At 37.0% G+C, this 72,089-nt stretch overlaps 2 protein-coding genes, 2 long non-coding RNA genes and 1 pseudogene across 5 annotated transcripts; 2 read left to right on the top strand and 3 right to left on the bottom strand.

The window, feature by feature from the left end:
• Window positions 1-4,619: 4,619 nt before the first annotated feature.
• On the bottom strand, window positions 4,620-5,578 carry LOC113316533 (periodic tryptophan protein 2-like). The gene is made up of 3 exons (XM_026564694.1): window positions 5,195-5,578; window positions 4,882-5,109; window positions 4,620-4,790 (listed from the first exon to the last, which is right to left on the bottom strand). Exons 1-3 carry the CDS (start codon window positions 5,576-5,578, stop codon window positions 4,620-4,622), a joined length of 783 nt encoding a protein of 260 aa, XP_026420479.1.
• A 10,923-nt stretch (window positions 5,579-16,501) lies between these two features.
• On the bottom strand, window positions 16,502-17,460 carry LOC113316532 (periodic tryptophan protein 2-like). The gene is made up of 3 exons (XM_026564693.1): window positions 17,077-17,460; window positions 16,764-16,991; window positions 16,502-16,672 (listed from the first exon to the last, which is right to left on the bottom strand). The coding sequence occupies exons 1-3, from the start codon at window positions 17,458-17,460 to the stop codon at window positions 16,502-16,504; spliced, it is 783 nt and encodes a 260-aa protein (XP_026420478.1).
• A 26,436-nt stretch (window positions 17,461-43,896) lies between these two features.
• Window positions 43,897-67,690, bottom strand: LOC113319524. Of its 2 annotated transcripts, none has more exons than XR_003345569.1 (4): window positions 66,081-67,690; window positions 65,616-65,920; window positions 44,012-44,083; window positions 43,897-43,918 (listed from the first exon to the last, which is right to left on the bottom strand). It is a non-coding gene; the product is annotated as an uncharacterized LOC113319524 (long non-coding RNA). The 2 variants fall into 2 exon arrangements; XR_003345570.1 differs by having other exon boundaries at window positions 65,809-65,920.
• Window positions 54,001-57,131, top strand: LOC113319523. Its single transcript, XR_003345568.1, has 4 exons — window positions 54,001-55,112; window positions 55,282-55,686; window positions 55,840-56,045; window positions 56,487-57,131. It is a non-coding gene; the product is annotated as an uncharacterized LOC113319523 (long non-coding RNA).
• Window positions 67,691-70,988: 3,298 nt separating the features above from the next.
• LOC113319342 overlaps window positions 70,989-72,089 on the top strand; it is a 2,429-nt pseudogene continuing 1,328 nt past the window's right edge.

The raw sequence follows: 72,089 nt of genomic DNA, 5'->3' as shown, positions 1-72,089 counted from the left end.
TACCGGCATGGTCGTAGTATGAATACCATGCCGGTAACGGTCTGCCGGCATGGTATTCATACTACGACCATGCCGGCACCGAGGTTTTACAGTTGAAAAAATGGCGGGTTTAAAGAAAAAAATCGATTTTTCAACCTCCTAGCAGCTTTACCTGTGTATTGGGGATGCTTGCATGTTGTGCAAGTTTACTTTCTTGTGTAGCTTCTTCGAAAAACTCTCCATACTCGTCAAAATCATCATTCAAGGGTGTTGGCTAACAAAGAGTTGCAATTGAGAGTTGTTGTCGTTAGCTCCTTGTTGTAGTAGAGCTAAAGATTCAGCAGCTGCAATTCTCTCCTCACAATCATCTTCCATTTTCACAAAAAAATTTCCACTCAAAAATATTTTCCCTCCTTCTACTCTCACCTCACTCACCCAAATTCAAATAAAACACACACTAATCATTTATCAAAAATCTTAAGATTTTACTAATTATTATTAATCACTAATCCTGATTAGTGAGGGGTAGATTAGGTAATACGTAAAATACTTAGATAAGGGGTGACCCCGAATTGATATCTGGAACCAGTTTTTGTCCTTTTCTTATATCCCCAATTTTTTTTATCCCCCAATTAATGGTTCATAATTAAGGGTAGTCAAGTAAAGTATTATATATGTTGTCCTAAATATTTTGACAAAGTCAAAGAGGACTGTCTTTATGAAACAGAGGGAGTATTAATTAACGTTCGTGTTAAACTAATCGAGTCATTATCGGTTAAACGGTCTCTAGATCATCACTAGATCAATAAAATAGCATTGACGAGCTTGAGGGTCCTTACAGTCCTTCTGCTTCCAGTAATAGGGATGAAGGAGATGACACCGAGGAATAAGGTTTTGGAAGTTATGAAGAAGATGAGGATGAGGATTCTGAGTAGAATCATAGAGACTGAGGTTTTTAGGTGTTTCTCAAGCTTAAAGATAATTAACAAGTTTTTCAACAATACGTCTTTCTGGTTCTTGAGTCTAGTCTTCTTGCTGCTAGCAAGTATTTTCCTGACCTTTGTGAACTTGGATGGCTTTGGTAGTTGTTTTCATTTGTTTGTTGTTAAGAACTTTAGTGGTGTGCGTGATGTAAATACTGAGGGTTACGTTTCTTGGTATTTTATGGTGGAAAATAAGATTAGTAAGGTAGTAGCAGTTTGCTTGGATTTTCTTGTAGACGATGATGTTGGCGCATATGTTGATTTCAGTTACAATGAACCAGGTCTTTCCTGCATAATATGATCTTGTAAGAAATCCAATTGTTGTAATTAGCATGTCGGACATTTAACTGACATGAATGAGTAGTGTTGTTTGAATATAAGTTTTACTAATTCGTGTTTTTTGACTGAGAAGTTTATTGAAATTAGCAAAGTATCTGCAGTAGATATAAATCACACTATCGATGTTCTTGAAGATAGCTTGAAAGAAATTATGAGAATTTGAAAATTGCAGGTGAAAACATTTGCCGATTCTTGAGAACTTATGCACCCCTATGCTGTTGGTATTGTCTTCTTGGTTTCTCTTTACTCCCGCATAAAAGACATAGGACATCTAAGTACACATTTTAATAGTAGCCGGATAGGGGACCGGCCAAATTATTGTATTGGAGCCTAAAGACTAAAACAATACACAACAAATTTTACTTAAATTTTGCATTGTACAAACTTTTTCTACATGGTGAGGAAAATTGAAAGTGCATTTGTGACAGCCATCGTGCATTTGTACAAATTTAGTTCCATATAGTAGAAGGGTGCTAAAAGGGGAGTCGTTCTGTAACTAAGACCGTAAGTCTGTACTCTGTAACCTGTCAAGTGAGGACAAATTATACGTGGGTGGACAATACCACTGAATATGTTAAAAACGCCCTCATATTTGATGTGGGTGGACAATACATATGGTATTCAAATAAGAAGAAATGGTAAAACCATCTATTGATTCCCATGTCAAGTTCTTTTAAGTTTGTTTGTGCGTGAAATTATTTTCTGAGCACTGCTCTCTACAGGTCCGGTGTCCGATTCTAATTAATGCACACTAAAATTATGGTGGTGTTTCATCGTCGATAGTTAAAACCCACAAAGATCCTTTATCCTTATCTGTTTGACCGGACCCACCGTGGGGATTTTTAAATCTAAAACTTGGGTAAGTGCCACGTCATGGTGTCAAATAGTTAGTCAGCGTTTGTTATATGGCAGCCGTACTAGTGAAATGGCAGAGAGGGGTGAGACTCACAGCGGACAGGGTGGTCAGGTGTGTGGCAAAAGAGAGAATAAGTTAAAGTAAAATCACCACATCCACATTTTCAAACTTAAAAATCAATGAAGCTTCAAGGTTTCATCATACAGAAAAATCTGCAAACTTCAAAATTAAATCCAGTATGCCTTCAAGAAACGTAGACATGTCAAGAACATCACCCAGTGGTACTTCTTCTCCACCATCAACATCATCACTTAGTAATGGTAGTGTTCCTTCTGCGTCATAAGCATCAGTTTTTGAAGAACCAGTTTATTATCTACCACATCATCATCATCACCACCATACCTCTGCTTCTTCACAAACAATCGAGTCACATGGTAATGGTAGTACTGCGTCTTTTTCTGTTTCTTCAGAAGACCCAGTTTCTTCGTTACCTATCTTCACCAACCCATCACCACAAGCATCACCACCATCTTCTTCCATCGATACTTTCTTTTATGAACTCGTCTCTAAATACAAGGGTCAGTGTGGTGAGTTCCGTAAAGTTCCAGTATCAGACCAGCAGGTACATTTCTATTGGGTTATCTTACTACTCTCTTGTCTTCTTAAGTTTTTTTTTCATGGATTTTTCTTATACTCTTTCATAATCTATCTGAATCTTGTTCTTTCAGATGAGCAATAATGGAGATAATGAAAATGTATCGTTAGAAAGTAGTGACAAGCAAGAAGTAACTCAAGAACAGGACAGGAATATTGCAGATACAGTTTCTCAAGGTAAATAAATCCCTTATTTTGATTCCTTTGGGTTCCGGTTTCTTTATTTCACTTGGTCAAACTGAATTGCTATGATTATATTGCTATGTTAGGATTTCAGATCTGACAGATTATAAGTTTGCCTATTGGTTGAACCAAGCATTTCAAATTTTTCATTCCAATTTGGCCTATCACTGGTTCAACCTAGTTTGGCCCAATTATTGAAAGTGACAAATAGTGCCACAAAGAGACCAATTGTACCGCTTGTGAACCTAGGAATCATATGATTCATAATTTCATATTCTTTAGTTGTGGTTAGTCTCATTCCATGGTGATTATTTTATGCACAGAGAGCAATTTGAAGAAAGCTAAGTCTGCCGAAGGGAATAGTAACAGGGATGACTTCTTATCACAACTTTGGGGGAGAAACATAAATGTCAAACCTGAAGACATTTTGAGAGCTAAATCTGCTGAATTTCATAGGAGGTAAGTATACCACCATGCCAAGCTGATTATTTATAGCTCTAACTACAATGTTATACTCTTAAGCTAAATTGCTTAGCTGATAATAATAAACTTCGTGTATTGAACAGGGCAAGCAGGACAGACTATCGCATCCGGAGTAATAATTTGTCTAATAGATTATATTCCTCTACTAGAAATCACTCGACTATATAGTTGAGTTATAGCAATAGCTGCCTGGTTGGTTACTCTTCCGATTTCCCTTTTCCTCAATTCACAGTCTACAACACAGCAAATGTAGTCAGAAACGAATCTCAAATTCTCAATTGAATACATGAAGAGGAAATGGATTCAATCAGATTGGTACACAAAGAAAAAGCAAAAGAAAAAAAGCTTATTATATCCCAAGTGCTGCTACAATCAAAGGGAGTAAAATATATATGCCTTGATACACAAAAGCTACAAAAATTTACAAGAAAAAGAACATTAACTCCGTTATGCCTTTGATGGGAGTGTGATGGTTTCACTTTCAGGCTTATTCTCCCTACCCGAGAGGGGCGACATTAGTAGAGACAAAGAGCATGACCAAGTATGGGTGTGTACCCTGGGTTGAATTCGGATAGGTAATCTGCTAGGAGACCTTTTCCGGACACAATATCCTCAACAATGAACCTAACCGTAGAAAACATCACGAGCCGATCATTCTTAAACTCTTTTACCTGCTCAGCAAATGTCTCTGGGTCTCTGCAAACCCCAAGGGATCAAAGCTACCACGCACCTGGGTAAGGTGGATCAACGACCTCACCTAGTGGAAGTGAGGAACTCTGTAGCCCTCAAACAGATCCAATAAGAATGATTTGAGTATCCGAAATAACTCGATGCTCTGTACGTGAACCAAGTTGGGATACGGCTTTCAACCAACTCAAAGTGCCAAGCATTTCCCACCTTAATTGGATCACCCCAAGTTTGTGTTTCCTAATTTTTGGGTCAGCTGACAGTCCAGCAGTATCCTAATTTTTGTATTGATGATAAGAAAGGAACATTACTAATAATTTTAAAACTAGTGAGAACCATTGTACTAAACCATTAAAGTTGATACAAGCAGATTAATTAAGCCCAAAACTCATTGAACCTGAATATGGACCAGTTGGAGATACTGTTACACAACTACTGGCCAATAAAAATCGCAGTCAATTTTTTGTGATTGTAGAGGTTAAGTATTTAAGCGAATACAAATTGGATGAACAGGTCTCGGATAGATCCTGGTGTGATCTAGTAATTGCCTTGTTCAGAGATCTCAGGGCTGGATGCAGAGTTCTGAAGTTTTCCTGGATCGAGTGACCATGAGCTTTACAGAATTCCTGAAAGTGCAAACAAACAAATGCTAATCTGTCAGAGTGCTTTGTTCAGCGACTGAAAATCTTTGGATGCAAGATTCGGAGAAAGACAAACCTGACACCACCGCAGAATAAACTCCTGGTACGGAGAATTTTCCAACAGGTTTGATAGTGCTTCCATTAGCCTCTGTAAATATCTGAAGGGGATTGATGAAGCAACAGCTGGTATGTCTGTTGGTTTCACAGACATTATACAGTGTTTAATCAGAGAATCCTCATTTAGACGGAAACTGAGAAACAAAGCCCTCTGGTGTTGATCCTCAGATAGAGCTTTTTCAACTGCCTGTGCAACGAGGTAAAGGAACATCAGGAAGAGAGGCTATAAAACGGAACCAAGAGAAACACTTTAAAAATGAAGAAGTAAGTACCTCTGGTGTAACATCCATGTCAAGATCTGTGGGATCAAAAACAAAAGATTCGTCCATTGAATAGATTAAAACACCCTCTGTCGTTGCTGCTGCCCAACTTCGGCCAGTTGGTGCAATTTTTAGGCACTTTGTCCGGATAATTGGCCTTCCATTGTTTGGCATAGACCCTGGCAGATTATAGGCCAACTTTGTCCTGGTTTGTTTGTCAATTCCTTCCTCTACATCACTATCTTCATCATCGATTAAATCCATCGGCCCAACATCAGTCATCTTCTTCGAGTTTAAGAAGTCCAAAACTCCATACATAGAAAGGTTGAGGGTTATTTGGAATCTTCGTAACAATACCTGTAGTACAGCACAACTCAACTCATAAGCTGACCTCATAATAATACAGCATGCAACTAGTTTATAGAAGGTAATTTCATTGCAAACACCTCATACTGATGTGTCGTAGTAATTCATTTACAACCAAACAGGGAAACAGCAATTAGAAGGTAATTTTAACCATCACAAGACAAGTAAGAGACAGAAAACCAACCTGATCTGCAATGTCGTACACACATATATATTTGCTACTTCCTGCGGCCAACATATAAATGCCATCGGAAGAGTAACATAAGCTTGTGAAACCCACTAATGCAATCTAATTGCCTTAATTTTGATATGTCTATACCGGTTTGTCCATGCACGCACAAATTTTTCCTTGAACTTATCCAACCATTGAGTCTGACAATACCAGACGGCAGTCGGATAATTTCGTTCCAATCGGCAATAACCTTCTCCAATCTCTTTTCGTACATAACCTCGGTAAGAGACCAATAAACTTTCTCCCAATCTCTTAAAAATTCCAACCACTTTTTATGATTTTCCGCATGTTCTTTGTCCACTCGCACCTTTATCTTGCGTCTCTCATCTTCTTCTTCTTCGGGGGATAGTTTGTTCTTTCGAACATCTTCCTCTAGTTGAACAATCATTCTCTTCTTAATATCCGCCTTAGCGGGTACAAACAAGGCATGGCAAGTTTTTATGATATTTTGACGTATATGATGTACATAGGAAATTTTGTGCGTCCAGGAAGACGTCGGATATTGCTTTCATTAATGCATCATCTTGATCGGTTACGATCACCCTCGGAAGTTGATTTTCCCGAAATAATAATTTCAATTGTCGTAATTCCCAATGATAATTTTAGTCCCTCTCGTTTTCCATTAAACACCAAGCCAATGTGAATGTTACCTTGTCCGGGTTTGCCCACGATGTTGAACAACGGCATATTGTATTTGTTTGTCTTGTAGGTACAATCCATCATAAGAACACCACAACATGTATTTGCCAATTCTGAAAGCAAAGGATGCGAAATGAATATTTGAAGGGGCTTCTCGTTCGGCCCTCTTTTAATGATACGCATGTAGTTGTAATCCCAAGCCATCTTCTCAAATTCTTGCATAACAGACCTCAATTCCCGTTCCACCCTCCTAATAGTTGCTTGTGCGCTATAAATTGTACGTAGAGAAGACATGTTGGACTCATCCTTTTCCTTGAAGCCTATGAGAATTTGTCTCGGTTTGATAAGTGCTTTGGTCAATCTCTTTACATCCTCGAACTCATGAGGTTTCAGCTTCGAAATTAGGGAGTGACCAACAAAATCTTTCGGATCCCAGTGGTTATGACATCCACACAAAACCTCACAATCCCAATTGTTCATGTCATTTAAACAGAAAACAAGCTTAAACGGGCAATCATTTTTCCTCGTACGAGTCTTGTATACCCTATTAGTCTTCTTTAGATATACATAATCCTTTCTCTTGTGGCCTATTCTTCTCCTTGTATTTCCCATTCTATCTCAAGCCATCTCAAAACGCCTCTTTGAACGTTTGGTATTCCTCACCAACACACACATGTTCTTAAGAGCCGTCTCTTTAGCCCAACGTCGGTTCCCATGTCGGCATTCTCGAAATTGATGGTACCAGTTACCGGCGTTGATGGTTATTAATTTTCCATGTCGGTTTTTGGGTTTACATACAAATGTTTCCTTATGTTTTTCATACAGTCCCGGCATGGTAATCTATCAATGAACCCATGCCGGTTTAATATTCTGTAGTATATTCCTTGGTAGGTAAAAAAGTTAACTGCGTACCGGCATAGTTTTTTGGTAGAATACTATGTCGGATTAATATTCAAATTGGGGGATATCGCTTTACCGGCATGGTCGTAGTATGAAACCATGCCGGTAACGCGTCTGCCGGCATGGTATTCATACTACGACCATGCCGGCACCGAGGTTTTATAGTTGAAAAATGGCGGGTTTAAAGAAAAAAAATCGATTTTTCAACCTCCTAGATGCTTTACCTGTGTATTGGGATGCTTGCATGTTTTGCAAGTTTACTTTCTTGTGTAGCTTCTTCGAAAAACTCTCCATACTCGTCAAAATCATCATTCAAGGGTGTTGGCTTAACAAAGAGTTGCAATTTAGAGTTGTTGTCGTTAGCTCCTTGTTGTAGTAGAGCTAAAGATTCAGCAGTTGCAATTCTCTCCTCACAATCATCTTCCATTTTCAAAATTGTTTACCTTTTTAAATTTTTTGTCTTTAACTAGTTTCATTTGAGTCATTTGAACTAGTTATGGTTAAGATGAATAAGGTTGATATGAGAGTAATCATATGGCTAACCTCCGTTAACTATTTGTAAACCAACCTGGTGTACACGTTTAGGTACAGTTACATAAACCTAAATGAGGGTACATTTCATATGTGTCTAACAATCTAAGTTCGATCTAATGGTTGAAAGATATTAGCTTGGTTGAATCAGGTTTTTCATCTAACGGTGAATATTGAATGCTTAGTTACCAAGGTAACTTGGATTGCAAACCCTGATTTAAAAACTATATAAAGGAGAACTCTAACAACTGGGAAAACTAATCCCCACACCTCATGTGTGTTACTAGTTGCATAACTAGAGTCGATTCTCCTTTAACCTTAGGTTTCTTCTCGAGACCCTGTAGGTTAACGACTTGAAGACTTCATTAGGATTGTGAAGGCATACCCAACTATTATCTTTGTAGTTGCGTGATCATATCTTGTTGTTTCTATCGTGTTGAGTGCAATTGAAATAATTGGCTCGAGATTTTATATCCAATAGGCAAGATAGAAAACTAATCACAAACAAACTTCGTCTCATCGTTTGTGATTCCACAATAACTTGTTTCACTAGTCGATTAAGTTTATTCTGAGGTAATTGATAATACTAGGTCGTTCTTTGGGAATATAAGTTCGTTTTATCAATTGGTTCATGTTCACCTTGATTTATCAAAAGACGGAACAAAAACTCTTGGGTATTTCTGTGGGAGACAGATTTATTCAATCCTATAGATTTTTCTGTGTGAGACAGATTTTTCTATCAAGTCTTCGACTTTGGGTCATAACAACTCTTAGTTGTGGGTGAGATCAGCTAAGGGAATCAAGTATGTAGTATCCTGCTGGGATCAGAGATGTAAGGAGTGCAACTGCACCTTGAATCAGTGTGAGATTGATTAGGGTTCAACTACAGTCCAGTCTGAAGTTAATTGGTAGTAGGCTAGTGTCTGTAGCGGCTTAATACAATCTGGTGTTCAATCTGTACTAGGTCCCGAGATTTTTCTGCATTTGCGGTTTCCTCGTTAACAAAATTCTGGTGTCTATGTTATTTCTTTTCTGCATTATACTTTTTTATATAATTGAAATATCACAGGTTGTGCATTAAGATCAATCAATTAGAATATCCAACCTTGGGAATGTTGATTTAAATTGATTGACACTTGAGCATTGGTCTTTGGTACCGTTCAAGTTACTCCTCTTATTCAATCAGGATCGCAGATTTCTATTTGCTGATTGCGGATTGAATTAAGAGTTAGAGATATTAAACTCTTTGATATACTTTATTCTAGATTGAGTCTTACTGTCAGGTTGATTCTCTAGAAAGTATATTGGAGTAAGTCCTCTCAGATTGCCAAACGAATTTTTGGTGTGGTTGTTAGACCCCCGCATTTTCAATTGGTTTCAGAGCAGGCAAACACGTTAAAGATCTTACAAGTATGTGTTTGTAGCGATCTGATGATGGACAATATTGTCTCTAAACACGCATCACTAGTTCAGGAGAGCTTGGATAAAAATCATGATACGCCTGAGAAATCAGTCACATCTTCTTCATCGTCTAAACCCACTCTTGACTGGGAAGCTCGTCTCGACGAACAATTAGATAATCTCTCTGATGGGAGCGATTTAGAAGAAGGACAAGATGTTGAAGAAGAAGTGTCACTATACATCCTCCTCATTGATCGTCTTCTAAAGTAAAAGAAGTCAACATCCTGTTTGGCTGAATTTCTAACTCCTCTCTGCGTTGAAAACAGAAAATTGAGAAAACTCTTTAATAGTTATGATATCCTATTACAAACCACTCTTAAAGATCGTAACGAAGATATATGTTCAAAAATGTCTGAATGTGATGATCTTCGTCAGAATCTCTTTGTTTTGAAAGAAAGACTTGCATAAATCTATGCAATGTATGTCTCTCAACAAGAATGTTTCAACGTCTGAGAAAAGGCATTTCTCACACGAGAAAAACAATTGGAGACTGATCTTGGTACGACTCTTAAAAGGATCAAGGCATTAGAAGAGAATTTGAAAAAGTTCAATTCTAGCTATACAAAACTATCTTCTATGCTTGGAGCTTGCAAAGAACATCATGATACACGTGGTCTGGGATCTAAAGGTATAGAAGCTCCAGGTACAGGTAAGATAAGTTTTGTTAAGGCAAAAAATCCTTCTACTACCGTAGATTTATCTGATAGAAAAGTTCGTGAGCCTACAAGAATGACTCAATTGAGGAAAAAATAAAAACTATCCTGTCAACTGCTATTATTGCGGAAAGAAAGGTCATGTTGAAAGAAGATATCAACTTCGCATACGGAATGAAAAACTTCACAACACTCTTATTTGGATGTTGAAAGAAGTCGCTAAACCTGTTCCTCAGTGTTCAGTTAAAAACTCTTCCACAATCATGAAAAAGGCTGCATAGAGGTTTTTTCTGATTATGACCACAACATTTCTTCTACTTACAACTGTAAAAGGAACAATGTTGTGTGGACGATTGATAGTTCTGAAGGATCTGTAAGAAGAAAAAGGTGTCGAAGAAAGAAAAATTCTTCAAACTTCTCTCTTTCCCTCAGTAATGATCTTGCTGATATTCCTGATTACATTCACATCAATAATCGTGTCTCGGAACTCAAGACCAGTATCAACGGTCTCAAGAAGCGCAAGATCAAAAAGGCAAAGAAAACAGCTAATCCAGGTAACTCTTGTCATTCTCCTAATAATTCTAGTATAGGGGGGGAGAGTAAAAAAGAGTGTGTCAACACCACTTGATGAAATTCATGTTCATCAATATATAACTTGACTATTCTTTTATGTGTATCCTCTCTATGGACCAATGAGAATATACATATATAACCCTCAACGAAGATTTTCTTCTTGACAAATACTCTGTGTTGTATTGTGATGACAGTGTTCTATTTTCCTGTAGACGTCGGATATTGCTTTCATTAATGCATCATCTTGATCGGTTACGATCACCCTCGGAAGTTGATTTTCCCGAAATAATAATTTCAATTGTCGTAATTCCCAATGATAATTTTAGTCCCTCTCGTTTTCCATTAAACACCAAGCCAATGTGAATGTTACCTTGTCCGAGGTTTTCCCCACGATGTTGAACAACGGCATATTGTATTTGTTTGTCTTGTAGGTACAATCCATCATAAGAACACCACAACATGTATTTGCCAATTCTGAAAGCAAAGGATGCGAAATGAATATTTGAAGGGGCTTCTCGTTCGGCCCTCTTTTAATGATACGCGTGTAGTTGTAATCCCAAGCCATCTTCTCAAATTCTTGCATAACAGACCTCAATTCCCGTTCCACCCACCTAATAGTTGCTTGTGCGCTATAAATTGTACGTAGAGAAGACATGTTGGACTCATCCTTTTCCTTGAAGCCTCTGAGAATTTGTCTCGGTTTGATAAGTGCTTTGGTCAATCTCTTTACATCCTCGAACTCATGAGGTTTCAGCTTCGAAATTAGGGAGTGACCAACAAAATCTTTCGGATCCCAGTGGTTATGATATCCACACAAAACCTCACAATCCCAATTGTTCATGTCATTTAAACAGAAAACAAGCTTAAACGGGCAATCATTTTTCCTCGTACGAGTCTTGTATACCCTATTAGTCTTCTTTAGATATACATAATCCTTTCTCTTGTGGCTATTCTTCTCCTTGTATTTCCCACTTCTATCTCAAGCCATCTCAAAACGCCTCTTTGAACGTTTGGTATTCCTCACCAACACACACATGTTCTTAAGAGCCGTCTCTTTAGCCCAACGTCGGTTCCCATGTCGGCATTCTCTAAATTGATGGTACCAGTTACCGGCGTTGATGGTTATTAATTTTCCATGTCGGTTTTTGGGTTTACATACAAATGTTTCCTTATGTTTTTCATACAGTCCCGGCATGGTAATCTATCAATGAACCCATGCCGGTTTAATATTCTGTAGTATATTCCTTGGTAGGTAAAAAAGTTAACTGCGTACCGGCATAGTTTTTTGGTAGAATACTATGCCGGATTAATATTCAAATTGGGGGATATCGCTTTACCGGCATGGTCGTAGTATGAATACCATGCCGGTAACGCGTCTTCCGGCATGGTATTCATACTACGACCATGCCGGCACCGAGGTTTTATAGTTGAAAAAATGGCGGGTTTAAAGAAAAAAAATCGATTTTTCAACCTCCTAGATGCTTTACCTGTGTATTGGGATGCTTGCATGTTTTGCAAGTTTACTTTCTTGTGTAGCTTCTTCGAAAAACTCTCCATACTCGTCAAAATCATCATTCAAGGGTGTTGGCTTAACAAAGAGTTGCAATTTAGAGTTGTTGTCGTTAGCTCCTTGTTGTAGTAGAGCTAAAGATTCAGCAGTTGCAATTCTCTCCTCACAATCATCTTCCATTTTCACAAAAAAATATCCACTCAAAAATATTTTTCCCTCCTTCTACTCTCACCTCACTCACCCAAATTCAAATAAAACACACACTAATCATTTATCAAAATATTAAGATTTTACTTATTATTAATCACTAATCCTGATTAGTGAGGGGTAGATTAGGTAATACGTAAAATACTTAGATAAGGGGTGACCCCGAATTGATATCTGGAACCAGTTTTTGTCCTTTTCTTATATCCCCCAATTCCTTTTTTTATCCCCCAATTAATGGTTCATAATTAAGGGTAGTCAAGTAAAGTATTATATATGTTGTCCTAAATATTTTGACAAAGTCAAAGAGGACTGTCTTTATGAAACAGAGGGAGTATTAATTAACGTTCGTGTTAAACTAATCGAGTCATTATCGGTTAAACGGTCTCTAGATCATCACTAGATCAATAAAATAGCATTGACGAGCTTGAGGGTCCTTACAGTCCTTCTGCTTCCAGTAATAGGGATGAAGGAGATGACACCGAGGAATAAGGTTTTGGAAGTTATGAAGAAGATGAGGATGAGGATTCTGAGTAGAATCATAGAGACTGAGGTTTTTAGGTGTGTTCTCAAGCTTAAAGATAATTAACAAGTTTTTCAACAATACGTCTTTCTGGTTCTTGAGTCTAGTCTTCTTGCTGCTAGCAAGTATTTTCCTGACCTTTTGTGAACTTGGATGGCTTTGGTAGTTGTTTTCATTTGTTTGTTGTTAAGAACTTTAGTGGTGTGCGTGATGTAAATACTGAGGGTTACGTTTCTTGGTATTTTATGGTGGAAAATAAGATTAGTAAGGTAGTAGCAGTTTGCTTGGATTTTCTTGTAGACGATGATGTTGGCGCATATGTTGATTTCAGTTACAATGAACCAGGTCTTTCCTGCATAATATGATCTTGTAAGAAATCCAATTGTTGTAATTAGCATGTCGGACATTTAACTGACATGAATGAGTAGTGTTGTTTGAATATAAGTTTTACTAATTCGTGTTTTTTGACTGAGAAGTTTATTGAAATTAGCAAAGTATCTGCAGTAGATATAAATCACACTATCGATGTTCTTGAAGATAGCTTGAAAGAAATTATGAGAATTTGAAAATTGCAGGTGAAAACATTTGCCGATTCTTGAGAACTTATGCACCCCTATGCTGTTGGTATTGTCTTCTTGGTTTCTCTTTACTCCCGCATAAAAGACATAGGACATCTAAGTACACATTTTAATAGTAGCCGGATAGGGGACCGGCCAAATTATTGTATTGGAGCCTAAAGACTAAAACAATACACAACAAATTTTACTTAAATTTTGCATTGTACAAACTTTTTCTACATGGTGAGGAAAATTGAAAGTGCATTTGTGACAGCCATCGTGCATTTGTACAAATTTAGTTCCATATAGTAGAAGGGTGCTAAAAGGGGAGTCGTTCTGTAACTAAGACCGTAAGTCTGTACTCTGTAACCTGTCAAGTGAGGACAAATTATACGTGGGTGGACAATACCACTGAATAGTTAAAAACGCCCTCATATTTGATGTGGGTGGACAATACATATGGTATTCAAATAAGAAGAAATGGTAAAACCATCTATTGATTCCCATGTCAAGTTCTTTTAAGTTTGTTTGTGCGTGAAATTATTTTCTGAGCACTGCTCTCTACAGGTCCGGTGTCCGATTCTAATTAATGCACACTAAAATTATGGTGGTGTTTCATCGTCGATAGTTAAAACCCACAAAGATCCTTTATCCTTATCTGTTTGACCGGACCCACCGTGGGGATTTTTAAATCTAAAACTTGGGTAAGTGCCACGTCATGGTGTCAAATAGTTAGGTCAAGCGTTGTGTTATATGGCAGCCGTACTAGTGAAATGGCAGAGAGGGGTGAGACTCACAGCGGACAGGGTGGTCAGGTCGTGGGCAAAAGAGAGAATAAGTTAAAGTAAAATCACCACATCCACATTTTCAAACTTAAAAATCAATGAAAGCTTCAAGGTTTCATCATACAGAAAAAATCTGCAAACTTCAAAATTAAATCCAGTATGCCTTCAAGAAACGTAGACATGTCAAGAACATCACCCAGTGGTACTTCTTCTCCACCATCAACATCATCACTTAGTAATGGTAGTGTTCCTTCTGCGTCATAAGCATCAGTTTTTGAAGAACCAGTTTATTATCTACCACATCATCATCATCACCACCATACCTCTGCTTCTTCACAAACAATCGAGTCACATGGTAATGGTAGTACTGCGTCTTTTTCTGTTTCTTCAGAAGACCCAGTTTCTTCGTTACCTATCTTCACCAACCCATCACCACAAGCATCACCACCATCTTCTTCCATCGATACTTTCTTTTATGAACTCGTCTCTAAATACAAGGGTCAGTGTGGTGAGTTCCGTAAAGTTCCAGTATCAGACCAGCAGGTACATTTCTATTGGGTTATCTTACTACTCTCTTGTCTTCTTAAGTTTTTTTTTCATGGATTTTTCTTATACTCTTTCATAATCTATCTGAATCTTGTTCTTTCAGATGAGCAATAATGGAGATAATGAAAATGTATCGTTAGAAAGTAGTGACAAGCAAGAAGTAACTCAAGAACAGGACAGGAATATTGCAGATACAGTTTCTCAAGGTAAATAAATCCCTTATTTTGATTCCTTTGGGTTCCGGTTTCTTTATTTCACTTGGTCAAACTGAATTGCTATGATTATATTATGCTATGTTAGGATTTCAGATCTGACAGATTATAAGTTTGCCTATTGGTTGAACCAAGCATTTCAAATTTTTCATTCCAATTTGGCCTATCACTGGTTCAACCTAGTTTGGCCCAATTATTGAAAGTGACAAATAGTGCCACAAAGAGACCAATTGTACCGCTTGTGAACCTAGGAATCATATGATTCATAATTTCATATTCTTTAGTTGTGGTTAGTCTCATTCCATGGTGATTATTTTATGCACAGAGAGCAATTTGAAGAAAGCTAAGTCTGCCGAAGGGAATAGTAACAGGGATGACTTCTTATCACAACTTTGGGGGAGAAACATAAATGTCAAACCTGAAGACATTTTGAGAGCTAAATCTGCTGAATTTCATAGGAGGTAAGTATACCACCATGCCAAGCTGATTATTTATAGCTCTAACTACAATGTTATACTCTTAAGCTAAATTGCTTAGCTGATAATAATAAACTTCGTGTATTGAACAGGGCAAGCAGGACAGACTATCGCATCCGGAGTAATAATTTGTCTAATAGATTATATTCCTCTACTAGAAATCACTCGACTATATAGTTGAGTTATAGCAATAGCTGCCTGGTTGGTTACTCTTCCGATTTCCCTTTTCCTCAATTCACAGTCTACAACACAGCAAATGTAGTCAGAAACGAATCTCAAATTCTCAATTGAATACATGAAGAGGAAATGGATTCAATCAGATTGGTACACAAAGAAAAAGCAAAAGAAAAAAAGCTTATTATATCCCAAGTGCTGCTACAATCAAAGGGAGTAAAATATATATGCCTTGATACACAAAAGCTACAAAAATTTACAAGAAAAAGAACATTAACTCCGTTATGCCTTTGATGGGAGTGTGATGGTTTCACTTTCAGGCTTATTCTCCCTACCCGAGAGGGGCGACATTAGTAGAGACAAAGAGCATGACCAAGTATGGGTGTGTACCCTGGGTTGAATTCGGATAGGTAATCTGCTAGGAGACCTTTTCCGGACACAATATCCTCAACAATGAACCTAACCGTAGAAAACATCACGAGCCGATCATTCTTAAACTCTTTTACCTGCTCAGCAAATGTCTCTGGGTCTCTGCAAACCCCAAGGGATCAAAGCTACCACGCACCTGGGTAAGGTGGATCAACGACCTCACCTAGTGGAAGTGAGGAACTCTGTAGCCCTCAAACAGATCCAATAAGAATGATTTGAGTATCCGAAATAACTCGATGCTCTGTACGTGAACCAAGTTGGGATACGGCTTTCAACCAACTCAAAGTGCCAAGCATTTCCCACCTTAATTGGATCACCCCAAGTTTGTGTTTCCTAATTTTTGGGTCAGCTGACAGTCCAGCAGTATCCTAATTTTTGTATTGATGATAAGAAAGGAACATTACTAATAATTTTAAAACTAGTGAGAACCATTGTACTAAACCATTAAAGTTGATACAAGCAGATTAATTAAGCCCAAAACTCATTGAACCTGAATATGGACCAGTTGGAGATACTGTTACACAACTACTGGCCAATAAAAATCGCAGTCAATTTTTTGTGATTGTAGAGGTTAAGTATTTAAGCGAATACAAATTGGATGAACAGGTCTCGGATAGATCCTGGTGTGATCTAGTAATTGCCTTGTTCAGAGATCTCAGGGCTGGATGCAGAGTTCTGAAGTTTTCCTGGATCGAGTGACCATGAGCTTTACAGAATTCCTGAAAGTGCAAACAAACAAATGCTAATCTGTCAGAGTGCTTTGTTCAGCGACTGAAAATCTTTGGATGCAAGATTCGGAGAAAGACAAACCTGACACCACCGCAGAATAAACTCCTGGTACGGAGAATTTTCCAACAGGTTTGATAGTGCTTCCATTAGCCTCTGTAAATATCTGAAGGGGATTGATGAAGCAACAGCTGGTATGTCTGTTGGTTTCACAGACATTATACAGTGTTTAATCAGAGAATCCTCATTTAGACGGAAACTGAGAAACAAAGCCCTCTGGTGTTGATCCTCAGATAGAGCTTTTTCAACTGCCTGTGCAACGAGGTAAAGGAACATCAGGAAGAGAGGCTATAAAACGGAACCAAGAGAAACACTTTAAAAATGAAGAAGTAAGTACCTCTGGTGTAACATCCATGTCAAGATCTGTGGGATCAAAAACAAAAGATTCGTCCATTGAATAGATTAAAACACCCTCTGTCGTTGCTGCTGCCCAACTTCGGCCAGTTGGTGCAATTTTTAGGCACTTTGTCCGGATAATTGGCCTTCCATTGTTTGGCATAGACCCTGGCAGATTATAGGCCAACTTTGTCCTGGTTTGTTTGTCAATTCCTTCCTCTACATCACTATCTTCATCATCGATTAAATCCATCGGCCCAACATCAGTCATCTTCTTCGAGTTTAAGAAGTCCAAAACTCCATACATAGAAAGGTTGAGGGTTATTTGGAATCTTCGTAACAATACCTGTAGTACAGCACAACTCAACTCATAAGCTGACCTCATAATAATACAGCATGCAACTAGTTTATAGAAGGTAATTTCATTGCAAACACCTCATACTGATGTGTCGTAGTAATTCATTTACAACCAAACAGGGAAACAGCAATTAGAAGGTAATTTTAACCATCACAAGACAAGTAAGAGACAGAAAACCAACCTGATCTGCAATGTCGTACACACATATATATTTGCTACTTCCTGCGGCCAACATATAAATGCCATCGGAAGAGTAACATAAGCTTGTGAAACCCACTAATGCAATCTAATTGCCTTAATTTTGATATGTCTATACCGGTTTGTCCATGCACGCACAAATTTTTCCTTGAACTTATCCAACCATTGAGTCTGACAATACCAGACGGCAGTCGGATAATTTCGTTCCAATCGGCAATAACCTTCTCCAATCTCTTTTCGTACATAACCTCGGTAAGAGACCAATAAACTTTCTCCCAATCTCTTAAAAATTCCAACCACTTTTTATGATTTTCCGCATGTTCTTTGTCCACTCGCACCTTTATCTTGCGTCTCTCATCTTCTTCTTCTTCGGGGGATAGTTTGTTCTTTCGAACATCTTCCTCTAGTTGAACAATCATTCTCTTCTTAATATCCGCCTTAGCGGGTACAAACAAGGCATGGCAAGTTTTTATGATATTTTGACGTATATGATATGTACATAGGAAATTTTGTGCGTCCAGGAAGACGTCGGATATTGCTTTCATTAATGCATCATCTTGATCGGTTACGATCACCCTCGGAAGTTGATTTTCCCGAAATAATAATTTCAATTGTCGTAATTCCCAATGATAATTTTAGTCCCTCTCGTTTTCCATTAAACACCAAGCCAATGTGAATGTTACCTTGTCCGAGGTTTGCCACACGATGTTGAACAACGACATATTGTATTTGTTTGTCTTGTAGGTACAATCCATCATAAGAACACCACAACATGTATTTGCCAATTCTGAAAGCAAAGGATGCGAAATGAATATTTGAAGGGGCTTCTCGTTCGGCCCTCTTTTAATGATACGCATGTAGTTGTAATCCCAAGCCATCTTCTCAAATTCTTGCATAACAGACCTCAATTCCCGTTCCACCCTCCTAATAGTTGCTTGTGCGCTATAAATTGTACGTAGAGAAGACATGTTGGACTCATCCTTTTCCTTGAAGCCTATGAGAATTTGTCTCGGTTTGATAAGTGCTTTGGTCAATCTCTTTACATCCTCGAACTCATGAGGTTTCAGCTTCGAAATTAGGGAGTGACCAACAAAATCTTTCGGATCCCAGTGGTTATGACATCCACACAAAACCTCACAATCCCAATTGTTCATGTCATTTAAACAGAAAACAAGCTTAAACGGGCAATCATTTTTCCTCGTACGAGTCTTGTATACCCTATTAGTCTTCTTTAGATATACATAATCCTTTCTCTTGTGGCTATTCTTCTCCTTGTATTTCCCATTTCTATCTCAAGCCATCTCAAAACGCCTCTTTGAACGTTTGGTATTCCTCACCAACACACACATGTTCTTAAGAGCCGTCTCTTTAGCCCAACGTCGGTTCCCATGTCGGCATTCTCGAAATTGATGGTACCAGTTACCGGCGTTGATGGTTATTAATTTTCCATGTCGGTTTTTGGGTTTACATACAAATGTTTCCTTATGTTTTTCATACAGTCCCGGCATGGTAATCTATCAATGAACCCATGCCGGTTTAATATTCTGTAGTATATTCCTTGGTAGGTAAAAAAGTTAACTGCGTACCGGCATAGTTTTTTGGTAGAATACTATGTCGGATTAATATTCAAATTGGGGGATATCGCTTTACCGGCATGGTCGTAGTATGAAAACCATGCCGGTAACGCGTCTGCCGGCATGGTATTCATACTACGACCATGCCGGCACCGAGGTTTTATAGTTGAGAAAAATGGCGGGTTTAAAGAAAAAAAATCGATTTTTCAACCTCCTAGATGCTTTACCTGTGTATTGGGATGCTTGCATGTTTTGCAAGTTTACTTTCTTGTGTAGCTTCTTCGAAAAACTCTCCATACTCGTCAAAATCATCATTCAAGGGTGTTGGCTTAACAAAGAGTTGCAATTTAGAGTTGTTGTCGTTAGCTCCTTGTTGTAGTAGAGCTAAAGATTCAGCAGTTGCAATTCTCTCCTCACAATCATCTTCCATTTTCAAAATTGTTTACCTTTTTAAATTTTTTGTCTTTAACTAGTTTCATTTGAGTCATTTGAACTAGTTATGGTTAAGATGAATAAGGTTGATATGAGAGTAATCATATGGCTAACCTCCGTTAACTATTTGTAAACCAACCTGGTGTACACGTTTAGGTACAGTTACATAAACCTAAATGAGGGTACATTTCATATGTGTCTAACAATCTAAGTTCGATCTAATGGTTGAAAGATATTAGCTTGGTTGAATCAGGTTTTTCATCTAACGGTGAATATTGAATGCTTAGTTACCAAGGTAACTTGGATTGCAAACCCTGATTTAAAAACTATATAAAGGAGAACTCTAACAACTGGGAAAACTAATCCCCACACCTCATGTGTGTTACTAGTTGCATAACTAGAGTCGATTCTCCTTTAACCTTAGGTTTCTTCTCGAGACCCTGTAGGTTAACGACTTGAAGACTTCATTAGGATTGTGAAGGCATACCCAACTATTATCTTTGTAGTTGCGTGATCATATCTTGTTGTTTCTATCGTGTTGAGTGCAATTGAAATAATTGGCTCGAGATTTTATATCCAATAGGCAAGATAGAAAACTAATCACAAACAAACTTCGTCTCATCGTTTGTGATTCCACAATAACTTGTTTCGCTAGTCGATTAAGTTTATTCTGAGGTAATTGATAATACTAGGTCGTTCTTTGGGAATATAAGTTCGTTTTATCAATTGGTTCATGTTCACCTTGATTTATCAAAAGACGGAACAAAAACTCTTGGGTATTTCTGTGGGAGACAGATTTATTCAATCCTATAGATTTTTCTGTGTGAGACAGATTTTTCTATCAAGTCTTCGACTTTGGGTCATAACAACTCTTAGTTGTGGGTGAGATCAGCTAAGGGAATCAAGTATGTAGTATCCTGCTGGGATCAGAGATGTAAGGAGTGCAACTGCACCTTGAATCAGTGTGAGATTGATTAGGGTTCAACTACAGTCCAGTCTGAAGTTAATTGGTAGTAGGCTATCTGTAGCGGCTTAATACAATCTGGTGTTCAATCTGTACTAGGTCCCGAGATTTTTCTGCATTTGCGGTTTCCTCGTTAACAAAATTCTGGTGTCTATGTTATTTCTTTTCTGCATTATACTTTTTTATATAATTGAAATATCACAGGTTGTGCATTAAGATCAATCAATTAGAATATCCAACCTTGGGAATGTTGATTTAAATTGATTGACACTTGAGCATTGGTCTTTGGTACCGTTCAAGTTACTCCTCTTATTCAATCAGGATCGCAGATTTCTATTTGCTGATTGCGGATTGAATTAAGAGTTAGAGATATTAAACTCTTTGATATACTTTATTCTAGATTGAGTCTTACTGTCAGGTTGATTCTCTAGAAAGTATATTGGAGTAAGTCCTCTCAGATTGCCAAACGAATTTTTGGTGTGGTTGTTAGACCCCCGCATTTTCAATTGGTTTCAGAGCAGGCAAACACGTTAAAGATCTTACAAGTATGTGTTTGTAGCGATCTGATGATGGACAATATTGTCTCTAAACACGCATCACTAGTTCAGGAGAGCTTGGATAAACATGATACGCCTGAGAAATCAGTCACATCTTCTTCATCGTCTAAACCCACTCTTGACTGGGAAGCTCGTCTCGACGAACAATTAGATAATCTCTCTGATGGGAGCGATTTAGAAGAAGGACAAGATGTTGAAGAAGAAGTGTCACTATACATCCTCCTCATTGATCGTCTTCTAAAGTAAAAGAAGTCAACATCCTGTTTGGCTGAATTTCTAACTCCTCTCTGCGTTGAAAACAGAAAATTGAGAAAACTCTTTAATAGTTATGATATCCTATTACAAACCACTCTTAAAGATCGTAACGAAGATATATGTTCAAAATGTCTGAATGTGATGATCTTCGTCAGAATCTCTTTGTTTTGAAAGAAAGACTTGCATAAATCTATGCAATGTATGTCTCTCAACAAGAATGTTTCAACGTCTGAGAAAAGGCATTTCTCACACGAGAAAAACAATTGGAGACTGATCTTGGTACGACTCTTAAAAGGATCAAGGCATTAGAAGAGAATTTGAAAAAGTTCAATTCTAGCTATACAAAACTATCTTCTATGCTTGGAGCTTGCAAAGAACATCATGATACACGTGGTCTGGGATCTAAAGGTATAGAAGCTCCAGGTACAGGTAAGATAAGTTTTTTAAGGCAAAAAATCCTTCTACTACCGTAGATTTATCTGATAGAAAAGTTCGTGAGCCTACAAGAATGACTCAATTGAGGAAAAAATAAAAACTATCTGTCAACTGCTATTATTGCGGAAAGAAAGGTCATGTTGAAAGAAGATATCAACTTCGCATACGGAATGAAAAACTTCACAACACTCTTATTTGGATGTTGAAAGAAGTCGCTAAACCTGTTCCTCAGTGTTCAGTTAAAAACTCTTCCACAATCATGAAAAAGGCTGCATAGAGGTTTTTTCTGATTATGACCACAACATTTCTTCTACTTACAACTGTAAAAGGAACAATGTTGTGTGGACGATTGATAGTTCTGAAGGATCTGTAAGAAGAAAAAGGTGTCGAAGAAAGAAAAATTCTTCAAACTTCTCTCTTTCCCTCAGTAATGATCTTGCTGATATTCCTGATTACATTCACATCAATAATCGTGTCTCGGAACTCAAGACCAGTATCAACGGTCTCAAGAAGCGCAAGATCAAAAAGGCAAAGAAAACAGCTAATCCAGGTAACTCTTGTCATTCTCCTAATAATTCTAGTATAGGGGGGGAGAGTAAAAAAGAGTGTGTCAACACCACTGATGAAATTCATGTTCATCAATATATAACTTGACTATTCTTTTATGTGTATCCTCTCTATGGACCAATGAGAATATACACATATATAACCCTCAACGAAGATTTTCTTCTTGACAAATACTCTGTGTTGTATTGTGATGACAGTGTTCTATTTTCCTGTAGACGTCGGATATTGCTTTCATTAATGCATCATCTTGATCGGTTACGATCACCCTCGGAAGTTGATTTTCCCGAAATAATAATTTCAATTGTCGTAATTCCCAATGATAATTTTAGTCCCTCTCGTTTTCCATTAAACACCAAGCCAATGTGAATGTTACCTTGTCCGAGGTTTTCCCCACGATGTTGAACAACGGCATATTGTATTTGTTTGTCTTGTAGGTACAATCCATCATAAGAACACCACAACATGTATTTGCCAATTCTGAAAGCAAAGGATGCGAAATGAATATTTGAAGGGGCTTCTCGTTCGGCCCTCTTTTAATGATACGCGTGTAGTTGTAATCCCAAGCCATCTTCTCAAATTCTTGCATAACAGACCTCAATTCCCGTTCCACCCTCCTAATAGTTGCTTGTGCGCTATAAATTGTACGTAGAGAAGACATGTTGGACTCATCCTTTTCCTTGAAGCCTCTGAGAATTTGTCTCGGTTTGATAAGTGCTTTGGTCAATCTCTTTACATCCTCGAACTCATGAGGTTTCAGCTTCGAAATTAGGGAGTGACCAACAAAATCTTTCGGATCCCAGTGGTTATGATATCCACACAAAACCTCACAATCCCAATTGTTCATGTCATTTAAACAGAAAACAAGCTTAAACGGGCAATCATTTTTCCTCGTACGAGTCTTGTATACCCTATTAGTCTTCTTTAGATATACATAATCCTTTCTCTTGTGGCTATTCTTCTCCTTGTATTTCCCACTTCTATCTCAAGCCATCTCAAAACGCCTCTTTGAACGTTTGGTATTCCTCACCAACACACACATGTTCTTAAGAGCCGTCTCTTTAGCCCAACGTCGGTTCCCATGTCGGCATTCTCTAAATTGATGGTACCAGTTACCGGCGTTGATGGTTATTAATTTTCCATGTCGGTTTTTGGGTTTACATACAAATGTTTCCTTATGTTTTTCATACAGTCCGGCATGGTAATCTATCAATGAACCCATGCCGGTTTAATATTCTGTAGTATATTCCTTGGTAGGTAAAAAAGTTAACTGCGTACCGGCATAGTTTTTTGGTAGAATACTATGCCGGATTAATATTCAAATTGGGGATATCGCTTTACCGGCATGGTCGTAGTATGAATACCATGCCGGTAACGCGTCTTCCGGCATGGTATTCATACTACGACCATGCCGGCACCGAGGTTTTATTGAAAAAATGGCGGGTTTAAAGAAAAAAATCGATTTTTCAACCTCCTAGATGCTTTACCTGTGTATTGGGGATGCTTGCATGTTTTGCAAGTTTACTTTCTTGTGTAGCTTCTTCGAAAAACTCTCCATACTCGTCAAAATCATCATTCAAGGGTGTTGGCTTAACAAAGAGTTGCAATTTAGAGTTGTTGTCGTTAGCTCCTTGTTGTAGTAGAGCTAAAGATTCAGCAGTTGCAATTCTCTCCTCACAATCATCTTCCATTTTCACAAAAAAATATCCACTCAAAAATATTTTTCCCTCCTTCTACTCTCACCTCACTCACCCAAATTCAAATAAAACACACACTAATCATTTATCAAAAATATTAAGATTTTACTAATTATTATTAATCACTAATCCTGATTAGTGAGGGGTAGATTAGGTAATACGTAAAATACTTAGATAAGGGGTGACCCCGAATTGATATCTGGAACCAGTTTTTGTCCTTTTCTTATATCCCCCAATTCCTTTTTTTATCCCCCAATTAATGGTTCATAATTAAGGGTAGTCAAGTAAAGTATTATATATGTTGTCCTAAATATTTTGACAAAGTCAAAGAGGACTGTCTTTATGAAACAGAGGGAGTATTAATTAACGTTCGTGTTAAACTAATCGAGTCATTATCGGTTAAACGGTCTCTAGATCATCACTAGATCAATAAAATAGCATTGACGAGCTTGAGGGTCCTTACAGTCCTTCTGCTTCCAGTAATAGGGATGAAGGAGATGACACCGAGGAATAAGGTTTTGGAAGTTATGAAGAAGATGAGGATGAGGATTCTGAGTAGAATCATAGAGACTGAGGTTTTTAGGTGTGTTCTCAAGCTTAAAGATAATTAACAAGTTTTTCAACAATACGTCTTTCTGGTTCTTGAGTCTAGTCTTCTTGCTGCTAGCAAGTATTTTCCTGACCTTTTGTGAACTTGGATGGCTTTGGTAGTTGTTTTCATTTGTTTGTGTTAAGAACTTTAGTGGTGTGCGTGATGTAAATACTGAGGGTTACGTTTCTTGGTATTTTATGGTGGAAAATAAGATTAGTAAGGTAGTAGCAGTTTGCTTGGATTTTCTTGTAGACGATGATGTTGGCGCATATGTTGATTTCAGTTACAATGAACCAGGTCTTTCCTGCATAATATGATCTTGTAAGAAATCCAATTGTTGTAATTAGCATGTCGGACATTTAACTGACATGAATGAGTAGTGTTGTTTGAATATAAGTTTTACTAATTCGTGTTTTTTGACTGAGAAGTTTATTGAAATTAGCAAAGTATCTGCAGTAGATATAAATCACACTATCGATGTTCTTGAAGATAGCTTGAAAGAAATTATGAGAATTTGAAAATTGCAGGTGAAAACATTTGCCGATTCTTGAGAACTTATGCACCCCTATGCTGTTGGTATTGTCTTCTTGGTTTCTCTTTACTCCCGCATAAAAGACATAGGACATCTAAGTACACATTTTAATAGTAGCCGGATAGGGGACCGGCCAAATTATTGTATTGGAGCCTAAAGACTAAAACAATACACAACAAATTTTACTTAAATTTTGCATTGTACAAACTTTTTCTACATGGTGAGGAAAATTGAAAGTGCATTTGTGACAGCCATCGTGCATTTGTACAAATTTAGTTCCATATAGTAGAAGGGTGCTAAAAGGGGAGTCGTTCTGTAACTAAGACCGTAAGTCTGTACTCTGTAACCTGTCAAGTGAGGACAAATTATACGTGGGTGGACAATACCACTGAATAGTTAAAACGCCCTCATATTTGATGTGGGTGGACAATACATATGGTATTCAAATAAGAAGAAATGGTAAAACCATCTATTGATTCCCATGTCAAGTTCTTTTAAGTTTGTTTGTGCGTGAAATTATTTTCTGAGCACTGCTCTCTACAGGTCCGGTGTCCGATTCTAATTAATGCACACTAAAATTATGGTGGTGTTTCATCGTCGATAGTTAAAACCCACAAAGATCCTTTATCCTTATCTGTTTGACCGGACCCACCGTGGGGATTTTTAAATCTAAAACTTGGGTAAGTGCCACGTCATGGTGTCAAATAGTTAGGTCAAGCGTTGTGTTATATGGCAGCCGTACTAGTGAAATGGCAGAGAGGGGTGAGACTCACAGCGGACAGGGTGGTCAGGTCGTGGGCAAAAGAGAGAATAAGTTAAAGTAAAATCACCACATCCACATTTTCAAACTTAAAAATCAATGAAAGCTTCAAGGTTTCATCATACAGAAAAAATCTGCAAACTTCAAAATTAAATCCAGTATGCCTTCAAGAAACGTAGACATGTCAAGAACATCACCCAGTGGTACTTCTTCTCCACCATCAACATCATCACTTAGTAATGGTAGTGTTCCTTCTGCGTCATAAGCATCAGTTTTTGAAGAACCAGTTTATTATCTACCACATCATCATCATCACCACCATACCTCTGCTTCTTCACAAACAATCGAGTCACATGGTAATGGTAGTACTGCGTCTTTTTCTGTTTCTTCAGAAGACCCAGTTTCTTCGTTACCTATCTTCACCAACCCATCACCACAAGCATCACCACCATCTTCTTCCATCGATACTTTCTTTTATGAACTCGTCTCTAAATACAAGGGTCAGTGTGGTGAGTTCCGTAAAGTTCCAGTATCAGACCAGCAGGTACATTTCTATTGGGTTATCTTACTACTCTCTTGTCTTCTTAAGTTTTTTTTTCATGGATTTTTCTTATACTCTTTCATAATCTATCTGAATCTTGTTCTTTCAGATGAGCAATAATGGAGATAATGAAAATGTATCGTTAGAAAGTAGTGACAAGCAAGAAGTAACTCAAGAACAGGACAGGAATATTGCAGATACAGTTTCTCAAGGTAAATAAATCCCTTATTTTGATTCCTTTGGGTTCCGGTTTCTTTATTTCACTTGGTCAAACTGAATTGCTATGATTATATTATGCTATGTTAGGATTTCAGATCTGACAGATTATAAGTTTGCCTATTGGTTGAACCAAGCATTTCAAATTTTTCATTCCAATTTGGCCTATCACTGGTTCAACCTAGTTTGGCCCAATTATTGAAAGTGACAAATAGTGCCACAAAGAGACCAATTGTACCGCTTGTGAACCTAGGAATCATATGATTCATAATTTCATATTCTTTAGTTGTGGTTAGTCTCATTCCATGGTGATTATTTTATGCACAGAGAGCAATTTGAAGAAAGCTAAGTCTGCCGAAGGGAATAGTAACAGGGATGACTTCTTATCACAACTTTGGGGGAGAAACATAAATGTCAAACCTGAAGACATTTTGAGAGCTAAATCTGCTGAATTTCATAGGAGGTAAGTATACCACCATGCCAAGCTGATTATTTATAGCTCTAACTACAATGTTATACTCTTAAGCTAAATTGCTTAGCTGATAATAATAAACTTCGTGTATTGAACAGGGCAAGCAGGACAGACTATCGCATCCGGAGTAATAATTTGTCTAATAGATTATATTCCTCTACTAGAAATCACTCGACTATATAGTTGAGTTATAGCAATAGCTGCCTGGTTGGTTACTCTTCCGATTTCCCTTTTCCTCAATTCACAGTCTACAACACAGCAAATGTAGTCAGAAACGAATCTCAAATTCTCAATTGAATACATGAAGAGGAAATGGATTCAATCAGATTGGTACACAAAGAAAAAGCAAAAGAAAAAAAGCTTATTATATCCCAAGTGCTGCTACAATCAAAGGGAGTAAAATATATATGCCTTGATACACAAAAGCTACAAAAATTTACAAGAAAAAGAACATTAACTCCGTTATGCCTTTGATGGGAGTGTGATGGTTTCACTTTCAGGCTTATTCTCCCTACCCGAGAGGGGCGACATTAGTAGAGACAAAGAGCATGACCAAGTATGGGTGTGTACCCTGGGTTGAATTCGGATAGGTAATCTGCTAGGAGACCTTTTCCGGACACAATATCCTCAACAATGAACCTAACCGTAGAAAACATCACGAGCCGATCATTCTTAAACTCTTTTACCTGCTCAGCAAATGTCTCTGGGTCTCTGCAAACCCCAAGGGATCAAAGCTACCACGCACCTGGGTAAGGTGGATCAACGACCTCACCTAGTGGAAGTGAGGAACTCTGTAGCCCTCAAACAGATCCAATAAGAATGATTTGAGTATCCGAAATAACTCGATGCTCTGTACGTGAACCAAGTTGGGATACGGCTTTCAACCAACTCAAAGTGCCAAGCATTTCCCACCTTAATTGGATCACCCCAAGTTTGTGTTTCCTAATTTTTGGGTCAGCTGACAGTCCAGCAGTATCCTAATTTTTGTATTGATGATAAGAAAGGAACATTACTAATTTTTAAAACTAGTGAGAACCATTGTACTAAACCATTAAAGTTGATACAAGCAGATTAATTAAGCCCAAAACTCATTGAACCTGAATATGGACCAGTTGGAGATACTGTTACACAACTACTGGCCAATAAAAATCGCAGTCAATTTTTGTGATTGTAGAGGTTAAGTATTTAAGCGAATACAAATTGGATGAACAGGTCTCGGATAGATCCTGGTGTGATCTAGTAATTGCCTTGTTCAGAGATCTCAGGGCTGGATGCAGAGTTCTGAAGTTTTCCTGGATCGAGTGACCATGAGCTTTACAGAATTCCTGAAAGTGCAAACAAACAAATGCTAATCTGTCAGAGTGCTTTGTTCAGCGACTGAAAATCTTTGGATGCAAGATTCGGAGAAAGACAAACCTGACACCACCGCAGAATAAACTCCTGGTACGGAGAATTTTCCAACAGGTTTGATAGTGCTTCCATTAGCCTCTGTAAATATCTGAAGGGGATTGATGAAGCAACAGCTGGTATGTCTGTTGGTTTCACAGACATTATACAGTGTTTAATCAGAGAATCCTCATTTAGACGGAAACTGAGAAACAAAGCCCTCTGGTGTTGATCCTCAGATAGAGCTTTTCAACTGCCTGTGCAACGAGGTAAAGGAACATCAGGAAGAGAGGCTATAAAACGGAACCAAGAGAAACACTTTAAAAATGAAGAAGTAAGTACCTCTGGTGTAACATCCATGTCAAGATCTGTGGGATCAAAAACAAAAGATTCGTCCATTGAATAGATTAAAACACCCTCTGTCGTTGCTGCTGCCCAACTTCGGCCAGTTGGTGCAATTTTTAGGCACTTTGTCCGGATAATTGGCCTTCCATTGTTTGGCATAGACCCTGGCAGATTATAGGCCAACTTTGTCCTGGTTTGTTTGTCAATTCCTTCCTCTACATCACTATCTTCATCATCGATTAAATCCATCGGCCCAACATCAGTCATCTTCTTCGAGTTTAAGAAGTCCAAAACTCCATACATAGAAAGGTTGAGGGTTATTTGGAATCTTCGTAACAATACCTGTAGTACAGCACAACTCAACTCATAAGCTGACCTCATAATAATACAGCATGCAACTAGTTTATAGAAGGTAATTTCATTGCAAACACCTCATACTGATGTGTCGTAGTAATTCATTTACAACCAAACAGGGAAACAGCAATTAGAAGGTAATTTTAACCATCACAAGACAAGTAAGAGACAGAAAACCAACCTGATCTGCAATGTCGTACACACATATATTTGCTACTTCCTGCGGCCAACATATAAATGCCATCGGAAGAGTAACATAAGCTTGTGAAACCCACTAATGCAATCTAATTGCCTTAATTTTGATATGTCTATACCGGTTTGTCCATGCACGCACAAATTTTTCCTTGAACTTATCCAACCATTGAGTCTGACAATACCAGACGGCAGTCGGATAATTTCGTTCCAATCGGCAATAACCTTCTCCAATCTCTTTTCGTACATAACCTCGGTAAGAGACCAATAAACTTTCTCCCAATCTCTTAAAAATTCCAACCACTTTTTATGATTTTCCGCATGTTCTTTGTCCACTCGCACCTTTATCTTGCGTCTCTCATCTTCTTCTTCTTCGGGGGATAGTTTGTTCTTTCGAACATCTTCCTCTAGTTGAACAATCATTCTCTTCTTAATATCCGCCTTAGCGGGTACAAACAAGGCATGGCAAGTTTTTATGATATTTTGACGTATATGATATGTACATAGGAAATTTTGTGCGTCCAGGAAGACGTCGGATATTGCTTTCATTAATGCATCATCTTGATCGGTTACGATCACCCTCGGAAGTTGATTTTCCCGAAATAATAATTTCAATTGTCGTAATTCCCAATGATAATTTTAGTCCCTCTCGTTTTCCATTAAACACCAAGCCAATGTGAATGTTACCTTGTCCGGGTTTGCCCACGATGTTGAACAACGGCATATTGTATTTGTTTGTCTTGTAGGTACAATCCATCATAAGAACACCACAACATGTATTTGCCAATTCTGAAAGCAAAGGATGCGAAATGAATATTTGAAGGGGCTTCTCGTTCGGCCCTCTTTTAATGATACGCATGTAGTTGTAATCCCAAGCCATCTTCTCAAATTCTTGCATAACAGACCTCAATTCCCGTTCCACCCTCCTAATAGTTGCTTGTGCGCTATAAATTGTACGTAGAGAAGACATGTTGGACTCATCCTTTTCCTTGAAGCCTATGAGAATTTGTCTCGGTTTGATAAGTGCTTTGGTCAATCTCTTTACATCCTCGAACTCATGAGGTTTCAGCTTCGAAATTAGGGAGTGACCAACAAAATCTTTCGGATCCCAGTGGTTATGACATCCACACAAAACCTCACAATCCCAATTGTTCATGTCATTTAAACAGAAAACAAGCTTAAACGGGCAATCATTTTTCCTCGTACGAGTCTTGTATACCCTATTAGTCTTCTTTAGATACATAATCCTTTCTCTTGTGGCTATTCTTCTCCTTGTATTTCCCACTTCTATCTCAAGCCATCTCAAAACGCCTCTTTGAACGTTTGGTATTCCTCACCAACACACACATGTTCTTAAGAGCCGTCTCTTTAGCCCAACGTCGGTTCCCATGTCGGCATTCTCGAAATTGATGGTACCAGTTACCGGCGTTGATGGTTATTAATTTTCCATGTCGGTTTTTGGGTTTACATACAAATGTTTCCTTATGTTTTTCATACAGTCCCGGCATGGTAATCTATCAATGAACCCATGCCGGTTTAATATTCTGTAGTATATTCCTTGGTAGGTAAAAAAGTTAACTGCGTACCGGCATAGTTTTTTGGTAGAATACTATGTCGGATTAATATTCAAATTGGGGGATATCGCTTTACCGCATGGTCGTAGTATGAAACCATGCCGGTAACGCGTCTGCCGGCATGGTATTCATACTACGACCATGCCGGCACCGAGGTTTTATAGTTGAAAAATGGCGGGTTTAAAGAAAAAAAATCGATTTTTCAACCTCCTAGATGCTTTACCTGTGATTGGGATGCTTGCATGTTTTGCAAGTTTACTTTCTTGTGTAGCTTCTTCGAAAAACTCTCCATACTCGTCAAAATCATCATTCAAGGGTGTTGGCTTAACAAAGAGTTGCAATTTAGAGTTGTTGTCGTTAGCTCCTTGTTGTAGTAGAGCTAAAGATTCAGCAGTTGCAATTCTCTCCTCTCATCTTCCATTTTCAAAATTGTTTACCTTTTTAAATTTTTTGTCTTTAACTAGTTTCATTTGAGTCATTTGAACTAGTTATGGTTAAGATGAATAAGGTTGATATGAGAGTAATCATATGGCTAACCTCCGTTAACTATTTGTAAACCAACCTGGTGTACACGTTTAGGTACAGTTACATAAACCTAAATGAGGGTACATTTCATATGTGTCTAACAATCTAAGTTCGATCTAATGGTTGAAAGATATTAGCTTGGTTGAATCAGGTTTTTCATCTAACGGTGAATATTGAATGCTTAGTTACCAAGGTAACTTGGATTGCAAACCCTGATTTAAAAACTATATAAAGGAGAACTCTAACAACTGGGAAAACTAATCCCCACACCTCATGTGTGTTACTAGTTGCATAACTAGAGTCGATTCTCCTTTAACCTTAGGTTTCTTCTCGAGACCCTGTAGGTTAACGACTTGAAGACTTCATTAGGATTGTGAAGGCATACCCAACTATTATCTTTGTAGTTGCGTGATCATATCTTGTTGTTTCTATCGTGTTGAGTGCAATTGAAATAATTGGCTCGAGATTTTATATCCAATAGGCAAGATAGAAAACTAATCACAAACAAACTTCGTCTCATCGTTTGTGATTCCACAATAACTTGTTTCGCTAGTCGATTAAGTTTATTCTGAGGTAATTGATAATACTAGGTCGTTCTTTGGGAATATAAGTTCGTTTTATCAATTGGTTCATGTTCACCTTGATTTATCAAAAGACGGAACAAAAACTCTTGGGTATTTCTGTGGGAGACAGATTTATTCAATCCTATAGATTTTTCTGTGTGAGACAGATTTTTCTATCAAGTCTTCGACTTTGGGTCATAACAACTCTTAGTTGTGGGTGAGATCAGCTAAGGGAATCAAGTATGTAGTATCCTGCTGGGATCAGAGATGTAAGGAGTGCAACTGCACCTTGAATCAGTGTGAGATTGATTAGGGTTCAACTACAGTCCAGTCTGAAGTTAATTGGTAGTAGGCTAGTATCTGTAGCGGCTTAATACAATCTGGTGTTCAATCTGTACTAGGTCCCGAGATTTTTCTGCATTTGCGGTTTCCTCGTTAACAAAATTCTGGTGTCTATGTTATTTCTTTTCTGCATTATACTTTTTTATATAATTGAAATATCACAGGTTGTGCATTAAGATCAATCAATTAGAATATCCAACCTTGGGAATGTTGATTTAAATTGATTGACACTTGAGCATTGGTCTTTGGTACCGTTCAAGTTACTCCTCTTATTCAATCAGGATCGCAGATTTCTATTTGCTGATTGCGGATTGAATTAAGAGTTAGAGATATTAAACTCTTTGATATACTTTATTCTAGATTGAGTCTTACTGTCAGGTTGATTCTCTAGAAAGTATATTGGAGTAAGTCCTCTCAGATTGCCAAACGAATTTTTGGTGTGGTTGTTAGACCCCCGCATTTTCAATTGGTTTCAGAGCAGGCAAACACGTTAAAGATCTTACAAGTATGTGTTTGTAGCGATCTGATGATGGACAATATTGTCTCTAAACACGCATCACTAGTTCAGGAGAGCTTGGATAAAAATCATGATACGCCTGAGAAATCAGTCACATCTTCTTCATCGTCTAAACCCACTCTTGACTGGGAAGCTCGTCTCGACGAACAATTAGATAATCTCTCTGATGGGAGCGATTTAGAAGAAGGACAAGATGTTGAAGAAGAAGTGTCACTATACATCCTCCTCATTGATCGTCTTCTAAAGTAAAAGAAGTCAACATCCTGTTTGGATGAATTTCTAACTCCTCTCTGCGTTGAAAACAGAAAATTGAGAAAACTCTTTAATAGTTATGATATCCTATTACAAACCACTCTTAAAGATCGTAACGAAGATATATGTTCAAAAATGTCTGAATGTGATGATCTTCGTCAGAATCTCTTTGTTTTGAAAGAAAGACTTGCATAAATCTATGCAATGTATGTCTCTCAACAAGAATGTTTCAACGTCTGAGAAAAGGCATTTCTCACACGAGAAAAACAATTGGAGACTGATCTTGGTACGACTCTTAAAAGGATCAAGGCATTAGAAGAGAATTTGAAAAAGTTCAATTCTAGCTATACAAAACTATCTTCTATGCTTGGAGCTTGCAAAGAACATCATGATACACGTGGTCTGGGCTCTAAAGGTATAGAAGCTCCAGGTACAGGTAAGATAAGTTTTGTTAAGGCAAAAAATCCTTCTACTACCGTAGATTTATCTGATAGAAAAGTTCGTGAGCCTACAAGAATGACTCAATTGAGGAAAAAATAAAAACTATCTTGTCAACTGCTATTATTGCGGAAAGAAAGGTCATGTTGAAAGAAGATATCAACTTCGCATACGGAATGAAAAACTTCACAACACTCTTATTTGGATGTTGAAAGAAGTCGCTAAACCTGTTCCTCAGTGTTCAGTTAAAAACTCTTCCACAATCATGAAAAAGGCTGCATAGAGGTTTTTTCTGATTATGCCCACAACATTTCTTCTACTTACAACTGTAAAAGGAACAATGTTGTGTGGACGATTGATAGTTCTGAAGGATCTGTAAGAAGAAAAAGGTGTCGAAGAAAGAAAAATTCTTCAAACTTCTCTCTTTCCCTCAGTAATGATCTTGCTGATATTCCGGATTACATTCACATCAATAATCGTGTCTCGGAACTCAAGACCAGTATCAACGGTCTCAAGAAGCGCAAGATCAAAAAGGCAAAGAAAACAGCTAATCCAGGTAACTCTTGTCATTCTCCTAATAATTCTAGTATAGGGGGGGAGAGTAAAAAAGAGTGTGTCAACACCACTGATGAAATTCATGTTCATCAATATATAACTTGACTATTCTTTTATGTGTATCCTCTCTATGGACCAATGAGAATATACACATATATAACCCTCAACGAAGATTTTCTTCTTGACAAATACTCTGTGTTGTATTGTGATGACAGTGTTCTATTTTCCTGTAGTTTACTCCAAAATTTTTGTTTTTAAAATTGTTTACCTTTTACCTTCTTAATATACACTAGTTTATCTTCCTAGAATAACAGTCAAGTCACCTTACATCAATGACTCCTGTCATCTTCTCAACCGTTTTGCTCCATCCGTTAATAGACCTCGGCTTGGGTCTTAATCCTGTATGTGTGCATACTGGCCCGTTACCAAACGTTTACATGAAACCGTGGTTTATCTTGTGGGATTTCTCCTTTTAAATATGTATCAAGTCCTTGATATACATATACTAGGTAGGTAACGCCAAGAGCTTTTCTGAGATTGATTGAGCAAGTGCACGATGGAAGGAACCAAAAAGGAAGACAACTTTGATGAAGTAACCTTTGAACTTGACGATGATCCCATTCTCATTATTTGCTATAAAGCAATTGATCATGAAAAGATCTTCCAATCCAGATGTTTGTCCAATTGGTTGGAAATATTCTTCAATATTTTGAGGTCGTGCGTGAACATCTCGAGATTGCATCAAAGAATCTAGTGTTTTTGAAGGAAGAGCTAAAGAAAGCAACTGATGAACTTGCCCTTGTCCGATCCATGGTTGTTGCTCCGTAAGGTTCCCTTTGTCGAGCATAACCAACTAAATTAGTCATTCTCTTTTGGTTAATTTAGTTGTTGCTCCGTAAGTTCTCTTATGTCGAGCATGACCAATTGAATTGATCACTTTTGGTTAATTTGGTTGTGTATTTCAATTAAATTAATCATGAGATTTCTTGTGATTAATTTGGTTGTATTTTTCGATTGAACTAACCATGGGTTCTCTTGTGGTTATTTCAATTGAATATTTTTGGATTCAAATTCATGTTTTTCATATGATTTGTTTGTCTAAAAGAAACCCTTCTTTTCTTGTGAAAGTAAGGTCGCCTTTGTTGTTCCTTCCGGGATGATATTTTCTGGAGGAAAGTTTATTTTGAACTTGTGCTTAATTGCCAAATCTTTGTGGGGAGTGCGGCTGTGGAATTTTTAGGGGTTATCTTGTATCTTTATTAACTCCTTGATGAATGCATTTATCTTTATGATTGCATCTAAATTTTGTTGGTATGTTAATACACCTTTTGGTCATGAAGTATCTCCGCGAAAATTTCATTAGGATCCCACTAATTTTTGTACCTTTGTCAATTTTTTTGACAAAAAGGGAGAGAATTAGTGTGTAGTTCACACTACAAATACATATGGTTTACGGATCATTATGTAAGGGGGAGTGGCTTTCATGTTGAGATATGTATTGACTAAGGGGGAGTGATACATATCACCATAGTATTGTTGTCAAAGTTGTGATACAATTGAAATTCGATGCTGTGTAATAATACTATGACACGGTATAACAATGATTGAGAGCATTTTGTTTTCTCATTGTTATAGCTACGGATCTTCAAAAACTGTGATGCTGAACTTACAACATTTAGGATCATGGAGTACTTGGAAGTGACGAAGATTTCGAGTCGCGTTGAAGATGCCAAGGAGATCAAGAATGTGGATGAGAAGCTACATTTTTATCTTTTTTTGTAATCCATATGTATTGATAGTTTTGTCACTAAAATTTACAAAGGGGGAGATTGTTAGAGCATTGCTCGGTCGTACTCGCATGCGTTTCTATCTCAAGCATGTTTGTCAATGTTAGTGATCAAAACTATAAGTCTTGATTTCTAGCCTATTTATAGATGTCTCGGACTTGGACATAGATAGTGTAGTTGAGCTTAGATCTCTCGACATTCATCTCTTGAAGACGAAAAACTACTAAGGGGAGCTTGTGGAACTTCTTCAACAAAAGGTATGTGGAGACTTGAACTCATCTATCACTTGGAAAATCTATTTCTACTATCTCCTATATTGAGACATAAGTCGTGTTAAGATATAGTTTTCTCTATACACATTTGAGATTTTAAGATGAGTATATATCGCTTACATATTTCTCGAAATATGTGTTGGTAAGATTTTCCTTCGACCAAGTTCATCTTCTATCTTGAGAAAATTGTAGAGTAACATCTTACATGGTTTGTGTGATACAATCATTTGATGTAGGCTTGGAACGTTTCGATAATGATTATTTCAATATCTTGAAAATTGCTTTGATGCTGATAGTATGTGAAAACGGTTATTGTCATTATAGAAGAATGTTTCAATGATTTAAATAAAGAGTTGATGATGTCACCATCTTTGGATATAAGCATATATAGTGTGTTCGCATATTAGTGTATAAATCCATAAACCGAAAGCCAAGAGTATGCATATGTGTGTATACGAAATTGGTGAAGGAGACAGGTCGTACGCATACTGGCGGAAGTTTTCGAACCGAAAATATCTGCTGAGTTTGGGAATTACAAACTCCTAAACTAGTCACCATAAGTATGCGTACCCATACGCATACTGGCGGAAGTTTTCGAACCGAAAATTTCTATTGAGTTTGAAAACTTAACAAACTCAAAATCCGGTTGCTTAAGTACGCATACCCGTACACATACTTAAGCTGGTTACTTTGTCAAATCGGTCAGTTCATGAACTTAAACATTTAAATCATAAGGAATGCAATCTTTGCAAATCATTGGCTATAATGTTCATGGTTGATTCAAGTGAATCAAACTGATTTGATTTCAATTGTGTTTTCTAAACAATTGAACAACTCTTTAACTAGTTTCATTTGAGTCATTTGAACTAGTTATGGTTAAGATGAATAAGGTTGATATGATAGTAATCATATGGCTAACCTCGGTTAACTATTTGTAAACCAACCTGGTGTACACGTTTAGGTACGGTTACATAAACCTAAACGAGGGTACATTTCATTTGTGTGTAACAAGCTAAGTTCGATCTAACGGTTGAAAGATATTAGCTTGGTTGAATCAGGTTTTCATCTAACGGTGAATATTGAATGCTTTGTTACCAGGGTAACTTGGATTGCAAACCCTGATTTGAAAATTATATAAAGGAGAACTCTAGAAACTAGGAAAACTAATACCCATGCCTCTTGTGTGTTACTAGTTGCATAACTAGAGTCGATTCTCCTTTAACCTTAGGTTTCTTCTCGAGACCCTGTAGGTTAACGACTTGAAGACTTCATTGAGATTGTGAAGCCAAGCCCAACTATTATCTTTGTAGTTGTGTGATCTGATCTTGCTGTTTCTATTGTGTTGAGTGCAATTTAAATAATTGGCTCGATATTCTATACCTCCGATAGGCAAGAGAGAAAAGTAATCACAAACAAACTTCGTCTCATCGTTTGTGATTCCACAATAACTTGTTCCTCTAGTCAATTAAGTTTATTGTGAGGTGATTGATAATACTATGATTTACTTCGAGAATATAAGTCTGGTTTATTAATTGGTTCATGTTTACCTTGATTTATCTAAAGACGGAACAAAAACTCTTGGGTATTTCTGTGGGAGACAGATTTATTCAATCATATAGGCTTTTCTGTGTGAGACAGATTTGTCTATCAAGTCTTCGACTTTGGGTCGTAGAAACTCTTAGTTGTGGGTGAGATCAGCTAAGGGGAATCAAATGCATAGTATCCTACTGGAATCAGAGACGTAAGGAGCCCAACTGTACCTTGAATCAGTGTGAGATTGATTAGGGTTCAACTACAGTCCAGTCCGAAGTTAATTGGTAGTAGGCTAGTGTCTGTAGCGGCCTAATATAGTGTGGTGTTCAATATGGACTAGGTCCCGGAGTTTTTCTGCATTTGCGGTTTCCTCATTAACAAAATTCTGGTGTCTGTGTTATTTCTTTTCCGCATTATATTTTCTTATATAATTGAAATATCACAGGTTGTGCGTTAAGATCAATCAATTAGAATATCCAACCTTGGGTTGTTGATTTACATTGATTGAAACTTGAACATTGGTCTTTGGTACCATTCAAGTTACTCCTCTTATTCAATCAGGCTCGTAGATTTCTATTTGCTGATTGCGGATTGAATTAAGAGTTAGAGATATTAAACTCTTTGATATACTTTATTCTAGATTGAGTTTGACTGTCTAATTGATTCTCTAGAAAGTGTATTGGAGTAAGTCCTCTCAAATTTCCAAACGAATTGTTGGGTATGGTTGTTAGACCCCCGTATTTTCAATAAGGCACTGGTGGTTCAAAAGGGAAGAACGAGCCAATCAAGTGGTGAGAAAGCGATGATCTGTATTGTAAAAATATCGACGAAAGCCCCCTTAGAGATAAGGAATGTAAAATTTACCAACCTACATACATCATTTATGAAGATTACTCGAAATATCTTTCCGATATCATTCGTGACTACATTAAAGCCATCAACACATGATTGTAGTTTCCATTTCTCCTTATAACTTGGACTTTATATCGGGGTCAAAAACTAACCTTATGGAAGGATGCACCTATTTAAGATAAACGATGTTTTTTTAACCGCCCCGGCTACGATGTGGTCGGGTCACATACATTTTGTTTGTGGCCCCTCTTTATCTTCTGACACCTATTTAACTAAAAAATCTGCCCCTTCTAAATCCACTTAACTGTTCTAGTTTTTGAGAGAAAGTGGGAAGTTTGAAAACTAAAAAAAATAAACAGTTAGGTAATAAAATAGTTTTTCAAGTTTTTTTCTACTTTATAGGACGTGTCAGCATTTAATAAGGGGCCACATACTTGAAATATGTGTCCCGACCACATCGTAGATAACTACGCAAACACCTTGATTTTTACAAGGCAATGATGAGAACAGGGGAAAATGAGAAAAAGAGACGGAGGTAGACGAGAGGTTTGTTGCTTTTCAACGTCGTTTAAACTGCAATATTAACATGCCAAGTGATCATTGGATGAGTATGTTGATATATGGGTATTTACTTGCTGAAACATTCTTTTGTGTCATGTATTGTTGTTTCTCACTTGCAATCGTTTGTACATTCACGCCAACAAGAACATTTTATGTCGATCAATTTTCTAATAGAAAAGTTGTGCTTGGGAACGTACGATGTGATTATCATTCTCTAATTAGAAAGTAAAGCCTATTGCCTCCATTAAGCAAAGGCAATAGCGAAATCTCCAGGGCTGGTGTAATAAATATGAGCACTAAATGAAACTTTGGAAGGCGATGACCATGTCGAAACGATATGAACTATGTGTAGTTGACCAGATGTTATGAAATTTGGTGATTATATAATAAGATATGTATTTTGAATCGTTCGTTATGAATAAAATCTCATGTTAGTCAATTTTGATTTTGTTTCCACAAATTTTCTAAGAAAAACAATGAAATTTTGAAATTCAGTGTCACTTACGGCAATGATGTGACAAGTGTATACCTAGCTGGAGGAATATGAGTTGAAATTGAAATAATTGTCCATAAACCAAGTTTTTCTTGTAGCTGTCAAGTTTGCGGCTAGGTCGGTCGTGTAAAAAGTTAGTCGTATAAATTTGTTATTTGTAGCAATAAGTTTCACGGCTATGCTGCAAAACAATAAACCTAGCCACAAACCTATGTTTCTAGGTTTACGACTAGGTTTTTCAAGTATCTTTCTAGCCATAAGAATGAACAACTTGTTTAAACTTACCGTTAAGTCCATGGTGTTGAAATGACAAATTTCTAGATGTAAGTTAATTGGAAGTTTGAAATTTCATAATTCTGAACTAGATTAGAAAAGAACTTTTTTCATCTATTAAAACACATTAATTATAACCCATTACATAATTAACCCGCATCATATGACATTAAACCACATTATAACATCTTATAACATTACACTTAAATAGACAATCTTGGTTGAAATCCTAACAAAAATCCTTCAAAACTTGATAGCATTTCTCATGTTTAAATTCTTTGTGATGTATAGCCTCATATCAGTAAATAGAAAAAGTTCTCTAGAAAACAAACAAATTTTAACTTACTAAGTAATTTGATGAAGATACTTACTCGTCTCCAAATGGATCACGTAGAATGACTTTCCTTAACGTCGGATAATTTCTCTTCAAAATCATTCAATTCTTGGAAGGGCTTATTGAATCATTTTTTAGTGAGTTTGAATGATCTTTCACTTTGATTACCATCTAGCGCCACAAAGACAATACATACATACGTTTTTATGGAGTTTGATCTAAGTTAGTGTAAAGATCTTCATCATGACTTGTGATCGATATGCACACTCTAACAATGAGAATATCTTTTTTAGTAGTACTAAAAAAACAGGGGTCTAACAACCACACCCAATATTTCGTTCGACAATCTGAATGGAACAAACTCCAATATAATTCCAAGAGAATTAACTAGACAATCAGACTCAATTAGGGAAAGATATCCAAGAGTAGTATCTCAATTTCTCAATACAATCTGAAATCGAACAGATATGAATCTGTGAGCCTGATTGATAAGAGAAATAACTTGAACGGTATCAAAAACCAATATCCAAGTGTCAATCAATTACTATCCAACGAACAAGGTCGGATTTACCAATTGATTGAACAACGCACAACCTGTGATATTTCAATTATATAAACAAATATAATGCGGAAAGGAAATAACACAGACACCAGAAATTTTGTTAACGAGGAAACCGCAAATGCAGAAAAACCCGGGGACCTAGTCCGGATTTGAACACCACACTGTATTAATTAAGACGCTACAGACACTAGCCTACTACAAGATTAACTTCGGACTGGAATGTAGTTGAGCCCTAACCAATCTCACACTAATCAAGGTACAGTCGCGTTCCTTACGCCTCTGAATCCTAGCAGGACTCTACGTACTTGGTTCTCTTAGATGATCTCACCCACAACTAACAGTTGCTACGACCCAAAGTCGAAAACTTATAAACCAATCTGTCTCCCACAGAAAATTCTATTCTGATAGATAAATCTGTCTCTCACAGAAATACCTATGAAGTTTTGTTCCGTCTTATGATAACTCAAGGTGCACAGGAACCAATTGATAATTCGGTCTTATATTCCGGAAGAACAACCAAAAAATATGAATCACCTCACAATAACAATATGGTAGTAGAACAAGTTATTGTGGAATCACAAAGAATGAGACGAGGAGCTTTGTGATTAGTTTTTATATCTTACATATTGGAGATAAATCTCGAGCAAATCTTAAAGAAGATGGTACTGAATATGATAGAACAAGTAAGATCAGAATACGCAACTACAGAGAAAATAGTTGGATCTGGCTTCAGAATCCCAATGAAGTCCTCAAGTCGTTAACCTATAATGGTTTTAGGAAAAACCTAGGTTAAAGGAGAATCGACTCTTGTCGCAACTAGTATCACAGAAAAGTGTGGGGATTAGGTTTTCCAGTTACTAGAGTTCTCCTTTATATAACCTTTCAAATCAGGGTTTGCTTAGCTTAGAAACAAATCTTTCAATATTCACCGTTAGATGAAATGCTGATTTAAGATTCAAGCTAAATTTTCTTAAAACCAAAACAATATCTCTCCACCGTTAGATGGTCTTATATTGTCACACACAAATGAAATATAATTTCATTTAGATATGGGTAACCGTACCTAAACGTGTATATTGAGTTGGCTCAATACTAGTTAACCGAAGTTAGCTATTATGAACACTTTTGTCTTAACCACATTCATCTAACCCATCTAGATCAACTATAATGATCAATCAACCATGGATAATAATCTAATGAATCTAATTGTGTTCCTCATAGAGTTGTTCAATTGTTCACTATCTTATAGAACTAGTACAACCGTTGCCACGGTGGGTGGGCCGACCGAAGAAGTTGATGAAACGACACCACTACGTGATTGCACGAATTATTTTTTTTTGTAAAAGAAATGTTTAGACAAATTTTATTATAATTCTAATTTGTAAAACAAAATTGTGTTAATTAATTTGATAATTTTAAAAAAATATCTTCTATTCAAATCCGGCCGCCAACTCTTGCATCCAACACGCACCCCTTTTGGGATTCAATCAAATATTATGATTCACACTTCAAGTTCTGAAATCTGGCATCCCTGGCTGGTACCACCAGCTTGCCATTCTTACGCATTTTTCGCACTGTTTGACGTAGTCTCCGGAATTCTTGCAGAAACTGCACCCGGAATGCGACGAACATCTCCACTGTCTTGCGGTCAACCTTCAAAACCAACCAACACAATCTTTATGATTCATTGAATGAAGACCATCCATGTTTTAATCTCCACTAGTCGCAACTCAGAAGCCTATGCAACTGCTTGCTATTTTCTCCATGTTTTCGCACATTTTTCTTGTCACATCTCTTCTGGGGATTTTAGCTGCTGAGGAAACAATTTTTTTTTCTTTTTGCGAGTTGCTCAAATCATAGCAAAAAAACATTATTATTCAGCATACTACTACCATTATGAAGAAAACACAAAACTCCAGTCGTCTAATACAGCAGAAGAAAAGCAAATATGACAACTGCTTTCAATAAACAGTGCACTAAATTTCACTCGAAACCTCCACCCGAGAGAAGCCAACACATCCTCTATGACCTATAAGCAGCTGCAGAACCCACAGATCTTTGAATTCTTGACACAACGAGAAGATCTATAAACTTCGGTAATCTATAACCGTGACTTCATCTTCTGGGGCATCAAGATCCTGATAACTACGAAGGCGTCGGGGATCCGGCCGAAAGGCTGGAGAAACATCAATTATTGGAGTGGGTCCACCACCGATCACCTGGGTCCAACCCGCCCATTCCTAGCAACAGTTCCTTCGAAAGGACCACCACCCTGCTCCCTCAGCATGCGCATTGCAACTTCGGGCGGGGTAAGGACAAAAGGTCCTAGTGGCCCAGCACCAGGAACAGGCATCAGTACTGGGGGAGGTGGAGCTAGATCAGATGGGAATTGAGCACCATGCAGCAGGTCCTCCAGCTCCACCATAAGTATCATACACTGGTTCGTCAGGATCTCCACCACCACCAGTTGTGTTCGACTGGACATTTCGAGATGGTGAATTCTCAGTCTTTTCAAACCTTTCATCATCACCACCACCACCATTTCTATCAATCCTCTCTTGATCTCGAGATGATAGTTCCCACGATCATTTCTTAGTCGTTGGTTATCCATCCTACCCCGTTGTGGCATATCTCTCGGAAGTGGTTGCTGCATGACAGGCTGACCCATGTAATTGTAAAAATATAACTCTTCACGCACTTTAGAAGTCAGATCCATCACGAGGTCTAGGTGTTTCAATCTCAAGTGCTTGTGGACAAACTCAGCAGCATGAAAGAGCTTTGTGCATCCAACCATATTTCCACCCGTACTATTATCAACATGCAATAGATGAATCAACGGAATCACTAAAGTTGAAGCATGTATTATATGATACTTCTGAATTCCAATAGAAAGATGTCGTAAAGGCTAAAATTAATAAAACCTCCAGAGATATTTCTCGTACCAACAAGCTTAAGGAATTTATACCAAAACTTGACCCACTTCCACCTGCAAAGAAAAGACATCATGTTATAGCAAATTGCTGAGGAAGTAGTAATTGTATTTATACTAAAATATAAGAAAACAAGATTCATAGCTCACTTCTTTAAGATGCATGCAGTCAGTAAGGTCAAAACTTCCAGTTGATGTCCACTAGTGCCAGAGCCAAGGTTCCTATGAAATGAATTTAAAAAAAAAAAAAACTAATTAGACACTATTGAAAAGAAAATATCTGAGGAAGTGATTGGTATACATGCGCAATGTAAGCGTAAGAAATCTTAACGGTGTGGAATTATAGAAATCTTAAAAAGGTTCCATGAATAAGATGTGAAAAGGTATCTCAAAAAGTAAGTAACACTACTCGAAAAATATACATCTACAATTAGAGTTTCACAACTCTTTGCTAAAAATCGTAGAACATCCCATGTTCTACGATTTTTTTCAAAGGAAGAGTCGTAGAATGGCATCATTTCTAACCCCCAATATCAAAAGTTTGCGACAAGAAAACAAACGACAACCCTTTAAGAAAAAGAGCATCAACCATCCTTACACTTCACAAGTTTGGGGCTTTTGTGTTATTTTTGTATGAAAATGTACAACAATCTTTATAAGAGTTGTTGAAGACAACCAAAATATGAAAATAAAAAATAGTGTTGAGGGGATTCGAACAAGAACCTACCATGCGTTAGTCTAACCTATCAACCATCCATACACTTCACAAGTTTGGGTTTTTTATGCCTTTTATTTTTAATGGAAATGTATAACAACCTTTATAAGAGTTGTTGAAGACAACCAAAATATGATAATAAAAGATAGTGTTGTGGGGATTCGAATATGAAGAACCTACTATGTGTTAGTCTAACACATCAACCATCCTTACACTTCACAAGTTTTGGTTTTTTGTGTTATTTTTTTATGTCACCTTTATAAGAGTTGTTAAGTAAAAATATAGGATGTTGGAAAATGAGGTTGCAGGGATTTGATCCTGAGCCTCCTGCGTGCAAGTCCAAACCATCAACCATGCCTACACTATCACAATTCTATAAGGTTTGTGGTTGTTTTTTTTTATATATAACTTCATGTCAACCTTTGACGACCTTTATAAGAGTTGTAATAACAAAATATGATGTTCAAAAATAAGGCTCAGTCACCTGAGCCGCAAACAGCGCGAAGCCTTCTCTGTAAGCAATCACAGACATTCTATAATGACAATGCACTTCTGTTAAATTTTTGTAACGGATGGTTAAACTTTTTCATTTCTGCAAAATTTTATGCACTTCTGCTAAATTTTTTTCACTTCTGCAAAATTTTACGATAAAATTTTCTAAGTCAGGTTCAGTATCGAAGTCTACTATGTGATAGTACAAGTCATCAACCATCCTTCTGGATTCACAATATTGGTCGTTTTGTGCTTTTTTTCATCACTATTCAAAACCTTTATAAGAGTTGTCGTAGAGGTATAAACACTTATGCTAAATTTTTATCACTTGTGCTATATTCACTTGTGCAAAAAATTTCCCACTTTTGCTAAATTTTCTCACTTCTGCTAAATTTTATTCACTTCTGCAAAAAATTTCTCACTTCAGCTAAATTTTCTCACTTCTGCTATATTTTTTTGTCATCACTATTGAAAACCTTTATAAGAGTTGTCGTAGAGGTATAAACACTTATGCTAAATTTTTCTCACTTCTGCTAAATTTTATTCACTTCTGCTAAAACAATTTCTCACTTCTGCTAAATTTTTTTGTCATCACTATTCATAACATTTATAAGAGTTGTCGTAGAGGTATAAACACTTCTGCTAAATTTTTCTCAATTCTACTAAATTTTATTCACTTCTGCAAAAAATTTCTCACTTCTGCTTAATTTTTCTCACTTCTGCTAAAAATTATTTTGGTCTCCGGTTCTGCTAACTTTTTCTCACTTCTGCTAAATTTTTGTCACTTCTGCTAAAAACTATTTTCTCTAACACCCCCCACTAAATTCTAGAAATTTAGGCGTTTCAATATTGGATAGAAATATCCAAAAGAGGTTTTTTTAAAGGTTTTAGAGAAAATTCCGCTGGAATCTTTCCTGTAAATGGTTCATCTTTACGAGTTTCTATGATATATCCTCCTAAATTTGGAGTGAGAACCACTTCAGACATTGAGGGTTCATGGTTCGTATTCCCTTGAACCACATTTAAAGCCAGGTTTATGCATTCGATATGCTAGAATAGGGCTTGTTTAAAATTTCGGGGAATATTCCGAATGAATCTTACCTATAAATGGATGGATTCATCATTCTTACCAAGTTTCCGGCTTATAATGGTCCACTCAGGGCCAGGTTTCAATCTCGGAGCCAGGTTATGCATACAATATGCCAAAATAGGGTTTGTTTAAGGTTTCAGAGAATATTCCGAAGGAATCTTACCTGTAAATGGTCGGATTCATCGTTCTTACCAACTTTCTGACTTATAGTAGTCCACTCCCAACCAGGTTTCGACCTCGGAACCAGGGTAGGCATACAATATGCCAAAATAGGGTTTGTTTAAAGTTTCGGGGAATATTTCGAAAAAATATTACCTGTAAATGGATGAATTCATCGTTCTTACCAAGTTTTCGGCTTATAATGGTCCATTCACGGCCAGGTTTCGACTTCAGAGCCAGTGTATGCATACAATATGCTAGAATAGGGTTTGTTTAAATTTTTAAGGGAATATTCCGAAGGAATCTTACCTGTAAATGGATGGATTCATCGTTCTTAGCAAGTTTCCCACTTACAGTAGTCCACTCCCAGCCAGGTTTCGACTTCGGAGCCAGGGTATGCATACAATATGTCAGAATATGGTTTGTTTAAGGTTCCGGGGAATATTCCGAAGGAATCTTACCTGGAAATAGATGGATTCATCATTCTTACGAAATTTCCGACTTATAGTATTCCACTCGCGGCCATGTTTCGGCCTCGGAGCCAGGATCAGTATCGAAGTTGATGAAAAGGGGTGTGTTTCAAAATATGGGAATATTCCGATGGAATCTTACTTATATATGGGTGGATTCGTCGTTCTTATAATGTTTTCGACTTATAGTAGTCCACTCGGGGCCAGGTATTGAGCTCGAAGCCAGGTTCATTATGGAAGTTGACGAAAAGGGGTGTGTTTAAGATTACGGGGAATATTACAATCAAATCTTACATGTATATGGGTGGATTCATCGTTCTTATAAAGTTTTCGAGTTATAGTATTCCACTCGTGGCTAGGTTTCGAGCTCGGAGCCACTTTCTTTCTCGAAGTCACCAGATAAGGGTTTGTTTAAGGTTTAAGAGAATATTCCGACAAAATGTTACCTGTAAATGAATTGATTCATCGTTCTTATCAAGTTTCCGTATTATAATGGTCCACTCACGGCCATGTTTCGATCTTGGAATGGAATCTTTCCTTTAAATGGTCTTATTGTTTCTAATTAAGTCACTAGAATTTAAAATTTATTCCTATAATAGTCTTATTGTAATTGTTTATAATCCAATGAACCAAGTTTCCGGCTTATAGTGATCCACTCACGGCCAGATTTCGATCTCGAATCCAGGTTATGCCTCGAAGTTGCCAGAAGAGGGTTTGAAGAAATAAACCACCCAGAGCTTCGTGGTTCATAGTTTGTTTATCGTTATACCAAATTTGAAGTTCGAATCGACACTGAGCTTCATATTTATCGATTTCGATGATGTATCATGCTAAGTTTGAAGTCAAAACCCTCATGGAGCTTCTTGGTTCATAGTTTCTATGTCGTTATACCATATTTGAAGTTCGAATTGACTCTGAGCTTCATATTTATCGATTTCGATGATGTATCATGCCAAATTTAAAGTCAGAACCCTCCCGGAAATTCTTGGTTCATAGTTTATGTCGTTATACCATATTTGAAGTTCGAGTCAACACTGAGATTTATATTTACCGATTTCGATGATGTATCCTGCTAAGTTTGAAGAAATAACCCACCCAGAGCTCATGGTTCATATTTTGTTTGTCGTTATACCGAATTTGAAGTTTGAATTTACACAGAGCTTCATATTTATCGATTTTGATGATGTATCATTCTAAGTTTGCAGTCAGAACCCTCCCGGAGCTTCTTGGTTCATAGTTTCTATGTCGTTATACCATATTTGAAGTTCGAATTGACTCTGAGCTTCATATTTATCGATTTCGATGATGTATCATGCTAAATTTGAAGTCAGAACCCTCCCAAAACTTCTTGGTTCATAGTTTGTATTCCTTTATACCAAATTTGAAGTTCGAATTGACACCGAGATTCATATTTATCGATTTCAATGAAGCATCCTGCTAAGTTTGAAGTCAGAATCCACCCGGAGCTTCATGGTTCATAGTTTGTTTGTCGTTATACCACATTTAGAGTTCAAATCGACACTAATCTCTAATTTATCGATTTCGATAATGTATCCTGCTAAGTTTGAAGTCAGAACCCACACAAAGCCTCATGGTTCATAGTTTTTTTGTCGTTATACCCTATTTGAAGTTCGAATCGACACCGAGCTTCACATTTATCTATTTCGATGATGTATCATGTTAAGTTTGAAGTCAAAACCCATCCGGAGCTTAGATGTTTATAGTTTCTATGACGTTATACGACATTTGAAATTCGAATCGACACTGAGATTCATATTTATTGATTTCGATGATGCATCATGCTAAGTTTGAAGTCTGAGCCCTTCCGAAGATTTTTGGTTCATAGTTTGTATATCGTTATACAACATTTGAAGTTCGAGTCAACACCTAAGTTTCATATGTATATATATATATCGATTTCGACAGTGTATCGTGCTAAGTTTGAAGACAGAACCCTCCTGGAGCTTCTTAGTTCATAATTTTTATGCTTCTTGAGTCTACGAGTGTGAACTAAAGCTACTTCATGACCTGTATGACTAGTCGAAATTAATTCGTGACCTATGTGAGTAATCGAAATTCAAACCGGAAGCACAAAGAAAAAGTACAAAAGCACAAAGAGAAAGCACAATGAAACACACTAATTATCGAATTGACTTCTTATTTTCCAGCTTCATTCTTATTTTTATTTTGGATTTTTTATATCAGAATCTCGGTATGTCCTAAATTTATTAATATTTTCTTTGGATTTTTTCATGTCGAAGCTTGATAATAAAACTGAATACATGAGTTCGTACTAGCACAAAGAGAAACACACATGCTTCTCAATCCATATGATCATCCCAAATACAATCTCAACCGCCAAGATCTTTTTCTTAATCAGTATGAGTGGATCAAATGTAACGTGGTCCGTCCATCATTTTCAATCGGATTCACTCATTCTATTTTTTTTGAAATATTTTTTTACTCACTTATTCTTGGTTGTATCAACAAAACCTCCCTCAACCACTCGAGCCTAATTCCTGTCCCTTATTCTCTTTCTTCCTCTCCTCCTGGAGAACACCTATCATCTCCTCCACAGATGACCGTCGACGCTCCATCACCACCGCTGCTCTTCTCTCAATCTCTCATTAACTCCCCCTTTCTCTCATCCGCAACAGTCAACAGTAGCAGCTTATCAAATCCAGATCTGAAACAAATTCTAATCAACCCCATCACTGATTCAAATTATACAAAACCCCATATTTCTTCTCGGTAACAATCAACAGAAGCAACTTCTCCATCTCCATCTCCGGTAACAAAAATATAAACCCCCAAATCTCAATGTTAAGCTGAAAAAGAAAAACAAACCCTAGATTTCAAAATCAAAATCTCTGCAGAAAAATGCGTGATGGTTATGTTCTGGTGGATGAATGAAACTGATGGAAGTATGGGTATGTATTAGAAGGCAAGAAGCTAATAAGAAATTTATGGTTGTATCTCAAATTGCAGGCTCGATTGGGTTCGATTTCCAGCTGATTTTGAGATGGCATGAACTGGTGGTGAATTGAGTTAATCTGAGCTCAATTGGGGACGATGAGTTTGTGCTTGAATGGTTTATGTTTTAGCTGGGATGGAGTCCGAGTTTGACAGTAAAAAATAGTGAAAGTTTGTGGGTGATTTGGATAAATTCTGACAGTAAATGGTACCATGGGTCCGTAGGGTTATGTTTGAGAGGAGACAAGAGGTTCTTGAGGTGATGTTTTCACCTGGAAAACTCAGTAAAAATGTATGTCCTTGCAGCTGATTTGTAGGATGTGTTTCAAGGGTTTTTGGATGATTTAAAAAGACAAGGAAAAAGAACAATGAGAAGTGCTTGAGTCTGAGATGGATATGGTGAAGTTCTTGAGCTGAAATTCAGCTGTAGAATGTTGCTGCTGGAGATTTATGGGTATTTACAAGAGTTTGAACAGGAGATGGCATTGTAGAGTCGGTATTATGGGTGTCCGGTGGAATTTGAAGTTAAGCAGAATACAGAACTGGAGCTAAAAATGAGATGGGAGTATCAATATGTAAAATCGGATGCAATTCATGCGTGATGCAGTAACAAAAAGTAACACATTTGCAGCAGCGCAGCAACCATCTTATGAAGTTACAGGTATATCTACAATGTTCTCATGTGCAAATTTTAGTAAACATTGCATGTCATTGTTGGGTGTTCCTTTGTTGAGTCTCAGTGATGGTTTGCTGTTAATTAGTAGTAGAATATATTTCAGCTTCATACATTTTGTAATGCTGGCTAACTGAAGATTCCTGTTGATTTTCAGTATCAGTCAAGAAATGGAAGCGGAAACAATATATCGTCCCAAATGGAGTGGCTGCCGAAGTAGGGAGTGGCACCAAAACGACCCCAGCTTAGAGAGATTGAACGCGGATGTGATATAGTTGTTGCGACTCCTGGACGTCTGAATGATATTTTGGAGATGAGAAAAATCAGCCTCCGTCAAGTTTCATACCTTGTGCTTGATGAGGCAGACTGGATGTTGGACATGGGTTTTGTGCCACAGATTCAGAAAAAATGTTAATGGGATACCTCCTCGCCGCCAGACGATGATGTACACTGCAACTTGGCCCAAGGAACTGCGTAAAATTGCTGACGATTTACTAGTTAAGCCTGTTCTTGTTAATATTGGGAATATTTATAATGGTCCACTCAGGGCCAGTTTTCAATCTCGGAGCCAGGTTATGCATACAATATGCCAAAATAGGGTTTGTTTAAGGTTTCAGAGAATATTCCGAAGGAATCTTACCTGTAAATGGACGGATTCATCGTTCTTACCAACTTTCCGACTTATAGTAGTCCACTCCCAACCAGGTTTCGACCTCGGAACCAGGGTAGGCATACAATATGCCAGAATAGGGTTTGTTTAAAGTTTCGGGAAATATTTCGTCTTATAGTGGTTCATTCACGGCCAGGTTTCGACCTCGGAGCTAGGTGTCTGCATACAATATGCTAGAATAGGGTTTGTTTAAATTTTTGGGGAATATTCCGAAGGAATCTTACCTGTAAATGGATGGATTCATCGTTCTTACCAAGTTTCCGACTTACATGAGTCCACTCCCAGCCAGGTTTCGACCTCGGAGCCAGGGTATGCATACAATATTTCAGAATATGGTTTGTTTAAGGTTCCGGGGAATATTCTGAAGGAATCTTACCTGGAAATGGATGGATTCATCATTCTTACGAAATTTCCGACTTATAGTATTCCACTCGCGGCCAGGTTTCGACATCGGAGCCAGGTTTAGTATCGAAATTGATGAAAAGGGGTGTGTTTAAAATTTTGGGAATATTCCGATGGAATCTTACTTATATATGGGTAGATTCGTCGTTCTTACGATGTTTTCGACTTATAGTAGTCCACTTGCGGCCAGGTATTGATCTCGAAGCCAGGTTCAATACGGAAGTTGACGAAAAGAGGTGTTTGTAAGATTACGTGGAATATTACAATCAAATATTACATGTATATGGGTGGATTCATCGTTCTTATAAAGTTTCCGAGTTATAGTATTCCACTCGTGGCCAAGTTTCGAGCTCGGAGCCACTTTCTTTCTCGAAGTCACCAGATAAGGGTTTGTTTAAGGTTTAAGAGAATATTCCGACAAAATCTTACCTGTAAATGAATGGATTCATCGTTCTTACCAAGTTTCCGTATTATAATGGTCCATTCACGGCCATGTTTCGATCTTGGAATGAAATCTTACCTTTAAATGGTCTTATTGTTTCTAATTAAGTCAGTAGAATTTAAAGTTTATTCCTATAATAGTCTTATTGTAAATGTTTATAATCCAATGAACCAAGTTTTCGGCTTATAGTGATCCACTCACGGACAAGTTTCGATCTCGAAGCCAGGTTATGCCTCGAAGTTGCCAGAAGAGGGTTTGAAGAAATAAACCACCCAGAGCTTCATGGTTCATAGTTTGTTTGTCGTTATACCAAATTTGAAGTTCGAATCGACACTGAGCTTCATATTTATCGATTTCGATGATGTATCATGCTAAATTTGAAGTCAAAACCCAATTAGAGCTTTTTGGTTCATAGTTTCTATGTCGTTATACCATATTTGAAGTTCGAATTGACTCTGAGCTTCATATTTATCGACTTCGATGATGTATCATGCCAAATTTAAAGTCAGAACCCTCCCGAAAATTTTTGGTTCATAGTTTATGCCGTTATACCATATTTGAAGTTCGAATCAACACTGAGCTTTATATTTACCGATTTCGATGATGTATCATGCTAAGTTTGAAGAAATAACCCACCCAGAGCTTCATGGTTCATAGATTGTTTGTCGTTATACCGAATTTGAAGTTCGAATTGACTCTGAGCTTCATATTTATCGATTTTGGTGATGTATCATGCTAAGTTTGAAGTCAGAACCCTCCCGGAGCTTCTTGGTTCATAGTTTCTATGTCGTTATACCATATTTGAAGTTCGAATTGACTCTGAGCTTCTTATTTATCGATTTCGATGATGTATCATGCTAAATTTGAAGTCAGAACCCTCCCGAAACTTCTTGGTTCATAGTTTGTATGCCTTTATACCAAATTTGAAGTTCGAATTAACACCGAGCTTCATATTTATCAATTTCAATGAAGCATCCTGCTAAGTTTGAAGTCAGAATCCACCCGGAGCTTCATGGTTCATAGTTTGTTTGTCATTATACCACATTTAAAGTTCAAATCGACACTAAGCTTCATATTTATTGATTTCGATAATGTATCCTGCTAAGTTTGAAGTCATAACCCACACAGAGCTTCATGGTTCATAGTTTGTTTGTCGTTATACCATATTTGAAGTTCGAATCAACACCGAGCTTCACATTTATCTATTTCGATGATGTATCATGTTATGTTTGAAGTCAAAACCCATCCGGGCTTCGTTTTTTATAGTTTGTATGTCGTTATACCACATTTGAAGTTCGAATCGACACTGAGATTCATATTTATTGATTTCGATGATGCATCATGCTAAGTTTGAAGTCTGAGCCCTCCGAAGATTTTTGGTTCATAGTTTGTATATCATTATACAACATTTGAAATTCGAGTCAACACCTAAGTTTCATATATATATATATCGATTTCGACGATGTATTGTGCTAAATTTGAAGACAGAAGCCTCCTGGATCTTCTTAGTTCATAGTTTTTATGCTTCTTGAGTCTAGGAGTGTGAACTAAAGCTACTTCATGACCTGTATGACTAGTCAAAATTACTTCGTGACCTATGTGACTAATCGAAATTCAAACCGGAAGCACAAAGAAAAAGTACAAAAGCACAAAGAAACACACGAATTGTCGAATTGATTTCTTATTTTCCAGCTTCATTCTTTTTTTTTTTGGATTTTTTTATATCAGAATCTCGGTAAAAATGTCCAAAATTTATTAATATTTTCTTTGGATTTTTTTTCATGTCGAAGGTTGATGATAAAACTGAATACATGAGTTCGTACTAGCACAAAGAGAAACACACATGCTTCTCAATCCATATGATCATCCCAAATACAATCTCAACCGCCAAGATCTTTTTCTTAATCAGTATGAGTGGATCAAATGTAACGTGGTCCGTCCATCATTTTCAATCGGATTCACTCATTCTATTTTTTTTTTGAAGCATTTTTTTACTCACTTATTCTTGGTTGTATCAACATACCCTCCCTCAACCACTCGAGCCTAATTCGTGTCCGTCTTTTTCTTTCTTCCTCTCCTCCTGAAGAACACCTCTCCTCTCCTCCACGGATGACCGTCGGCGCTCCATCACCACCGCTGTTCTTCTCTCAATCTCTCATTAACTCCCCCTTTCTCTCATCCGCAACAGTCAACAGTAGCAGCTTATCAAATCCAGATCTGAAACAAATTCTAATCAACCCCATCACTGATTCAAATTATACAAAACCCCATATTTCTTCTCGGTAACAATCAACAGCAGCAACTTCTCCATCTCCATCTCCGGTAACAAAAATAAAAACCCCCAAATCTCAATGTTAAGCTGAAAAAAAAAAAAAAACCCTAGATTTCAAAATCAAAATCTCTGCAGAAAAATGCGTGATGGTTATGTTCTGGTGGATGAATGAAACTGATGGAAGTATGGGTATGTATTAGAAGGCAAGAAGTTAATAAGAAATTTATGGTTGTAGCTCAAATTGCAGGCTCGATTGGGTTCGATTTCCAGCTGATTTTGAGATGGCATGAACTGGTGGTGAATTGAGTTTATCTGAGCTCAATTGGGGACGATGAGTTTGTGCTTGAATGGTTTATGTTTTAGCTGGGCTGGAGTCCGAGTTTGACAGTAAAAAATAGTGAAAGTTTGTGGGTGATTTGGATAAATTCTGACAGTAAATGGTACCATGGGTCCGTAGGGTTATGTTTGAGAGGAGACAAGAGGTTCTTGAGGTGATGTTTTCACCTGGAAAACTCAGTAAAAATGTATGTCCTTGCAGCTGATTTGGTGGATGTGTTTCAAGGGTTTTTGGATGATTTAAAAAGACAAGGAAAAAGAACAATGAGAAGTGCTTGAGTCTGAGATGGATATGGTGAAGTTCTTGAGCTGAAATTCAGCTGTAGAATGTTGCTGCTGGAGATTTATGGGTATTTACAAGAGTTTGAACAGGAGATGGCATTGTAGAGTCGGTATTATGGGTGTCCGGTGGAATTTGAAGTTAAGCAGAATACAGAACTGGAGCTAAAAATTAGATGGGAGTATCGATATGTAAAATCGGATGCAATTCATGCGTGATGCAGTAACAAAAAGTAACGCATTTGCAGCAGCGCAGCAACCATCTTATGAAGTTACAGGTATATCTACAATGTTCTCATGTGCAAATTTTAGTAAACATTGCATGTCATTGTTGGGTGTTCCTTTGTTGAGTCTCAGTGCTGGTTTGCTGTTAATTAGTAGTAGAATATATTTCAGCTTCATACATTTTGTAATGCTGGCTAACTGAAGTTTCCTGTTGATTTTCAGTATCAGTCAAGAAATGGAAGCGGAAACAATATATCGTCCCAAATGGAGTGGCTGCCGAAGTAGGGAGTGGCACCAAAACGACCCCAGCTTAGAGAGATTGAACGCGGATGTGATATAGTTGTTGCTACTCCTGGACGTCTGAATGATATTTTGGAGATGAGAAAAATCAGCCTCCGTCAAGTTTCCTACCTTGTGCTTGACGACGCAGACAGGATGTTGGACATGGGTTTTGTGCCACAGATTCAGAAAAATGTTAATGGGATACCTCCTCGCCGCCAGACGATGATGTACACTGCAACTTGGCCCAAGGAACTGCGTAAAATTGCTGACGATTTACTAGTTAAGCCTGTTCTGGTTAATATTGGGAATACTGATGAGCTTGCTGCAAACAAGTCCATTACTCAGGTGAGAAAGAAGTTTTCTGTCACTTGAAAAATGGTTCTTGAGCATGGTTTGATTTATGTATTGTCCATTACATGCTTGAGTTTTTTTTTTTTTTTTGAGCTGATGACTAGTGCTTTATAAGAAGGATAGGGTTTCTCACTATTTGCATTTCAGTACTGAGGAGAAACTGTTAAAACAAGCTCAAGGTCAGGTGTTGCCTGTTGAAAATGCCTAACAGGATCTTGAAAAGGAGGTGCAGTGTGCCTAGTGATAATGGAGGAGATGCGCAAATGTGACACTTAGTGATGAAAAATTAACCCGATGAACTATGGAGGACTCACTGACTCTTTGCTAATATTTAGAAGATGCAGCGGTAGCTGGTAAGTAAGAATGATGTATAGGGAAACATTTTAGAGTAAGTGAATCATGACAATAAATTATACTGTTTGTTGTCGTTATTTAGTTAATGACTTGACATTTTGACATGGATGATTATTTTTTATGGTTAAGAGCTTTCTACGAATGTTGTCTTGTTTACTTTGGTTCATGTATGTGTTGTTAGTCATTACTTGACCATTCTAATATTGGAGCATAAGGTCTTGATTGGATGCCTTATAACCCATCGTATTTGAAGTGGGACACTCCCCTCTACTTTCCTATATTAAATGGAAGAACAATTGAGGCCTTATCACTTAGGTATTTTTCTCCGAGCCGGTTATAGTCTGAATGTGCATGCAATGTGTCAATGACTTTCTTCGTTTCTTTTTGTTGGTTGGTAGAGACTAGAGATGTTTATTGATTGTTTATGTGTGATACTCCAGTAATTCTGAAGCAGGAGCCGCAACTGTAGCCGCTTAACCCAAAGGGGGAAGTGGTAGTGGGTGGGGCATAAGAAGCAGGTGCCGCAACCCTGATACACTACAAGAAAAGATGGATTAAGCGACCAAAATCTTAGCAAGCTCCCAGAACTTTAGTCGCTCTAATGGTCAAGCAACCAAGTTTGCAACCACGATATAGTTTGCTTGCTTAAAATTTATTTCAGCTATTTCGTAGCGACCAATAAAGGTGTTAGGTTGGTACATCACTTTTTCAAGTTATCCGCAGCAACTACAAAAGTGCTTGAGTAGCTTTTTACTTTGAGGCACAGTGGGCCAGCAATTCAAAACATTTGGTTGGTACAATCCTATCTCAGCAACACCAGCCTTGCAAAGAAAAGTCGGATTTTAAAATTTGTGTTTTTTTTATTAAGCTTTTTGTTTTAGCCGTTCTAAATTTTGTTATGTAAGAAAAAAAGAATCAGTATGTTGGGGAATAAGATTTATTTCAAGGATACAAGGATATCATCCCATTGAAAATTTAGCATTCATTTTTTAAACCATCATCAAGAGGTACAAAATTAGTTATGTCATAAAAATAATTAGTTTGTTGAAGAGTAAATTTTCCAAAATACTAGGATCATCCCATTGAAACGCTGTTTAGTAAACAATCTTTCCATAATCTCAAATTGCTTGAGACTCTCTGAGAGGCCTTCACTACATAATTTGCCAGTAACAGTTGATAAATTAGAAATGCAGAGTTTCACCGAGGCCACTCTGCAAGCGTCGACTACTACAGCTTTTGCAGGCTCCAAGATATCTAGTGCTTGTGCTTGTGCTTCTACATTTTCTCCTTCTCCCTTTTATAATGTTGCACACAGAGAATACCATAGGCAGACCCTCCTGCAAACACAATTGACCAATTGAAGAACTTGGCACATTCTGTAGAGCATAATATACTCAAAAAAAAGTAGAAATATAGTAATTCGGTAACTGGTGCAAAAACAATGAGGAATATATATCCTGAAGTATTTGTTTTGTTAGCTGTTCCAGTATTCTTCAGATTATGCTTTGCATAAAGATTCCAAACTATGAAATTGAAACCAAGATATCAATGTGCTTACAAAAGACTAAGAAATGCCAAGAAGAGCCGTACATACACCTGACCATTATGATAAGAATAAGTCTCACGTACAACGATAGTGGATAAATTTCATCCTGAACAAATTATGCAGAATTTCCGACTTATAATTCCTTTCTGAATCTGCTCTGAATAAATGAAGGTACTCTGGCTTCTGCTGCAATAGTCTTGGAAAGCAGAGTCTTACCAGTCCCAAGCCCACCTGTCATGATCATTCCCTGAAACCAAGTTCCAAATATTGCAGATAAATTATTAATTGAAATAGGAATGATAAATAAAAAGCACAAATGCATCCAAGTTTAAGTCACAACAGCATATAAAGGTATACACTGAAAGAACTTTAAGCATCTAAATATACCTTGAGCCGTTTTCCTCCAACAAGTGCAAACTTCCCTGGGTGTTTGACGTACTCCTCCACTTCCATATATTCACAATTTTAAAATTCAATCGAAGACAACTTATTCAGTGCAATTGAACTAGTGAGGGAACACATAAGATTTACAATAAGATAATTTATGATTTAGATTGATTGCTAGATGCAAACATGCATTGCCAACATTAGATCAGGTACATCAACTTCAAGTACTTCCATTTTATTTTATTTTCGATCGGCCAAGTACTTCCATTCCAATAACAAGTATCTAGCAAAACTTCAGAACAACACCAACACCCGCAGTTCCTAAAGACAAAAAACTTGAATAACTTTAATAATCTGGGATGAGATTAGTATCCAGCAATGGATCGAGTAAAGCTGCAAAAGAAGTTTCACACAAAAGCTTGCTTTCGCAGAAAAATCGCTCTGAATTGGTGCAGGGCACAACACTTGTAAGACTGTCTGCCCATAACAGGGTAAGCATTGTTCTGCTTCCCTTATCAAAAAATTGATGACTAGCTTATACATTTCATTATGCAAAGTGTTCCATTGTTAGAAAACTAGATATCAGGAATCACGATTATGTCCTATTTGTCAAAACGTAACTTTAGTTACAAATGACATTTACTGAGGCCTTTTACAGGAACTTACAAGATCAGGTATAAATCTTTATATAAGGCTTGGAGTGTGAATAAAAATGAGTAACATGGCTGATCTACAAGTGAAAGATATTTAGTATTAGGATAAAAAGGAACGATATTTAGTCTAGTTCATTCATCTACAAGTGATTGATTTTAGACACATTTGAAATGATATCATCATTTTGGTAGCACAGTTAACATGGATTTTAGTACCTTCTAATGCTGTTAAAATCGGGTTTGGGTCATAGAGTTGTACTTAACTTACTCTCAGAAATTTCAAAAATTGAACTGATTTTGTTGGTGATGGAAGATTACGTCTTAGTTGAACACAAGACCAAGACTACTTGAAGGTTATGCATCTGTAGATGAAAAAACATAAAATTGAACAAAGGGGTTGAATTTAGAAAAATGAATCAATGATTAACATAACCCATATCTTATTTTACTGAGAAAAGAAGAAATTCACTTGAGATTGATAGGAAGGAGAGGATAATCATAGCAAACATAGCACCTATTTTCATTGCTGACTCTTTCGCAAAGCTGGACTTATCAGCTGAATTTTTAAGTATGAGACAGTGTCAAGTTTGGGCAAATGTCAAGAATGAGACAATGTTCAGTATATCACAGAGATTGACAGGGAAGGAGGGAGGTAGCTGTGGTTATAAGGCCAAATAGCCAATCTAGGTGTTCAAAAAAGATGAAACAGTCTACTAATCCTCTTTTTTGTAAGTTCATCTACTAACCCTTTCGAACAATCTCACCAAAAATCCAACCTCCATATGCAAATACAGTCAAAAATCGAGTTCGTCAAAATCATTTTAACAAAATATGTCAGAAACTTCTTAGAGTCATTTTATCAAACAGGTTATAAGAGAGAAATTAAGAAGCCCTAATTTCTCTTTTTTGGACCTTTACTATTGAATCAAAATCGAGTGAAAAATATTACCTTTATAAATTGGTTAGTAATTGAAGCTTTTCAATTAATCATAGTGTTGGATCTTGAAACCCAAAATGCTTTTGCAAGAGAAACAGAATGACATAAATCAAAATCAGAAATGAGAGATGCCGATACCATCAGCAACAAAGTATACAAACCCACGAAGATATGTCGAAAACAGGGGAGGAAGAAATGTAGAAACCCACTCTAAAATCTCTAATTTTGACAGATTTGTACAAGACCTAGCTTTAATTCGGCCATTTGGGTTAAGTTTCAGAGAGTTGGAGAGGGGGAATAGACAGTAAGGGTTTGAGCGTAGTGAAACCAGTTTATGCGAGTGGAGGGAAAAATGAAATTTTTGGTGGGAACTTTGCGCCAAAACTTGGATTTTCCCGCTAATCAATTTAGAAGACATTTTCACTTAGAGGGAAAACAAGGTGGCAATCCGTGTGACATTTTGTGTTTGCATATATTCGTGGGTTAAACATCCGTGGTTTTCTATTGGCCAAATGGATATCATACGGATCATCAAAATGATAGCCATCGAACAAAGGTGGGGGTATTTTTTGACGATCTAGGGTCCGGATTTGTTTTTTGAGGCAAGAACAAAGTTTTGCGGGAATTTTCCTTCCACTAGTCAAGATGGCAAATTGGAAATCCGTATGACTTTTGTTTCATGCACCGATTGGTGGATTTAGATACTTTGGCTTTCTATAGGCCAGATTAAAACCACGCGGATCCGCGAAGTGACTTCAAAAGGCTTTGACTATTTTGTTGGTCAATGTAAACTCATGGTTTTTTTTTTCTTTTTTCTGGAACATAATATGAAGTCAACGGACATTCGGTTTAAACTGATGGATACCGAAGAAACCGATAGAATTTAGGAAATTTTCGAGTAAGATAACGGATGACAAGTGAAATTAATTGAAGTCGACGAAAATTCGATTTGATTGACAAATCAAGGCAAGTGTGTTTTCTTTGTGCTTTCTCTTTGTGTTTTGGTGCTTCCGGTTTGAATTTCTACTACTCGCATAGGTCATGAAGTAATTTCGACTAGTCATGCAGGTCATGAAGTAGCTTTAATTCATACTGGTAAACTCAGGTTATAAGATTACTAGAGATGGACCACGAAATTATGGATGGGTTCTGACTTCAGACTTAACATAATACATCATCGAAATCGATAAATATGAAACTCATGTGTTGATTCGAGCTTCAAATGTAGTATAACGTAATACAAACTATGAACCTCGAAGCTCTGAGAGGGTTCTGACTTCAAACTTAGCATGCTATATCATCGAAATCGATAAATATGAAGCTCAGTGTCGATTCGAACTTCAAATATGGAATAAAAGCATACTAATTATGAACCAAGAAGCTCCGGGAGGGTTCTGACTTTAAACTTAGCATGATACATCATCGAAATCGATAAATATGAAGCTCAGTGTCGTTTCGAACTTCAAATCCGGTATAACGTCATACAAACTATGAATCAAGTGGCTCCGAGTTCAAAACATGGTTGGTTATACCACAACTCTCAACAAAAGTTAAGATTGGTTCAGCTTAACCGAAAAAGCTTGTATTCGATTACACCTTGCTTCTCGAAGTAGCATGTGACCGGTTACAGCTTGCTTCCCAAAGGTAGCTTGTAAATGATTACAACTAACTTCACAATTCAACTTTTAACCGGTTCTACTTGGATTCCGAAATAACTCGTGGCTCTGAGCTTGAAACCTGGCCGGGAGTGGACTACCATAAGTCGGAAACTTTGTAAGAGCGATGAATCCAGACATTTACAGGTAAGATTCCATCAGAATATTCTCTGAAACCTTAAAGAAAGCCTTTTCTGGCGACTTCGAGAAAGAAAGTGGCTCCGATCTATAAACCTGGACGGGAGTGGACTACATAAGTCGGAAAAATCGTCAGAACGATTAATGATAATTAATGGACATCTGGTTATATTGATGATAATTAGAGCAACGATGGAATCAGGAGAATGAAGTGAGCCCGACCAATATTGATTGTAAGATGACAGACTGGTAACAAGTGAAATTAAATGAAGTCGATGCAATTACGGCGTTGAACTAATGATAATTATCCATACATCAATATTCACCTATAAATAACCATAAAAATAGATGAAATCAACAATACTAATCATATCTAATTGTCCTATGTAGTAACTTCCGGTATAAATATTATCAATGCATATTTTGGTTCATACTGCTAGATATTGACCTCCGTATGCATACCCTTTTGATATGAGTTTGGGACTTCCTGACAATACAGATACCCAGTATGCATACCCTTCTGATATGTCTTCGCGAACTTCCAAGAGCACCTACGCATACAGGTGTGTGCACTTTTTGGATCTGATTTCACAACTACCAAAGGTACCCATACTCGGTATGCATACCTGGTTGACCTAACCTAGTTCGGAATCTTAAGTGCAAAGGAAAAAGCACATGAAGCGCCTAAGGTTAAGCATACTCGCTGTGCATACCTTGACCATGGCTATAGTTCATTTTTGTTATATTTCTCATACATACTTATAAGACAAATTTCAAGTTCAAGCTTGTCATGTTTGAACTATGGAAATATATTCGAGCAATGGATATCCATAGATCTTTAGCAAACACAGTTAGACCAATGAAAACAACCAACTGTTTACCATCAATATGCACACCCTTTTGATATGAGTTTGTGACTTCCTGACGATACGGATACCCGGTATGCATACCCTTTAAGAGAAATCGATGGAATCCTATGGAAATTCAGTTCGATAGACATGGGATAAGATTAAGGTTAATGAACCTTCCTTTTAAATTAATGGATGTCGGAGAAACCGATGAAATTTAGGAGAAATTGAGTGGATTCGAGTGATTTCAGGTAAGATTGATGAATAACATACATCGTTGACTTAGGTCGATGGTTATTCGGTTAAAGTGATGATAACTGGATAAAAAGATGAAATTCAAGAAATTATTTGGAACATAAATACTATCACTTTTTATTTTTTAAAAAAATGGAAATAAATTTTTTTCAGTTTCTTTTTTCTTTTTAAAGTTAGGGTTTAAATAATTTGATTTCAAATTGAATGAAATTTTAGTTCCTAGTTTTAAACAAAAGAGTTGATAATTTTTTTGCATTCAAGATTCATTTGAAAACTACAATTTAGTAGGATGATTATCACATAATTGTAAAAATTGGAGTTTTTAATAGTGGTGATAGTTGCAATATTTTCAAAATGTAAGTGGTTGCAAAATGTGAAAATTACAACGTGAAAACTGAAAATTTCAATTTGACAATACCGATTTTTTGTGTAACTTTTATTTTTTATCATAAAATATTTTTCATTGAATTTTTCAGTAGGCTGGTAATTGCGATTATCACTCAACTATAGAAATTGGAGTTTTCAATGGTGGTGATAATTCTGATTTTTCAAAACGTGAAATTAAAAAATTCGATTTGATAATTGCGATGGGAAAAGAAAAAAATATTCACTTTTTAATGAGAAGTAAGAAAACGTAAATGAAAAGTAATTACTGGGGAGATTTTTTTTCGGATTATCATTTATTATCCCATTAGTTAAGTTTTTTAGAAAAGATATTTCGTGTAAGATATTTCGCGTTTTTTTATTTTAAAGAATCGTTTATTTCTTAATTTATGGGATATTTAGGAATCACTCACAATTTTTGGAAGCTTTGAATTTAGAAAACTTTAAATTTTGCAAACTAAAAATCGGGAATATAATAACTAATCCGGATATTATTATTAGATTAATAATAATATAATTAATTATGGGCTTTGTACATATCTCACCATATTAATGGTTGGGTTTCCAAAATTTAGAACTCAAGTGCACGTGAAAAATATACGTGCAATAATCTGGGCCCTGGATCTCGTTAGATATTTCTCGAGATGGAGCATCTTGTTTACCCTGTAAATTAATCCTAAAGAAAGAAAAAAAACCTACCCCTACCTCTTTCTCTCTGCCTTATCTTCATCTCCATTTCCTCTTCTCCTTCTAAACTAGATGTCACAGTAAAAAATCCACCGCCTTCACGTCTGTCTCGTTGAAGTTTAAACTAGTTGTTCCTCTTCTAATTTCTTTTTCCAAAGAAACGAGATTTTATTTTATTTAATTTTTGTCAAGCAGATTGTAAATTTTTTGATTAATAAATGATATTGTAAATTCATTGATTAAGAAAATACATTTATTTGCATTTAATTATTTTCTTTCTATATTAATTTTAATTTCATTTTTTATTCATCCGAGTCAAAACTTGCCTGAAAGCTTTTTAACCAATCGGAACATTCCCTGCTGATGAATAACTAGAGCAACTAATGTTAGACAATAACTAGAGCAACTAATGTTAGACAAGCTCAAATTAGGACCGTCTGATATCTCGTACTTCAGAAACCCTGAGCAACCGATTATTGATCAGTTAAGTCGCTCTAAACCTTTATCAACTTAACATATTACTCACTAGGATGGTTGAGATAAATTTAAAGCTATCATATTGGTTAGCCGCTGCGGCAGTTGAAGCATATTTTGAGCGACTCGATTAGGATAATTGGAATAAACTTAAAGCAGTGATATTAGTTAGCCGCTGATGTAGTTGGAGCATATTTAGAGCGTCTCACTTTAGGGTAGTTGGAATAAATTTAAAGCAATCATATTAGTTAATCGCTGATGGTAGTTGAAGCATATTTAGAGCGAGTGCCTAGCTGCTCTAGACCTATAGAAATCCCACCTTTTGCAACTCAAGAGCGAGAGCCAAATTAAGTCGCTATAACGGTTAGAGCGACTCAATATGGGCTTTTGCAACCAAAACTGCCAGGTTGCTTAATCCAGTTTTTCTTGTAGTGATAGATTTGAAGGAGGGTATAACAAACAAAAGGATCAAGTAGAGGAAGGTTTGATTTGCGTTGATGACTAGTGCTTTGTGAGAAGGAATTTGGAGCCAGTGTTTACTCTGACTGATAAAGAGAAGTGGGATTGATGCCAGGTTCTGTACTGCGAGCAATGAACTTGTCCCTGATCCCATAGATTATAGTTTTTCTTTTTGTGATATGATTTTTTGCTGGTGTTGTAGACTTGTAGTGGAAAGAAGAAATAGTGGTAAATTTTTAACACTGTAGCGGGGATTTACTTGTGTCAATTTTTAACGTGAATGAATGTAAATGTGTTACACTGGAAGGTTAATGTGAATGTGAATTACTTTCGACAATTCGGTTTCAGCTATATTTTGTTTTTTCAAAATAGTTTTATGCCCACAACTTCTAATAAAAGTCGTAGTTATACATTCATCTACTGAAAACAAAGATTGTTACTTCAAATATTACAACCTTTAAGGATGTTGTGTTAGAGATTATGACTAAACTAGACACGGGTTGTGAAAGAAAGTATAACAATATAAATACGAGTCGTGCAAAAATTTTCAACAACACAAACAAGAGTAGTGATAGGACTATTCACAATCATAATAAGAGTTGTGAAAGAAACTCTAGAAAATTATGTTAGAGTTTGACAACCTAACAAGGGGGTTGTGATAAAGTTTTCTACTATACATAGTAATTGTTGTGGAAGGATGTCCTACAACCCCTGTAGATATAGTGAAAATAAGGTTCACAACTCTTGCAGAGGTTGTATTAGGCTTCCAAAGTAAAATCGAAAGAGAATCACAACTGAACCACAAGGTAGTCCAAACTTGAACCACAACTATGTTTACGACTCTTAGCTCGAAGTCATAGTAAATCGGGGACCTTCTACAAACCACCCCCCCTTCCACAACCCATAAAATAGAGTCGTCGTAGGTCTACTACGACACTTGTGGGGGTTGTCAAAATATGTTTTTCCCGTAGTGTAGGAATTATTCAAAAATGCAAGGAAATCCAAATAAAAAAGCGATGTACCAGCTGTTTCAAGAGATTCAAAGAATAGGCTCTCTAAGTTAGGAAAATTTGTGCTTACTGAGTCTAATGTTTTCTTAAGTTCTGTAACACGTTTCACAAAAAAGAAGAAGTTAAGGGATTGAACCTTTATGTCACATACTCATTACAAGAACACATGAGCAAATCAATACTCTTCCATCACCGCAAACAAATGTTAAAAATAGATTTCTTTCCTCTGAAAGTAAGAGATCCTCGTTAAATTCATCCATACCCGAAAGCCCTACCATCGAAGCTTTAAACATCTGAAACAAATAAATAAATGTAAGCAAATTCAGTACCTACAGCTTCGAGATGCCCATATAGAATCTTGGCAAACTTGATGACTCCTTATTGGCTGGAAGTTCGGGTTTCTCCTCCTCCACAAGCCTTAGCTTTATGCTTCCCTCCATCCTAATGAAAAGTACATAAAACCCAACAATGAAATCAGAACCCCAAAGAAGTTAATAATTTTCGACTGCAAAGAAGCAAAAACCATAATACACAAACTGTACTTTGTTACTTAATCAGCTTTAGGAAAAGGAAAAGGTTTACGGTCCTTGAATTTTATTACCACTATAGTTTGCATATCAATCAGACCGAGACATAAGGTTACACACCACAAGTCTAGATCGTCTTGCAGGAAGTTTGCTAGGAGCGAATACGCTTTTGATTTAGGAATTGGTGATGGCTGGCAAGGTTGAAAAATATGCATCTGCTAGTGCAATAACGCTGAAAGAAGGTCATTCTCTCTCGCAGGTCCTCTGCCGTGTCTTCTTCTTTTGCTGCCAGTTTCTGCTTCATCCTCAGAGTTAGGATCACTTCTGTTTCCTGATTTGCTTGCTAATCTTGGACTTACACCTGGGCCAATGTCCAGCGTTCCACTCTGCAAATCCAACATAAAGTCTTTCGCAACTTTGTGGGAAGCTGCTAGGCAACAACTTCAACATCACCTTCTCATTCTTCATCTCAACTTCAACAACAACGGCTTCATAACTGCAACCCGAGCCACTACACCTGCACTGTTCAGACCTGTCCTGCACCATCTCTTTCACAACTTCAACTGCAACCATCCAAACATCTCAGAGCTAACTTCAAGACAGTAAGCCATTGTCATTCTGCCTGCAGTCACATTCATTTTGCACATTCCCTGACTACAACACAGCCTAACTCCTCTATCTTCAACTGCAACCCTGTAGCTTCATAGCTGAAAACAACAACATCCAAACCAATAACTGCATCTCAACTGCCTGTAAAGCTCAACTCAAAACACCTGCAACATCAATCAATCACTCCCTGTAGCTCCAGCTGCAACTATTCTCACCAGAACCTCAATTGACAATTTCAAATCACCATTACTGAATTTAACACAAGCTTAGAACAATAGGCAGTGCACTATCTCAGATCAACCTGCGATTCCCATTTCTCACTCTGACTTCCAACCCATTACTACTTTAGATTTGAACCCAATATCCCTACAACTTTTGTTCGATTCTCATCTTCTAATCTCTGATCAAACCCTTTACTTCGTATATCGAATTTCAGAGATTCAATCATGAACTCTTCTTCTCATCTACTTCTCGTCTCAATTCCTGTAGAACCCTAATTCAGCTCATACCCTTTTCAATCTGCTCTCCAAAACTCGAATTAAAATCAATACCCTTTTCAGATTTAAGAATTCTAATTTTATGTATTTGTTTCTGCTTTTGGTTCAAAATTGGCATGAATTGAAATTGATGGAGGTGGAGGTAGGTGGCGCTGGAATCAAAATTGGCATGAATAAATCGTTGGGTGGTGCGTTCGAACGAAATTGAAATTAAGAAAAAAGAATATAAAAAGTGAACGCTTTTGTACCTGGGGAAGGTGGTGCTGCTAGTGATGATGGTGTTTCTGATGGTATTTAAATCTAAAATTGGAATGCAAATGGAAATTTAAATGAGTCTTAGTGAGATGTAAGTAAAACAGATGTACCTGGTTCAAATCGACAATTGGAACGCAAATCGAATCGAAATTGATTAAGGTGATACAGATTGTTGTTGCTGGTTACGATAATGGTGGTGAGGATTGAATCTGCTGATGAAGAGTGGTGGTGGTGAATCTGCTAATGAAGAAATTGAAGGAGGTGGAGGAGACTGGAGAGTGAACAGTGAACAAAGAGGAGGAGAAGTTGGAATACAGAGAAACTAACGTAGAAGGAGAAAAAAAAAAGTGAAATCGTAAAAATGGGTTTTGCAGGGTTCGACCCCGAATCATTCCACAATTCAGAGGGGCACTCAAAAAATGGCCATATAATCGTCCCAAAAATATATGAATAAATTAAAGCAAAATCGAATTGGTTTAAAAGAATCAATTCATGAACATTTAAGCCACGGTTTGCAAAGATTGCATTCCTTAATATATAAACATATTTGTTCATGTGTATGTAAATATATATACTTGATCGATTTTAGAACTTGAACCATTTGAGTTTGCAAATGGGTACGCAAATTTAAGTTCCGGATTTTGGTCTTGTCCGACAATTTGCAAACAGGTGCACAAACTGTTGTCCCAGACCTAACTCAGGTAGAACCGTTCATAAATGGATATGCAAACTTGATTCCCAGACTTTCATAGTTAAAAACGTTCGCATACGAGTATGCAAACAGAAGAAGGACAAGCTTTATCTTCTATCAGTTTAATAATATTACAGAAGCGGTGACTATTCAAAGAGTAGGCAGCTCTTGGATCGATGTTTGGAGGTTTGATCTCCTCATATTATTGATTAGTAGTTTTGAGGACTAAAATAACAAACTTCTGCTTGAAAAATATCTCTATCTATAATGCTTTATCTAGAAATTTGATGGTTAGGCAAATAATTTGTCTTCCTTTAGACTATCCTTTTAAAAGATAAGACCAATTGCATTGCGCATTGTCCTGTACATCTCTATAATGTGGCAGAGTGACCGCGGCAAACTACGTTTGTTAAGCTCTGCATCTGTCATGTAAAGCTTAAGGTCGACAGTTTCTCTTTGGGAGGGCTTATATATTCACCATATTATATGAATGGACCAAGAATTTTGACACTTCTACCTCTAGTTGCAATAAAACTTTTATTGCTCTGAAATAGAATTGTTGCGGAGTTATACTGTGGTATGTAGACCCTGAAAGTTGTTTTATACTGTATATATTTTGGCGTTTTCTTTGGAAGATTTATCAATTGATGTAATTATATTTTCCTGTCTAGTGCAGTAAACCGCCGTGAGAAAGAAGCTTAAATGAAGAAGCAATCGGAGGAAGCTGGGAAAGAACAAGGTAGAAGAGATAAGAAAACAACTGATTCACAAGTAAGAGTTTTCTTATATTCTTTATATGTATCTTTTCTTACTTCAGAAACTAAACTAAGAATCCATAATTCACAAATGGTAATCATAGTTGTTGTCTTCCCTTTCTTTTGTAGATTTTTTTTTTCCATTCAAACATGTACCATTGAACATATCAATATTAATGGTGAAGAATTTGATTGATCCAGTGAATTACAAGAGTTATAGGGTTTATGGTAGGGCTGAACATGGTGTCGGTTAACCGTTGGAAACCGACCGAACCAGACCAATAAGTAAGAAACCGAACCAAACCATTTAGATTTGGATTGGTTTGGTAAAAAATGTTGAAAAAACGACATTATTGGTTTGGTTTTGGTTTGACCTGAAAACCGAACCAAAAACCATTGGGGAACCGATTAATTTTTAAACTTAATTTCTACCGTCGATTTAAAAGTATTAGATTCTACCCATTAATTTAGAGGATAAATAGAAACCCTAAATCTAATATTTCATTATGATACTCTCCTTCTTTTTCTTTCTCCTTCTCTCAGCCGCCTCCCTTCTCCACCCCCAACTACAGCTGCTGCTACTTGACTTTTTTCTTCCCGTCTTTCTTCTTTTTTATTTGTCAATATCTAAATTAAGATATATTATATATCTTCATTTGATCTCTAGAATTAGAGTAAGCTTTAACTATTCTTGATTTTTTTTGTCTGTATATTTGTGTAAACCAATACTATCGGCAACTACGATTTTTTTATCTCTAAATTTGTGTATTTTTTTTTGGTTTGACATAATTATTGGTTAACCAAAAACCACTGGGACAAACCGAAACCAACTGGAACCATTTGGAAACCGAACCAATGGTTAATGGATTTGTTTGGTTTAGATTTTTAGAAACCAATAATATTGGTTTCGGTTTTGGTTTGGCTAGAAACCGAACCAAAACCGACCATGAACAGCCCTAGTTTATGGGGTAGTTGCAGGATAAAATAGAAATTGGTGAAAAGATTTTGACTAGGTCAATAAAGACTGACCTTGTTTTTTTTGTTGTTGCAAAGAATTCGCAACAGCTGAGATCTATTGCTAAATTTTTATCGTGAATTTTTTTGCTCAGTCTTCGTTGACTCAGTCAAGTTTTAGCAACTAATAATAAAAAATTCGCAACTGCTACAAGACCATTGATAAAATTTTGCGTCGCAACAACTACATTTTCGTTGCGAATATTCGACTCGCCCCCTTTTGCAACCGCTGAGTACAGTACCTCAATATGCAACAGCGGGAGCCAGTTGCTAAAGTCCAATTTTGGTGTAGTGCAAACTCAAAATATGATGCAGAGACTTGCATGTCTTGGGATTAACCACCTTTGAAAAAGTACTTTAATTGTAACTGGAGAAGTATTTTTTCCTAAATACCAAACAACTTTGTTCGCCATCAGGGAAAAAATATTCTTCATAGTGAATAATCCAAAATAGCTAGTACCCTAGGTTCTCTAAACTCAGAAAAATGCACATTGTGGGAGATTCTTGTCATTTGTTGATACCTATTAGCAAGAGGGTAAAGCATTTCATCTTCACCGATGTCCTTTTCCAAGTTTCTAATTATTAATGAATGATTATATCTAAGACTTGGGACAATTGGTTGCCAAACTTTTTTTTTTTTAATATTTTTTTCTTTCTCTCTGATACTCTAGAGTAATGGTCCCTAAATTATTTTGAAACTCCTTATATTGTAGTGGATTATGACGATTACAAGATTCAAACCCCTATCTCCGCAGTGAGAGGGAGCATAAGAACCATCAAACCACGCCGGTGTTATTGTAATATAATGGTAAAGTTACTGGGTGATGATACCAGTGTCCTGAGTTCAAAACTCGCCAACACCAAATTATTTACTAACAAAAGAAAAAGAACCATCAGACCACTTGATGTTCTCATTGTTGGTCGTCCGTGTTCTCCGTTGATACCTTATAAAATAGGGGAAAAACACAAGTCCTATCGGCTTGGGTACTGGAAAAAAAAAAAAGGGCATTTCAATAGTTTATGGTTCCCTAATTGGACACGGCCGTACTGAACAAATAAGGGCATTTCAATAATTTTATTTTAAGAGTAATAGGGTTTGTGTTGAATTTGAGAAGCCATTTTTTGAGGCGGATAAGGTTATAATGTTCCCTTAGATCTAGGTCTACCCAAAGGGGGAAAAAACCCAAAGTTTTCCTTAACTTTCAATCCTAAATCCTTAAATTAAAATCCGTTTCAAAACCCTCCCAATTTTGATAAAGTCCCGCCGTTTTCTCGTGATTCTTATGAATCATCGTCTAAATCCCTACTTATTTTCATAATAAACCCTCACATTTTCTGGCGTTATCATACCAATGGTAGCAATTGGAATAGCACAACATATTCATGTGTTGGTGTATGGCGAAATGATCGTGTTGAGATTATTGCTAATGATATAGGGAATCGTACTACTCCTTCTTACGTTGCTTTTACTGATACTGAACATTTGATTGGTAATGCTGCTAAGAATCAAGCTGCTTAGAATTCTCTCAACACCGTTTTTGGTAAAGCTTTTCTACATCCTTAGTTCAATTTCAATATCTATTATTTGTATTGTGTATATTCATAAAAAAAAAAATCTACCATTTTTCTATGATGTAATTTCATCGATCTGATTTTGTTCTGTTATTTGTGAGTAAATATTATAAATTGCTTAATTTTCTTAGGGGTAGTATCACTAGATCACTTTCTGAATAGATTTTCTATTTTGTAGATGCCAAACGTTTAATTGGTAGGAAATTCAGTGATAAATCTGTTCAGAGTGATATGAAGCTATGGCCTTTCAAAGTCATTGCGGGTGAAGATGAGAGGCCAATGATTCAAGTCAATTGTAGGGGTAAGCATAAAATGTTATCACCCGAGGAAATATCATCCATAATTCTCATTAAGATGCGAGAAACTGCCGAAGATTACCTTGGTACAAGTGTGAAAAATGCCGTTATTACAGTCCCTGCTTACTTTAATAATTCTCAGCGCCAAGCTACTAAAGATGCCGGTACCATTGCTGGCCTTAATGTAATGCGTATAATCAATGAACCTACTGCAGCTGCAATCGCTTATGGTCTCGATAAAAAGGCAACCATTGTTGGTGCGAAAAATGTCCTCATTTTTGATCTTGGTGGGGGTACTTTTGATGTTTCAGTACTCAACATCGAGGAGGGTGTCTGCGTAGTCAAGGCTACGGATGGTGATACACATCTTGGAGGAGAGGATTTCTGTAGCATA

This window comes from Papaver somniferum, chromosome 10 (assembly GCF_003573695.1).
Source record: "Papaver somniferum cultivar HN1 chromosome 10, ASM357369v1, whole genome shotgun sequence".
NCBI lineage: Eukaryota > Viridiplantae > Streptophyta > Magnoliopsida > Ranunculales > Papaveraceae > Papaver > Papaver somniferum.
The sequence above is the reverse complement of the archived record's forward strand: the minus strand, read 5'-3'. Positions and strand labels throughout refer to the sequence as shown.

What these genes read in the sequence shown, in the direction of transcription:
- LOC113316533 (XM_026564694.1), bottom strand. Translation starts at nt 5,578, where the DNA reads ATGAGGTCAGCTTATGAGTTGAGTTGTGCTGTACTACAGGTATTGTTA. An exon ending in ACATGGATGTTACACCAGAG is followed by an intron (nt 5,110 to 5,194) that starts GTACTTACTTCT and finishes CTCGTTGCACAG; the next exon opens with GCAGTTGAAAAAGCTCTATC. An exon ending in TTATTCTGCGGTGGTGTCAG is followed by an intron (nt 4,791 to 4,881) that starts GTTTGTCTTTCT and finishes TTGCACTTTCAG; the next exon opens with GAATTCTGTAAAGCTCATGG.
- LOC113316532 (XM_026564693.1), bottom strand. Translation starts at nt 17,460, where the DNA reads ATGAGGTCAGCTTATGAGTTGAGTTGTGCTGTACTACAGGTATTGTTA. An exon ending in ACATGGATGTTACACCAGAG is followed by an intron (nt 16,992 to 17,076) that starts GTACTTACTTCT and finishes CTCGTTGCACAG; the next exon opens with GCAGTTGAAAAAGCTCTATC. An exon ending in TTATTCTGCGGTGGTGTCAG is followed by an intron (nt 16,673 to 16,763) that starts GTTTGTCTTTCT and finishes TTGCACTTTCAG; the next exon opens with GAATTCTGTAAAGCTCATGG.